This window comes from Nomascus leucogenys, chromosome 7b (genome assembly GCF_006542625.1).
Source record: "Nomascus leucogenys isolate Asia chromosome 7b, Asia_NLE_v1, whole genome shotgun sequence".
Classification (NCBI taxonomy): domain Eukaryota; kingdom Metazoa; phylum Chordata; class Mammalia; order Primates; family Hylobatidae; genus Nomascus; species Nomascus leucogenys.
This window is the reverse complement of record NC_044387.1, coordinates 10,947,550-11,006,776: the sequence shown is the minus strand read 5'-3', so window position 1 is coordinate 11,006,776 and position 59,227 is coordinate 10,947,550. Positions and strand designations below refer to the sequence as shown.

The following is a 59,227-nucleotide window of genomic DNA, read 5'->3' as shown; positions in this document are numbered from 1 at the left end:
AATAGAGACCGGGTTTCACCATGTTGGCCAGGCTGGTCTCCAACTCCTGACCTCAAGTGATCCACCTGCCCTGGCCTCCCAAAGTGCTGGGATTACAGGCATGAGCCACCATGCCCCGCGCTCCCTCCCTTCTTCCCTTCCTTTCATTCTCCCTTCCTACCTTCCTTTCTCTCTGTCGTTTTCTGTCTTTTTCTTTCTTCTTAATATTTTGGTCTTCTTGCTTCCAGTGGGGTTGGATGGCTTTCTTTCTTTCCTGTCTTTCTTCTTTCTTTCTTCTCACTGCACACCACGCAGGATTTGAGGCACTTTATACAAATACATAGCACAAAATGGAAAAGCCAATATATAAAAATTAGAATTGGCCGGGCGCGGTGGCTCACGCCTGTAATCCCAACACTTTGGGAGGCCCAGGCAGGCGGATAATGAGGTCAAGAGATGGAGACTATCCTGGCCAACATGGCAAAACCCTGTCTCTACTAAAAATATAAAGATTAGCCAGGCGTGGTGGCACATGCCTGTAGTCCCAGCTACTCAGAGGCTGACACTGGAGAATCACTTGAACCTGGGAGGCGGAGGTTGCAGTGAGCTGAGATTGCACCACTGTACTGCAGCCTGGGTGACAGAGCGATACTCCGTCTCAAAAAAAAAAAAAAAATTAAAATCATGGAACATTATAAAGATGAAAGAAAACTAAGCCTAGGAAATAAAATGAAGTGGGCAGTGCTAGAGGAACACTTTAGCGAGTATTCAAGGCACTCGGAGGAAAGGGGTGTGTCCTCTTCTCTCCCTTTGCAGATCCAGAAATGGAGTTCCAAAACAGCACAGGAAGCAGCCGAACTTTGAGGATGGTCACTAACGGAGGGCGCCTCTGGAACATCTGCCTTCCCTCCTTGGCAGGGGTGGGGGTGCCTTCCTCACCTCTGTGTCCCTGCCACACTGCCTGGGGCCCAACGGTATGCACTAAATTCTCACTGCATTGTGCTGATGTGATGTGCATGTCATAAGCCACCTTTCTTTGGGTGACCTGTCCCCCAGGCCCCTAACTTGCATTATCAGTAATAGTAGTACACACTGCCCCACTGGCTTGTCCCCAGTCATCTGCAAGAACCCCTGCACTCTGGCAGACCCAGGGCAGCCACTCTCATTAGCTAGGGTTCACTTGTCCCCATCTGCCTCCTTGAGGAGAGAGGGCTTTACGCTTGTGTGTCAATGGAGGCTTTGCCAGTGGTGTTGTCAGCACCCGTAGAAATGAGTGCACACGGTCCAGGGTCCAGGCGTGGTTCTGGGTTTCACCTCACTGATCTGATAAGAAGAAGCCTCAGGCTGGGCGCGGTGGCTCACGCCTGTAATCCCAGCTCCTACAGGAACTGCTCTGCTATGATCAAGGTGGGTTCCTCAAAGGTGGTCTTTGCGATGAGATGGCAACGGAAGTTCTAGATTCATGAGAGACAAGTTCTAGATACAAGCATGCAGTCCAACAACGTGTGCCAGATCTCCAGCCTCTGGCATCCCACGTTTCTGCTCCTGTGGCTGCCAGAGGTGCATAAGCTGGTGGTTTACTTGGACCTCTGCCACATCTTCTTTTCTTTTCTTTCTTTCTTTTTTTTTTTGAGACAGAGTCTCGCTCTGTTGCCCAGGCTGGAGTACAATGGCACGATCTCGGCTCACTGCAACCTCTGCCTCCTGGGTTCAAGCAATTCTCCTGCCTCAGCCTCCTGAGTAGCTGAGATTACAGGTGCGCCCCACCACGCCAGGCTAATTTTTGTATTTTTTAGTAGAGATGGGGTTTCTCCATGTTGGTCATGCTGGTCTTGAACTCCTGACTTCGTGATCCGCCCACCTCGGCTTCCCAAAGTGCTGGGATTACAGGCGTGAGACACTGTGCCCGGCCTCTTTTTTTCTTTTCTTTTTTTTTTTTTTTTTTTTTGAGACAGAGTTTTGCTCTTGTCGCCAAGACTCGAGTGCAATGGCTCGATCTCGGCTCACCGCAACCTCACCTCCTGGGTTCAAATGATACTCTTGCTTCAGCCTTCCATGTAGCTGGGATTATAGGCATGTGCCACCACGCCTGGCTAATTTTGTATTTTTAGTAGAGATGGGGTTTCACCATGTTGGCGAGGCTGGTCTCGAACTCCTGACCTCAGGTGATCCACCCGCCTCAGCCTTCCAAAGTGCTAGGATTACAGGTGTGAACCACCGTGCCTGGCCCACTGTCTCTTTTTTTACTTCCCACTCACTCTTCAGGCCCTGGGTTTCTGACCCCACTTTTTGCTGAACCAGCCAGTCACAGGCCAGCTCCTCCCTGGGGAAGGACAAGGTGGCACTCACTGTGGCATTGGCTCTATGACCACACCCTCCTTCCCTCCCGGCCTCTGAGACACCCCATGTTCTTTTTATTCTTTTCCTTTATATATATATATTTTTTTTTGAAAAATTATTTTGTAGAGACAGGGTCATGCTGTGTTACCCAGGCTGGTCTTGAACTCCTGACCTCAAGGGATCCTCCCACTTCTGCCTCCTCCCAAAGTGTTGGGGTTACAGGCATAAGCCACCGCGCTGAACTTCTGATGGTTCCCCCGAAGTGCTCTTCATTGTCCTCTGGATTCCTTAGATTTCGGCATCCTCAAGGTTCCCCTCCCTTTCCTCTTTTTTTTTTTTCTGAGAAGGAGTTTTGCTCTGTCACTCAGGCTGGAGTGCAGTGGCACAATCTGGGCTCACTGCAACCTCTGCCTCCCAGGTTCAAGTGATTCTCCTGCCTCAGCTTCCTGAGTAGCTGGGGTTACAGGCACGCGCCACCACGCCCAGCTAATTTTTGTATTTTTAGTAGAGACGGGGTTTTACCATGTTGGCCAGGCTGGTCTCGAACTCCTGACCTCAAGTGATCCAGCCGCCTCAGACTCTCAAGGTGCTGGGATTACAGATGTGAGCCACCGCACCTGGCCCCTCGCCCTCTTTCTCCATCCTGGTCCTGAGTGACTTCACCTGTTCCATGGACAGTTCAGAGCTCCAGGCCTCAGTACAGTTCCTAGTCTTGCCACTTAGGGCTCTTAAGGTCTGATTTCATTGGATGTAACTGAGGCAATAACAATTCTTATCTTTGCAGATCTGTGCTGAGGATTAGGGAAATCGGTGCGTGTAAGTGCCAGCACACAGGAAGAGCTTAATAAGTGTTAACTCTTCCCGTCGGCTGGTGAGAGCCTCAAGTGGATACTGCAGTGGCTTGGCACTGATCTGCGGATCTCAGCCCGCCTGTCTAGTTCCCACAAAGCAGCCAGGTTGTTTCCCAGATGCAAGTCTGATCATAGCATGCATTTTCCATTGCTAGAAGGATCAGGGCTGGATTCCTGCCAGGCCCTGTGTGGTCAACCCCCGCCTTCTTCACCAGTTTCATCTTGGGCCTCTCTTTCCTGAATCCCCTGGGTTCCGGTCCTTTGAGCTTCTGCACTTGGCCATACCATGCCTTCTGCCTGGACCTCTGCTGCCCTGCATCCTCACCTGGGGACTCCCTAAGACCTCAAAGAGACTTGAATTCTCATTGCAAACAAGTCACTTGATCTGCTTATCCCTCCCTCTATCTTGGTTAGCATAAGTCAATTTCAAGGTCTGATTCCTCGGGAACTTTAGCTAATCTTCATTTACAGGTGTGGAAATTGAGGCCCAGAGGTGTTGAGAACCTTGCTGAAGTCTCCCGTCAGGTGGTCGAGTTCAAATCCACGGCTGACTCTAGACCAGTGGTGCAGGTGGAATGGCCTTAAGCACAACTTGCTGGCTACCATTTCCTCCCTGGACAGCCTCAGGCCAGGCAGGTGTGTCTGAGGCCAAGCTGCTCTCCTGTCTGGCCTTGTGTCTCATCCTTCATCTTCCCACCCTGTGCTCCAGTCCGTTGGGTCCCAGCCCCAGCTTCTGCACCGATCACAGGCTTTGTTGGGTTCCCATGGCACCTGCCAAGGCTTCTCCCCTGGCAATGTCTGTGTTTGTCTATCTTCCCCTTTGACCCTGACCTTCATGAGGACAGGAGCTGAGCATTTTATTTTTACATTCCTGCCTCTAGTCCTGGCTTCTACTAGCTGCTCAGTAAATGCTGAGCGACTGACTGCTTGGCTAACACATTGGAAACAACAATGTTGGTTCTTATGGGACATTTGGCAAAAAAGTTTTGTTGGTTTTTGTTCCGGCATCCCACCTCAGCCCCCTGGGCCCAGACCTTTGACCACCAACGCTCTCCAGGACCAGGGGGGCCACAGCCTGTGACTCCCCTGAGGTCCTGCCCTGCGACTGGCGTCCTGGGTTTCCAAAGTCAGCTGTGTCAAACCTGGGGAACACAGTGAGACCCTGTATCTACGAAAAATGAAAAATTAGCCGGGCATGGTGGCATGCACCTGTGGTCTCAGCTACTTGGGAGGCTGAGGTGGGAGGATCGTTTGAGCTCGGGAGTTTAAGGCTACGGGGAGCTAAGATCGCACCACTGCACTCCATCCTGGGTGACACAGCAAGATCTTGTCTCAAGACAAAACAAAACAAAAACAAAAACAAAAAATAGTCTGCTGTGGGCCAATATTCCTATGTGCCCACCCATGTCTGAGAAAGAATGACATTTTATTTATTTTTTGAGATAGGGTTTTGCTCTTGTTGCCAGGCTGGAGGGCAGTGGCATGATCTTGGCTCACCACAACCTCCACCTCCCAGGTTCAAGGGATTCTCCTGCCTCCTGAGCCTCTCTGCCTCCCGAGTAGCTGGGATTACAGGCGTGTGCCACCACGCCCAGCTGATTTTTGTATTTTTAGTAGAGACAGGATTTCATCATGTTAGCCAGGCTAGTCTTGAACTCCTGACCTCAGGTGATCCTTCTGCCTTGGCCTCCCAAAGTACTGGGATTACAGGCATGTGCCACCATGCCCAGCTAATTTTTGTATTTTTAGTACAGACGGGGTTTCTCCATGTTGGTCAGGCTGGTCTCGAACTCCCGATCTCAGGTGATCCGCCCGCCTCAGCCTCCCAAAGTGCTGGGATTACAGGCGTGAGCCACCGCACCCAGCCTCCAATGACATTTTATAATTAGCCACTCCTCACCTCAGGCATCAGGCCTCACATGCCCTCTCTGATTAATCTTCAACAGCCTGACGAGCTAGTCCTTTCTCACCATCTCCAATACCCAGGTGGAGGGACTAAGGCTCACAAAGCCCAACGCACTTGCCCTGCACTCACCACCAACCCACAGGCCCCTTTCAAATGAGACAGGCTTGATCACCCTGACCCAGGTGAAACGGTCCATCTCTCCTGTCTTTCCACAAAATGTTCATTCATTCAACAATTAAATCCATTCACTACTATATATGAGTCACTGTTCTGGGTAAATGAGTGCTCCCCTCTCTGCCTCCAGCCATGATCACCATTAAGAGGCCAATGCCATCATCTGGATGTGAGATCGGGGAGGTTACGGTTAAACCTGTAATATCTGGCCGGGCACAGTGGCTCACACCTGTAATCCCAGCACTTTCAGAGGCCAAGGTGGGCGGATCGCGAGGTCAAGGGACCGAGACTACCCTGATCAACATGGTGAAAGCCCATCTCTACTAAAAATACAAAGATTAGCCGGGCATGGTGGTGCGTGCCTGTAGTCCCAGCTACTCGGGAGGCTGAGGCAGGAAAATCACTTGAACCTGGGAGGCAGAGGTTGCAGCGAGCCAAGATCGCGCCACTGCACTCCAGCCTGGTGACAGAGCGAGACTCTGTCTCAAAACAAACAAACAAACAAACAAACAAACACCCTGCAATATCAATCCAAAAGATCCTGGAATGCCTCTTGCCCTGTGAAACCTGGCAGAGCCCTGAGGTTTGGGTCAGCGCCCCCTGCCATGGGTCTCTGGCCTACAAAGGCACCATGGGTATGTACATGTAGGTGCTAGATGCCACCTCACTGCCCATGCTCCATTGCTGTGGAAGCATTGGGGGCAGGGAGAGGCCTTGTCAGTCTAAGTAAAGATAAGACCCTGAAGAGCAAGTGGATCTAGGGGGGGCTGATCTGAAGGGGAGACCCCTCCAAACGACCTCCCTCTGTCTCTCCCTCCGAAAAATAACATTCCATAGAACAAGAAAGTCAGGAGAGATATGAAGAGGTCACCTGGTATGCCAGATAGAAATGGCACCAATTATATTTATTTGGGTCACAAAATTCTTTAAAAAGCAAATTAGGGCAGTCTGAAAGAGTGGAAAGAACACACATTTCAGAGTAAGACAGACTTGGCTTCCACTGAAAGCTTCTTTCCTTCTTAGCTCAGTGTCTTAGAAACATTACTATGCCTCTCTCCATCTTGGTTTTCTTTTCTTTACTTTTTCTTTTTTTTGAGACCGAGTCTCGTTCTGTCACCCAGGCTGGAGTACAGTAGCGCGATCTTGGCTCACTGCAACCTCTGCCTCCCGGGCTCAAGTAATTCTCCTGCCTCAGCTTCCCGAGTAACTGGGATTACAGGTGCAACGCCACCACTCCCGGCTAATTTTTGTATTTTTAGTAGAGATGGGGTTTCACCATGTTGGTCAGGCTGGTCTTGAACTGACCTCAAGTAGATCCGCCCACCTTAGCCTCCCAAAGTGCTGGGATTACAGGCGTGGGCCACCGTGCCCAGCCCTGCGACAGACTCTTGATTGGTCTCCCTGCCTCAGCCCTGGTTCCATTCCGTTATTCTCAAGCCAGACAGATCCCGTTGAAAGGGAAGTCAGATTCCAGCACTTCTTGGCTCTGAACCCTGCTGTGGTTCCTTTGCACCCACCATCTCCCTCCCAGTTCTGATAAGGGCCTCACCTCTGGCCTCTTTCCCAGCTCCTACTCACCCAGCTTCGAAAGCACTGGCCTTCTCCCTGCGGCTCCTAGACCACGTTGAGCTTAAGGGCTTACCTGGGGGGAGGCCTGAAATGCTCTTCCCTGCAATGTTCTTCTCCTGGTTCTTGTCCTTTTATCAGATAGCCTGACTATTCTGTAATTGCCCACCCCTCTCCTGGTAGATATTACCTTTTAATCCTCACCACAGCCCCAAGGCTGGGTGAGGTTAGGAAACTTGGCAGAGGGCAGCTGTCCCTAAGTGGTGGAACTGGAACTAGGAGCCAGCGGTGGCCCCGGTGGCCCCAGACTCCAAAGCCCCAGGCCCTGGGCTTGGCAGAGCCAGGCACGGAGGGAGGCACTTGGGGGATGGGGCTTCCATAGAGACACGGCCTCTGTCCTCAAATCTAGTGAGAGACAGAGAAGCAAATGGATAAATTACAGTGCCTGGCAAATGGTAGGCGCCAATAAATACGTTTTGTTGTCGAACAGATTATGAGCCTTAAGATGTGCAGACATTTCCGTGGGGCCCAAAGAAGGCACGTGAGTGTGTTAGAGGAAGGCGAGAAAGGGGCTGGGAGAGATTTCCCAGTGAAGGGGGACATTTGAGGTAGACTTTGAAGAAAGGGTAGGAGTTTGCCAAAAGCCATGGGGCCTGGGGAGTAGGAAGAGCATGGAGGGATGAAAAGAAGGCGATCTGAGAAAATGGGTTTGGAGGAGCTCTGAATATTAGTGTTAGAATTCCCTCAGGTACCTCAGGGCCCCAGCCAGAAATCAGCATACAGTACAGGAGGCTGGCCAGGCACCCCGGACAGGCTAAGGGGCTGCCAGCAGGTGAGGGGCCAACCCGGTGCGGCAGCCTCGTTGGACAGCGAGGCTACCTCCTGCCCTCTGACCTTCTGCCAGCATCGGGACCACCCCGGTACCCACAGCTGGACCCGGACACCAGAGTCCTCTAGGGGCGGGACGCGAGTGGCCTCTGCAGGCCCGTCCCTTGGTGAGGTCACACACGGAGGCGGGGCTCAGGATTGGGGGGCGGAATCATGCGCAGGGGGCGGGGCCCGAGAGAGAGCTTGGAGAAGACCGGAAGTCCTTCCGCCTCCGCTCGCCCTCGTGCTCCCTTCAGCCCCTTCGCAGCTCCGTGCGCAAGGTCGTGTCCCGGAAGTGAAGGGGCCATGTTGATGGGTGACCCGGAGACAGGTACCCGGCCAGAGGCGAGTCCTGCGGAGTGGTAGCGCGCGCGGCCTGCGGGTGAGTGAGGGAAGAGATGAGGGCCGGCGGCGGCTGGGCGGCCGGGAGGTTGCAGCGCTTTCTTTCAGGCTGCTGCTTGCGCCTCGCATGCGGCCCGGACCCAGGATACCAGCCTGCAACCGGGGGTCTCTCCCCATCCCGCCCTGGACTTTCCCCTGGGAGGCCCCTCGGCGGCCCCGCCCCGCCCCAACCTTGGAGACTTCCAGTGCCCCGAAGCAGGCCTGCCTTGGCCTCTGGGCCTCCGCACCCCAGCCTGGCCCCCACGGTTGGGGAAGTGCAGACTGGCTGGGGCTCAGCCGCCCAGTTGCCCAGCGACCTTGTAGTTACAGCCCTCTCCGTGACAGCCGCCTTTTACCGCATCAAACACTTCTGTTGATTTTCTGCATCGGGAGGCCCTTAGGGCCGAGGGATCTCTTAAACAGTTGAGGAAAAATTGGCAGGGATGGTGGCTTGCTCAAGCTTGCCCAGGAAGTTAGCAAGGCCGGAGGCTAAGGGCTAGCGGACTTTGGGCCCAAAGTCCAATCTTTTTTTCCAGCCAAATACTTCCCCCACTCGGTGTCGTTTCTTTATTTCTGAAACGGAGGTGATCATTTCTTCCACATAGGGACGTTGTGAATTTCTCAAACTCCGTTTGAGCCCCTTGTATGTGTCAAGCGCTGTGCTGGGAAAGTTCGTGGAGCACCCGGAAGTGCTGTACACATGGTCCGGCTCCAGGAAAGGGTAACTCATTCCCTTGGCAGGCAGAGTTGGGGTCAGGAGTGCAGCCCTCCCCTTGACAGTTGTGGGCCCGCGGGCAAGTTACTTCCCTCTGGGAGATTGTTTCCTCCACTTAAAATGGGGTAATGTTGACCCTAGGGTAGCTGACAGAATGAGTTGTTATGTGAGACATGCTTCGAACATTGCACATTGTATATAGTGCAATATAATGCAATAAGCATTTACCGTTACTAAGAACCCTGACCACCTTCTAGATTCTTAATTTAAATGTGATAATGGGCAACAAAGCACTTTACAGATATGCCTGTGTAAGGGTTTATTGTTACTGAAGGAAGGCAGTGGCAGTTTATACTTAAATGTAATTATTTATTAAGCATTTACAAACCCGGCTAGGTGGTACTAATAATAGCTGCTGTTGATAGAGTGCTTAGTGTGTGCCAAGTGCTGTTCTCAACATGTTCACATACATTAAACTCATTTAGTGCTTATGCCAACCATATGGGCAAAATATGATTCTTTTTTTGAGACGGAGTCTCACTGTCGCCCAGGCTGGAGTGCAAAATATGATTTTTATCCTCACTTCACAGATGAGGAACTGAGACAGGCACAGAGAGGTTAGGAGACTTGCCCACGGTAATGCAGCTGGTAAGTGCTGGTGCCAGGATTCAAGTATGGCTGAGTGCTTGTCTTCAGCCCTCCTAGATCACCCCCTGTGGTGAAGTTCTATTACCGTTCTTTACATGCACAGTTCTCAGAATAATCCTATGTGGTAGGTACTATTGCCATAATATCCTAATCTCCATTTTATAAGTGAGGAAGTTGGTGCTCAGCGGGGGTTCAGTCCTTCGCCCAAAGTCATATGGCAAGTAAGTGGCAGGGCCAGGATTTGAGCCCTGGTGAACCACAACCTGTATGTTTCCAGAATGGGCATCCAGAGGATGGGGTCTCTAGTCCTAGTCTTGCCATTAAGTCATAGGGTGACCTAGGAGGTCTCTGGAACTTGGATTAAAAACCCCTCACATAGTCTCTACAGGTCCTTTTGTTATTCTGATACTAGGCTTGTATGTCTTTCCTTCTGTTTACAGTGTGACACCCAGCCCCTGCCAGTCCCCCATGGCCCCGTGGAGCCGAGAGGCGGTGCTGAGTCTCTATCGGGCTCTGTTGCGCCAGGGCCGACAGCTTCGCTACACTGATCGAGACTTCTACTTTGCCTCCATCCGCCGTGAATTCCGAAAAAATCAGAAGCTAGAGGACCCTGAGGCCCGGGAGAGGCAGCTGGAGAAGGGCCTGGTCTTTCTCAACGGCAAACTGGGGAGGATCATTTAGGATCCTCCAAGGGAAAGAGGACAAAGGTGCCTTCTGTAGACACTCCTGCTCTCTCCCATCCCCACCTTACAGATGCATTAAGAAGCCTCAGGTACGTAGGCCCTCGTTCCTTTGGGTTTCATTATTTTTTGTTGCAAGGGACTGAGAAAAGGATCAAAGTCGTCCTTTTAGTCATTAGAAATCAGTGGAGAGCCAGGTGTGCTGGTGTGCACCTATAGTCCCAGCTCTGCAGGAGGCTGAGGCAGGAGGATGGCTTGAGCCCAGGAGGTTGAGGCTGCAGTGAGCTATGATTGCACCACTGCACTCCAGGCTGGGTGACAGAATGAGACCCTGTCTCTGGGGGGGAAAAAAAAAAAAGGACATTTGAGGTCTGCCTCAAATGAGAAATAGAGGCTTACCAGCAGTGGGGCAGGAATAAGCAAATGCCTGGAAGTGGGAACTGCAATTTTTTTTTTTTTTTTTTTTTTTTAAGAGACAGGGTTGGCCGGGTGCGGTGGCTCACGCCTGTAATCCCAGCACTTTAGGAGGCCGAGGCAGGAGGATCACGAGGTCAGGAGTTCGAGACCAGCCTGGCCAGCGTGGTGAAACCCTGTCTCTACCAAAAATACAAAAAATTAGCTGGGCATGGTGGTGCGTGCCTGAAGTCCCAGCTACTCAGGAGGCTGAGGCAGGAGAATTGCTTGAACCCGGCAGGCGGAGGTTGCAGTGAGCTTGAGATCGCGCCACTGCACTCCAGCCTGGGTGAAAGAGTGACACTCCATCTTCAAAAAAAAAAAAAAAAAGAGATGGGGTCTTGCTGTCGCCCAAGCTGGAGTACAGTGGCATGATCATAGCTCTCTGGAACCTTGAATGCCTGGCCTCAAGCAGTCCTCCCTTCTCAGCCTCCTGAGTAGCGGGGATGCCAGGCATATACCAATGTGCCCAGCTAATTATTTATTTATTTATTTTTTTGTAGAGATGGTCTTGCTATGTTGCCCAGGCTGCTCTCAAACTCTTAGCCTCAAGCGATCCTCCCACCCTTGCCTCCAAAGCATTGGGATTATAGGTGCAAACAGCTCTGCCTGTCCAGAAACTGCACTTTGTAGTCTGGAAACTTAAGTCTGATGTGGCCAGCATGGTACCCCTGTAAGGCAAATAGCCAGAGTTGAGGCTGGGCCCGGTCTGGAAGGATGTTGACTCCAAGTTGAGATTGTAATGTATATCTTATTATGCGGGGACCATCACAGCTCTGTAAACAGAGGAATGACGCAGCCACGTTTGTATCGTAGAGGGAGCATGCCAGTGGCAGTGTGAAGAATAAATTGAGAGATACTAGAGGCAGTGGTTGTAGCCAGATGAGATTGAGGGACCGAGGGGTGGGGGTGGCCACATATAAACACAGTGTGTACAGCAGTGGGACTTGGTGATCAGTTGGCTGAGGCTGGAGGAGGAGAGAGAAAGATGAAGAGTAACTGGGTGTAAGGCCTGCCAGCTGGGTGGAGGGTGCTGCTTTTAACTGGGGGAGGGAAAGTAGGAGGAGGAGCCTTACGTAATGGCTTTTGGTTCTTCTCAGCCACTTAGGATTGGCACACCTGCCTTTGGCAGTACAGGGCTGGGGTGGGGTGATGCCCATGGGAGCCTGTCTGCACAGGGAGGATTGGCTAGAGGATCTGGGAGGGAATTAGGGCGTTCCTTGAAATCTTTGTGTTCCTAATATATTTTGGCTGTGAGTTGGGCTACACGCTGCTATCGCTACCCCCTCAAAAAAACCAAGAAACAAAACACCGTAGGGTTAATACTTGATTCCCACAACAGATACTCACTATGCATCAAAACACTGCACACCCTGGGGATGCAGCAGTGAATGAGCCCAAATGTCCCCCAGAAGCATATGGTCTGGGGGTTAATGGAGTGGAGATGGGAACAAGGTGTGGAGCAAGTACCTAGGACCCCTGTAGATTAGTTCTCCCCACCAGCGTGAACTCGGGGTTCAAATCTTGGCCACATAATTTACTGACACAGTGACCTTGGGTCAGTTACAGAAACTACTCAGTTTCTTCATCCTGTAAATTTGGGATATTACTGATCTGATGGGATTGTTGTTGTGAGGATTGAGGGAATTAATAATAAGTGTAAAATTCCCAGCACATAATACACACTCAATATATGCTACCTAGTCTCGTATGTACTCAAACAAGATAGGTTTATAAAAAGGCTTATGGCTTTTTCAATTAAAATAAGTTGGAACTTTCACTATTCTGTGCTGTCATCCTAGGAAGCCGCAAGGCCTCCATTATTCATCATCCTTCCTATATTAGGGTAATGAGCATTTCTGTTCCCATTTTTGTATCTAGGGAGACAGGTTAAATAACTTGCCTGAAATGTTGGCAGAGCTGAATTTCTCCATCCCTAGTTCTGCCCACCAGGTCTGTGTTCCTTCTTTGTTTTTTATTTTAACTATCTTAACCATTTTAAAGTGTACGGTTCAGTAGTAGTAAGTATATTCACATTGTTGTGTAACAGAGCCCCAGAACTTGTTTCATCTGGCACATCTGAAACTCTGTACCCATTCAACAATGGGGGTTCCTTCATGACAGTCCGGATTGGAGGTGGAGTTCTTACCTGCTAGTAGGCTGTAAGCTTATGTAGCAGAACTTGAGTGGAGAATGTGTCGTGGAGAAGCAGTTTAAACTGAAACAAGTTGAATTGACTTTTCAAGTAAGGTCCGTGTCTGTCTGTTGAGCTTGTGGATGCCGTCTTCTGTTCCAGGTCACCAGGTCTGTGATGTCAGTCGGTCCTTGGACGGTGGGCGGGGGGTGCCTATTGCACTATGGTAGGAAAAGCCTTTTTTTTTTTGAGATGGAGTCTTGCTCTGTCGCCCAGGCTGGAGTGCAGTGGGTGCAATCTTGGCTCACTGCAACCTCTGCCTCCCGGGTTCAAGTGATTCTCCTGCCTCAGCCTCCCGAGTAGCTGGGACTACAGGCGCATGCCACCACACCCAGCTAATTTTTTGTGTTTTTAGTAGAGACGGGGTTTCACTGTGTTAGCCAGGATGGTCTCGATCTCCTGACCTCGTGATCCGCCCACCTTGGCCTCCCAAAGTGTTGGGATTACAGGCGTGAGCCACCGCGCCCAGCTGAAAAGGCTTTAACAAGATTTTGATCTCAGCTGGTGGCTCACGCCTGTAAACCCAGCACTTTGAGAGGCCGAGGTGGGCGGATCACCTGAGGTCAGGAGTTCAAGACCAGCCTGGCCAACATGGTGAAACCCCGTCTCTACTAAAAATACAAAAAATTAGCAGGGCGTGGTGGCACATGCCTGTAATCCCAGCTGCTAGGGAGGCTGAAGCAGGAGAATTACTTGAACCCGGGAGGTGGAGGTTGCAGTGAGCTGGGATTGCCCCACTATACTCCAGCCTGGGTGACAAAGTGATACTCAGTCTCAAAAAAAAAAAAAAAGTTTTGATCTCAAGCCCAAGATGGCATCACTGCGAATTTTCAAGGCCATTTTAGAGCAGTCTCAAAAGGTACATTGTCACTCAGAGGACAGTCTGGGTTGCTGACTGACTTCTGGAAGCTGACCTTTGTCCTGTGGATGGAAATCTTAAAAGACTAGATGATAACTCATTTGTGGAGCACTTTTACAGTTTATAGACCATCCACTGCAATACAGTTTATACTGTTCACATACAGGATTGCAGTGAATGGTTTTTCCTCACTACAACCCTGTGATTTGGTCCCATCAGGGACCATTATCCCCTTTTCATAGCTGAGGTGTTAAGTAACTCATTTGAGGTCACCCAGCTAATAAGTCAGGGCTCAAGGCAAGTTCTGTATCTCAGGATTTCCGACTCTAAAACCCACGCTCTGTTCTGTCATCTGTAGCACCACCTTGCTCTCACCAGTCATCAGAAGGGCACCAAGGACTAAAATGGTCCAGGGAGGCTGCTTCTGCCCGGAGTGAGGAGGTGCCCTTCTGGCCCTGCTGCATCACACTCAAGGATGGGCACATGTGTCCAGTGGCTCTCCCTACTGTAAATATTTCAGTAAAGAGTTAAAACAAGAGACATTGTTATGTGTGGGGAGATGTATAATGTTCTGCCTTTTTCCTGATTGGGTTATTCTGCCTCCACTAAATTTGGTATGTCCCATCTCTGTCTCAGTGGCCACTGGAGGGAGGGTGTCTGGTGCTCTTCCCTGATCCACCTGTAAATACAAACGTTCACTCTTCTCCCTGGCTTTGCTCTGTGCATTTGAGGTAGGAATGCACTTGGTTTGGCCAAATAGTCTCTCATGCCCCTAAACCTGAAGCCCCTATTGACTGTAAATGGTAGAGAAAAGGAAAGTACCCCCAAGGTGTGAACTCTAGTTGGGAAAAAATATTTTTGGGCTTGACAGTGACTCTTAGTTAACTCAATTACTGGAATAATAGAGTCAGAAATATTTCTTTGTTTTTCAGGGAGGTAGAGGCAGGAGCATAAGATGCGGAAGCTAGCAATACCCACTTGTAACACGGTATTAGAAGGAATGTTATTTTACATGGAAGATAATCCTCAGTGATCCTTTATTTTTTCTTTCTTGAGATGGAGTCTTGCTCTGTCGCCCAGGCTGGAGTGCAATGGTGGTTCTCCTGCCTTGGTCTCCCGAGTAGCTGGGATTACAGGTGCACGCCACCATGCCTGGCTAATTTTTTGTATTTTTAGTAGAGATGGGATTTCATTATGTTGGCCAGGCTGGTCTTGAACTTCCGACCTCGTGATCCACCTGCCTTGGCCTTCCAAAGTGCTGGGATTACAGGTGTGAGCCACCGCGCCCGGCCGATCCTGTCTCTTGATGTCCTCCCATTCTGGGACATTAAATGGTATCTGACTTTGTTTTCCCTTATGTCATTCCTGGTGTGAAGGACATGGGATATTATAGAGGAGAGTGGCAGCATGCTGAGTGGTATTCCGATCTGAACCACACTGTCATCCTTTACCCTGCTCAGGCCCAGGGTTCTAACTCCACGGGAATGGGCTTATCTGGGGACCGCTGCTGCTGCAGTCAGGAAGACTCCACTGTAGCCTGAGCACTGCACTGGAGGCCAGCATCTTTGCTGTGGTGCCCAAGTACTTCTTTCAGGTGAACACATTTTTAGTTCCTCTTCCAAGTGGAATCGAGCAGATGGGTGTTTTGTCTTCCAGTTATCTGTCGAGTCTGCAGTATCCTTTGTGTTTTTTATCTCCCGGTATACCAGTCTTACCTAAGCTTTTATAGTCCCCGCTGCGCACTTCTCTCAAGAAACAAAGCGTTTGTCGAATAGGAGGGTCCATGGAGGGACCTTTCTCATATATGGACGTATAGTTCTAGTTCCGTGTGCAGGGTGTTTGGTACATGTTGTTTTGTGTTTTGCTTGCAGAAAGTAGATAGAATAAGGGCCAATTTGATTTGGGTAAGGGTGAGCATGGTACAGTAGAAAAAGCGTCATATAAGGAGTGGGGAGTCCTGAGTTCTGGACATGACTGTGTCATTTTGTTTTCGTTTTTGAGACGGAGTTTCGCTCTTGTTGCCCAGGCTAGAGTGCAATTGTGTGATCTCGGCTCACTGCAACCTCCGCCTTCCGGGTTCAAGGGATTCTCCTGCCTCAGCCTCCTGAGAAGCTGGGATTACAGGCATGCGCCATCACATCCAGCTAATTTTGTATTTTTAGTAGTGACGGGGTTTCTCCATGTTGGCCAGGCTTGTCCTGAACTCCCGATCTCAGGCGATCCACCCGCCTCGGCCTCCCAAAGTGCTGGGATTACAGGCGTGAGCCACCGTGCCTGGCCCATTTTGTTTATTATTTTTATTTGTAAGAGATGGGGTCTCACTCTGTCACCGAGGCTAGAGTGCAGTGGCGCGATCATAGCTCACTGTAGCTCAAACTCCTGGGCTCAAGCAATCCTCCTGCCTCAGCCTCCTAAGTAGATAGGACTACAGCCATGTGCCACCACGTTCAATTAATTTATTTTTATCTTTTACTTTTGGAGATGGGGGTCTTGCCATGTTGCTCAGGTTGGTCTTGAACTTCTGGCCGCAAGCGATCTTCCCACCTCAGCCTCCCGGGTAGCTAGGATTATAGGCATGAGCCACTGTGCCTGGCGATTGTACCATTTCTTTTCTCTGAGACCTGACGCATCACCTCCCTATGTTGAGGACCTCCCTATGTTGAGGACCTCCATGTCAGGTGATGTGATGGCATTAGATGAGCTCCAAGGTCCCATTCAGATCTAACCTTCCACAAAGTAGTGGCCAAAGGATGAAGAAATGACCTGCATTATAACCCTTGTGACGGGGTAGAGACCTGCTTTATAACCCCTGTGAAGGGGTAGAGACCTGCATTGTAACCCCTGTGAAGGGGTAGAGACCTGCTTTATAACCCCTGTGAAGGGGTAGAGAGACCTGCATTTTAACATTGTAAAGGGGTAGAGAGAGGGTTGTTTTGCATGGTGGGGTACTTCATTGTAATACAAAAAAGGATTGACACTGAGCTTAATGCTTTCTTAATCGCACTAGCTTGGGGAAAGTTTTCCTATAATACCCAAGATCAGCCCCTCTTCCTTGCATCCTGATCTATCATGGGACATTGTAGCTCCCTCTGGACCCTAAAGCATGCAGTGCTGGAGGCAAGAGGATTTGGGTTGCTGGAACTCACAGAGTACCCTGTACTTGTTGGGGTTTGGCTTGTTGGGGGAGGGAGGTTCTTGGGGTCCCAGTACTTATGGCCGTGTTCTGTCTTCATTCTCAGATGAGCAATGGCAGGCGCTGGTGAGCGCAAAGGCAAGAAGGATGACAATGGCATTGGCACGGCCATTGACTTTGTGCTCTCCAATGCCCGGCTGGTGCTGGGGGTGGGTGGAGCGGCCATGCTGGGCATCGCCACGCTGGCAGTTAAGCGGGTAAGTGCATGCAGCCAGGGCCAGGGGTGGGATGTAGTGGTATGGTCATAAAATGTAATGTTTTATAGAAAGAAAATGTCGAAGTGTTCTAGTAATAGGAGAAAATGATCGCAATGATGTGAAGTGAAAAAAACAGCTTCAAAAGTATGTATGGAGTGATCCTCATTACATGCATCTAGAAAGAAACATACCAGATATTACAAACAGTTTTCTCTGGGTCATGACATGGATTATCTATGTCTTATATCATTTAGTCTTCCCTGAGATTTTCTGCATGGAGCAAAGTATTCTATAATCTAAAATAAGAACAAAATTACTAAAAGAACTTACCAGGACAGAGCTTCTGGGGAGGAAGTAAATTGGAAGGAAATAGGGAAAGAGGGCAGGTTTATGTCTTGTGTCCTCTCTGCTATTTCAGATGTACGATCGGGCAATCAGTGCCCCTACCAGCCCCACCCGCCTGAGCCATTCAGGGAAAAGGAGCTGGGAAGAACCAAACTGGATGGGCTCCCCCCGACTGCTGAACAGGGACATGAAGACGGGGCTGAGCCGGTCCTTGCAGACCCTTCCCACAGACTCCTCTGCCTTCGACACAGGTGAGAAGGGCTGCTGCCCCTCCTGGGACCTCTCTGGACTTTCAGTACCACTCCTGCACTCAGCAGATGTTTCCTGAGCACATCTGTGCCAGGCACTGTGCCAGCACTTGCCCTCCATGCCAGGCCCTTCTTTCTGGGGCTGAGGCAGCTGTGGACTGAGCAGGCATGGGCAGAGCTCACGTGCCTCTCTCTCTTGCCTTGGCAGATACATTCTGCCCGCCCCGGCCCAAGCCAGTGGCCAGGAAGGGCCAGGTAGACTTGAAGAAGTCACGACTCCGCATGTCCCTGCAGGAGAAACTTCTTACTTACTACCGGAACCGGGCAGCCATCCCTGCTGGAGAGCAGGCTCGGGCCAAGCAAGCTGCCGTGGACATATGTGCCGAGCTCCGGAGCTTCCTGCGGGCCAAGTTGCCTGACATGCCGCTTCGGGACATGTACTTGAGTGGCAGCCTCTATGATGACCTGCAGGTAACAAGGTGGTTCTCATGGTGGGTGGGGTTTGGGTGCTGAGCACAGTAGTGTTGTTGGCACAGATCAGTGTCCCAGGCTTGCCAGAAAGACTGAGGTCTTACAGCTTCCAAATCCTGTGTACCTCAGCAGCATTTGGAGATCCATACTTGTTATTTTATTTTATTTTTTTTTTTGAGACAGAGTCTCGCTCTGTTGCCCAGGCTAGAGTGCGGTGGTGCGATCTTGACTCACTGCGAGCTCTGCCTCCCGGGTTCAAGCGATTCTCCTGCCTCAGCCTTCCGAGTAGCTGGGATTACAGGTGTGTGCCACCACTCTCGGCTACTTTTTTTGTATTTTTAGTAGAGACGGGGTTTTGCCATGCTGGTCAGGCTGGTCTCGAACTCCTGACCTCAGGTGATCCACCTGCCTCGGCCTCCCAAAATGCTGGGATTACAGGCGTGAGCCTGGCCTGTTACTCTTTATTCTTGTGTCTTTAATTCTTTCTCATGTTGTAGTCCTATTTACAACTTTTAGGAAGCTATAAGAGGCCGCCTCCTTCCTATATTCTTGTGCCCATCTCTCCTTTCTAGTTTTCTCACTCTGTGTAGATTGATACGGTGACATGAAAGAATTTTTTTTTTTTTTTTGAGATGGAGTCTTGTTCTGTTGCCCAGGCTGGAGTGCAGTGGCGCGATCTTGGCTCACTGCAAGCTCCGCCTCCTTGGCAGAGGTTGCTTGGGTTCAAGCAATTCTCCTGTCTCAGCCTCCCGAGTAGCTGGGATTACAGGCACACGCCACAATGCCTGGCTAATTTTTTTGTATTTTTAGTAGGGATGGGGTTTCACCGTGTTGGCCAGGCTGGCCTTGAACTCCTGACCTCAAGTGAGCCAGCTGCCTCGGCTTCCCACAGTGCTGGGATTACAGGCGTGGGCCACCGCGCCCGGCCTAGAGTTCCCATTCTTGCTGGGAGGGAGTGTAAGATGGTGGGAACCGTCTTAGAAGAAGCATGTCTTCTGAACAGAGTAAACCCTCAAAACCCTTTAAATTCTGCCCTGACAGGTGGTGACAGCTGACCACATCCAACTCATTGTGCCCCTTGTGCTGGAGCAGAACCTGTGGTCATGTATTCCTGGTGAAGACACCATCATGAATGTCCCTGGCTTCTTCCTGGTGCGTCGTGAGAATCCAGAGTACTTTCCTCGTGGGAGCAGTTACTGGGACCGCTGTGTAGTAGGGGGCTACCTCTCTCCAAAGACAGTCGCAGATACATTTGAGAAGGTAGTGGCTGGCTCCATCAATTGGCCAGCCATAGGGTCCCTCTTGGACTATGTGATCCGCCCGGCCCCACCCCCAGAAGCCCTCACACTGGAGGTGCAGTATGAGCGTGGCAAACATCTCTTCATTGACTTCCTGCCATCAGTGACCCTCGGTGACACAGTCTTGGTGGCCAAACCACACCGGCTAGCCCAGTATGATAACCTGTGGCGGCTGAGCCTGCGTCCCGCGGAGACGGCACGCCTGCGGGCTCTGGACCAGGCTGACTCGGGCTGCCGATCTCTGTGCCTCAAGATCCTCAAGGCCATATGCAAGTCCACCCCGGCTCTGGGCCACCTCACTGCCAGCCAGCTAACCAATGTCATCCTCCACTTGGCCCAGGAGGAGGCTGACTGGTCTCCGGATATGCTGGCCGACCGTTTCCTGCAGGCCCTGAGGGGACTTATCAGCTACTTAGAGGCTGGAGTCCTGCCCAGTGCCCTAAGCCCCAAGGTGAACTTATTTGCAGAGCTCACCCCTGAAGAAATAGACGAATTAGGATACACTCTCTATTGCTCATTGTCTGAGCCAGAGGTGCTGCTGCAGACGTAGGGCAGGTGAAGGCCAAAGCAGGTGTTGGTGGTCAGGCCCTGGATTCTCCGTTAGATACACTTGGCTACGTAGTTGGTGCCTCACAGGGTTCCTGGTGCCTCCTGTCTTGCTGATCATCACCCTGGTCACTTCATGCTGATTCGAATGACATCTCTTCCATCTCCTATTTTGTTACCCAACTCTTCCTATTTTTGTTACCAATCACTGTGCTCCCTGCTCCCCCCTGGCTCCAGGCTAATTTTTCTGGAATGAATTGAGAAGGTGGTGTGCTGGCCTGAGCTGATGGATCACTTGGTGTTTTGCGTTTCGGCCCATGTTTGCTGCCTCTATCTGGTCTGCCTTGCCCGTTTGCCTGTTCCTATTCAGTGTCTTTTCTATCTTTTCCTCTCTTGTTCATGCCTTCTGTTTTGCTCTTGTCCCTGGAGCGTATCTGCCTAATTAAGATGTTGCCTTTTAGTTGAATGCCACTGAAGAGCTGTGATAGCATGTTTCAAAGCTGAACTCTACAGAGCCCAGTGCTGAGACAGTATTTAGGGTTTCTGGGAGTGAGGCTGGTAGAAGAGCTGTCCTTTGACCGCGGTTCCTGGAGTAGAAGTCCATCCTCCCCCCCACCTCCTGACCCATTCATAAATGCTGAGAATGTCTCTCATGGGAACACTGTTAATGACCCACACAGGATAAGCTGAATGCAAAGTTATTTGCAGATTGAATTTCTTGGTGGCTATTAGCAGAAGTGCAGAGTAGGGAACCAGAGCTGGTTAAGGGCCTAGTGAAGGGTTTGTGTGCCCAGTGTCTGCTTGTCATCTGTGGCTGCAGGGGTCAGACAGACAAGGATGGGGGCTGCCGGGGCACCACCTCATCACGAATGCTGGTTTTCACACCTTTTCCTTATTTTATTGCCAATCAGGACAAGGCCTTGAAGGGACACAGCCTTAGCCATCAGTTGAGGATGAGGGAGGTAGACAGTTGACTGAATGTCAGCTGGAAAATCCAGTCACTAGTTGGGGTTTGGTGGCCATGTTTTCTCCCCAGACAGGCCCTGCTTTTCTCGGATGTGGCCTTAGAGCAAGAACAGACCCAACAGCCAGCCCTTCATCCTCCAGTGTCTGCCATAGGAACATGAGAGGGGTATTTGCTGAGTGCTCCGGGCACGGCCAGAGGGCAAGTGAGCATGCACAGACCTCTTCCCCCTGTCCTGTTTCTCACCCAGCACCTGGGGAGATCGGTGCTACCAAGGAAGAGAGCACACAGATAAGACAGAGGGGAGGAGGTGGGCATTTCCTATGTTCCTCCTTGTTTCCCGCTACTGAGATTGCAGTATTTATTGCAATGTGAATGTATCCTGAAGGTGGGGAGGAATGTTTAAGCTACCATGTCTGTGTGTCGTCTTGGTTTGTGTTTTTCCCTGTTTGTAGCAAGACTCTGATGATAATTCTGTTTCTCATTGGCCCATTCAGTATTTTGTTTTCCTCCCGTCAAGTTGTCTTATTTTTTCGATGACTACCTCTCCATCAGTGAGGTTCTGGTGAAGCTCTCTGCAGCTGTCTCATTCCTTCCCAACCATAGTAACGGGAAATGACTCTTTAGCATTGATACCTCAGCATCAATTTAGGGTAGAGATTCCTGCCCCTCTTATGTCACAGATTAGGAAATTGAGAACTAGGGTTAACCTTGACTATATTTAGAGGTCTTTTTGCCTCTTTTCCCCTTAACAAGGATTTCTTATGGTAGTTTCAGTTTCATTTGCATAAAGGTACTGAGAGGGAACAAAAAACATAAAGCTGAGAATCTTGAGAGAGCTTATCTACCCTGTCTGTTGGTCAGACTCAAATGAGAGTTTAAAAAAAAAAATCTGTATGCCTGAGTACCATCCTGGATGAATCTAGAAGGTATGGGGTAGAGCCTTACAGGGTTCAAGTGTACCCATTGGGTATCTATTCGAGGGAAGGGAGAGGAGAGGATTGATAGAGTGTTGCAAAAGTATAGATTATTCATTGAGATAAAGGATTTGGTTTCCCTGCCATGAGTATTAAAAAAATTTAAGTTTTCCCAGGCTTGCGTCTCTGACCAAATTTCACATAAAACATTGGAAGGAGGCCGGGTGCGGTGGCTCATGCTTGTAATCCCAGCACTGGGAGGCTAAGGCGGGTGGATCACTTGAGGTCAGGAGTTCGAGACCAGCCTGGCCAACATGGCGAAACCCCGTCTCTACCAAAAAGACAAAAATAAGCGGGGCATGGTGGCAGGCGCCTATAATCCCAGCTACTCGGGAGGCTGAGGCAGGAGAATCAAACCCGGGAAGTGGAGGTTACAGTGAGCTGAGATCATGCCATTGCACTCCAGCCTGGGTGACAGAGTGAGACCCTGTTTCAAAAAAATAAAAATTGGAAGGAGAGCTTAAAAAGGATAAGATTTTAAAGAGTCCCAAGTTATTTGAGTGTAATTGTCATTTAAGGAAGGCAAATGAGTTTATCATCCTTCTTAAAGAGCATCTCTTTTAACTGTTTGACAAAACCATAACTTTGTCATTTTACAAGCAAGAACCTCTTAAGAAGTCCTCGGAACTAGAAGCAGTGTGAACTCTCAGCCCTGGTCCTGGTGGGATTGCTGGCCATGACTGGGCAAGCCATTCTTTTTGCTGCCATCTTCCTCATCATAAAGTATGGAACATAGGCAGTTGCTATTGAGATTCTTGGATAGAAGAGGACAACATTCTGCACCTGCCCCCTTTTTTAAATCTTTGGGGAAAGATGAGTAACTTTCCCGGCTACTCTGCCTTCCTGTTCAGTAACTCTTAACTTTTGCCTGAAGTAATAGCATCTTCTACTTCTCCATCTAGAGATTTTTGTGTGTGTGCCATCAAGGTTAGCAAACTTTATACTTAGCCTGACACTTAAAAAATGCACTCATTATCTTAAACCTAATAAATTCGAGAGTTTATTTTGGTTCTCCTCTGTTGCCCTTCCTAAAAAATGAGTTCAAGATGACAGTATTTTTCTTTACATGCTTGGTTGTGACTTTTAAAGTTTTATTTAAATAAATGTTGAAGCTCAAGTTTAAAGAAGCGTTGCAGAGGCCCACGGTCTCCTGGGTCTCAGCCAGCTGTCCATATTCCACATTCGCTGACTCTGCTCCCTGCACTCCACTCAAGTTGAGAGTTCAAATAGTCTTGAAGGGGAATCAGCTTCAGGATGGAAGGACCCAGGAGAGGCCCCGAGGGGGCGTTCTGTAAATACAGACGACTGCGAGTGTGCGGAGCTCTCTGCCATGATACTTCCTTGGGACTGACTTGGCTGAGAACGTGTTCTGTCAGAGGATTTGTTAGAACTCGGCCCTTTTGTCTGCAACTCAAGGCCAAGGAGAATGATAGGAGACTTAGGATAGAACTGACCCCTGCACCAGGCTGGGAGGCTGCAGCCCTTTTAGATGCCACATTCCGTAAGTGGCCAGAATACCAGAGAGGTGGGTTCCATGGTCAACTGCACACTAGGTGTTTACCTTACATATGGATCACCTTGTAGTCTTTAAATTCTTGGTCCCTGAGGCCAAGTCCACAACTTGCCTTCTAGTCACTTGCCTGCCCGTCAGTGGTGGTGGATGTGTTAGCTGGTAGATTTGGAATCAGTCACCAGTCTTTCTGTACTGTCTTGGTTAGGTCTATGTAAGTAGGGGCAGATTAGCCCTGAGACCCAGAGACCTGCTATCCTTTTTCTCCTTGAGGGAGGAAATAAAACTGCGGAACACAGTGTCCTTCCATAGCATGGGAAGAAGAAAATAAACATCTCCTTTCCAACAGCTGTGACTTGTGTGTGTCATATGGAACATTTTCCTGTGGGAGTGGTACTGGGTCTCCATTTTCAGCTAGGGGGAACCTTTGAAGTGTTTGAGCTAGGTCTCTATAAAAGAATGGATGGGACAGGCTGCCAAGGGAGTCATTCTTTTACGACCTTTTCAGTGTCAAAACTGGGGCAGTGTTGCCTTAATACTCAACCATTTGCACAGTCATCTGTCAGGAGGTACTGTCTATAGCAAAAGGAGAACACGTCCTGTGGGTCCCTAGTTCTGCCTTTGGAAGACATGGCTAATGGCTCAGGGATTCTTACTGACTTTGCATGGAAAGGCTAGAAAACTCCTGTATTTTTTTTTTTTTAAGACAGGGTCTTGCTCTGTTGCCCAGGCTGAGTTGCAGTGTTGTGATCACAGCTCACTGCAGCTTGGAATTCCTGGGCTCAAGCAATCCTCCCACCTCGGCTTGAGTAGGTGGGACTACAGGCTGGAGCCACTGCTCCTGGCGCCAACTTCTGTATATCTCAACACTCATGATTCCCCAAGGAGAAAGAAAAAACATACTTTTATTCCAGCATCCAGTATGCCTTGTGTATACCAGTTTTAAAGTTGGTTTCATCTCATTAAATAATAGTGAAGAGTCCTCTGAGGCAGCAGGAGGATGTGATGGAGAGTGGCAGAAGTCAGGGTCAGGAGACCTGAGTTCTACGAACGGTAGCAGCAACAGCAACCATTATTGGGCGCTTACATGGACCAGGCACTGTGCTAAGTGCTTTACATGTATGATCTCACTTCATGAGACAAGGATATTCATCAGTAGTTTCATTTTACAAATGAGGAAACCGAGGCTCAGAGAGGATAAGTCACTTAGCCAAAATGTCCCAGCCAGGATTCTTTTGGATGCGCTCCCCAAAATCTGTCTTCTAACTCCTACCCCATACTCCCTCCACTGGGAGCCCTGTGACTGAGCAAGAAGCTTCATCCCATTGGGCCTCGGTTTGCCATTGGAAAGGATTTGTGGGCGAGGTTGAATGAGCGCAGCAGATGGCCGTGGTTATTTAGAGCAGTGCTTCCCTGGTTGTTTGATATCACAGCGCTCATACTTGTGTGGCCCAGTGAAAAGGAGGCGGAAACTCAAAGTTTCCACCTTCACAGGGCCTGACTGGAGGGGGCTGGAGGATGATGCGGTTTCTTGTATTCTTAAAACAGACTACCCCTTCCCGACGCATAACCCCCAGCAAGTGGCCGTGGGTTCCCAAGCGCCTCTCCTCCCAGGGCCGTGGGCGTGACTGCTGAAAAGCGGGTTAGGCCGGGGAGTTCAGAATCAGGAGTGAATCGGAACTACCCCAGGGAGACGGCAGCGAAGAAAATCCTGTTCTTAGGGGAACGCAATCTTCGGACACCAGAAGTTCCTCTATGATGCTATTCTGTGGCAGCCTTGCACTTGAGCCGGATGAAAACTGTAAAAACCCAGGTTGGGCGACAGGACGGCGCGTCTTCCCGGCTCCTTTCCAGAGTTTAGGAGGAGCCATGCGGACTCAGCCGCCTTTGGGGGTAGGTGGACAGGCCCGGCGCGCCCTCTCGAGACCCCTTCAACCTCCCGGGGGCAGCAGCGCCGTGTCGGCTATGAATGGGGCCTCTGGAAAACTCAGGCTTGGAACAGGTAATCCCCCGGTTTCCGCAGGCCACAAATCACCACCCGCAACCGAAGGACGCGCAGGCTGGGAGCGGCGGCGGGGCCACCAGTGCGGACCTCCACTGAGGGCGGCGGGATCCGACCGCAGGGGCTGGTCCCTGAGGCCACTAAAGGGTGCGCTGGCCTAAGGCCGCCTGGGGGCAGGAGCCAGCGTGGTCGTGGCGGGCCGGCAGGCGGGGCTGGCTGAGGCCTAGCAGAGACCTAGCAGAGACCTAGCAAAGACCCGAGACCCCAACCCTTCCCACGCCGACCCCGGGATCCCTCTCCCAGCAGCCGCCCACCTAGGGCCCTGAGCCAATTAGAGCTCGAGGTATATATGATTCACCGTGCCTGGGCCAATCAGCTTGACGCGCGCTCTTCGCCAGCACCTCGCGCGATAACCTGGCGTTCTCCGCCTTCACAATAAAAACTCTTCGCCGGAAAACGACCTTTCCCCGCCCACTGCGCCGACACCGGAAGCGGGGCGTGTCTGGGAGATCACTCCGCGCTCCGTCGGCGAAGGAAAGAACGGACTCTGATCATAGAAGCCTAGTAAAGTAGTACACCTCTCTCCTTTCGTGAGGCCATAAGAACAAACTCCTTTTCTCGTCACAGCTACCCCCTGGGCATAAACGATTGGGGCGTCAAAGGGAGGGAAGGGAGCGGGCGGGAGGAGACGGTCACGTGGCCGCGGCGGAAGGATGCGTCTGTGCTGCGTCCCCATAGAGACGAAGTCTATAAAGGGCCGGCGGGCGGCCGCTGCGGCCATTTCTACTTCGCTCGCCCACGGATGTAGTTTTTTCCTCACGTGCGCGCCTTCCCTCCTCCCCGCCCTCAGGGTCCACGGCCACCATGGCGTATTAGGGGCAGCAGTGCCTGCGGCAGCATTGGCCTTTGCAGCGGCGGCAGCAGCACCAGGCTCTGCAGCGGCACCCCCCAGCGGCTTAAGCCATGGCGTGAGTACCGGGGCGGGTCGTCCAGCTGTGCTCCTTGGGCCGGCTCGGGTTTTGGATTCGTGGGGTGCGGCCTGCGGCCGGGGCGGTGCCGCCAAGGGGGAAGCGATTTTACGAGCGCCCGGGACGCGTGGTCTTTGCTTGGGTGTCCCCGAGACGCTCGCGTGACCGGATCGGGAAAGCGCAGTCGGGTGCCAGGACTGCTTCCCCAGGGGTCCTGCAGCCCTCGGACCCCGAGCCCCGCAAGGGTCCCGGGGGTCTCGGCTGTTGGCCCGCGAAACGTGGCAGGAACCAAGATGGCGGCAGGGCGGTGGCGCGGGCGTGAGTCAAGGGCGGGCGGTGGGCGGGGCGCGGCCGCCCTGGCCGTATTTGGACGTGGGGACGGAGCGCCTTCCTCTTGGCGGGTGGAAGAATCGCCTGGTCTCTGAGCGTCCATTTTGTGGAACCTGAGCCGCAAGCAGGGAGGGGCGGATACAACTGCCCTGTTCCCGATTCTCTAGATGGCCGATCTAGAGAAGTCCCGCCTCATAAGTGGAAGGATGAAATTCTCAGACCAGCTAACCTCTAATGGGAGTTGGCTTCTGATTCTCATTCAGGCTTTTCACGGCATTCAGCAGCAGCGTTGCTGTAACCGACAAAGACACCTTCGAATTAAACACATTCCTCGATTCCAGCAAAGCACCGCAACATGACCGAAATGAGCTTCCTGAGCAGCAAGGTGTTGGTGGGGGACTTGATGTCCCCCTTCGACCAGTCGGGTTTGGGGGCTGAGGAAAGCCTAGGTCTCTTAGATGACTACCTGGAGGTGGCCAAGCACTTCAGACCTCATGGGTTCTCCAGCGACAAGGCTAAGGCGGGCTCCTCCGAATGGCTGGCTGTGGATGGGTTGGTCAGTCCTTCCAACAACAGCAAGGGTGAGTGGGCCACCACCACATCGTCCGGGTGGGATCTAGGGTTAGGGGCCTGCTACCTTTGTATCTGACTCACTTGGCCCCATCACTCAAATCTTTTGCAGAGGATGCCTTCTCCGGGACAGATTGGATGTTGGAGAAAATGGATTTGAAGGAGTTCGACTTTGATGCCCTGTTGGGTATAGATGACCTGGAAACCATGCCAGATGACCTTTTGACCACTTTGGATGACACTTGTGATCTCTTTGACCCTCTAGTCCAGGAGACTAATAAGGAGCCCCCCCAGACGGTGAACCCAATTGGCCATCTCCCAGAAAGTTTAATAAAACCCGACCAGGTTGCCCCCTTCACCTTCTTGCAACCTCTTCCCCTTTCCCCAGGAGTCCTGTCCTCCACTCCAGATCATTCCTTTAGTTTAGAGCTGGGCAGTGAAGTGGATATCACTGAAGGAGATAGGAAGCCAGACTCCACTGCTTACGTTGTCATGATCCCTCAGTGCATAAAGGAGGAAGACACCCCTTCAGATAATGATAGTGGAATATGTATGAGCCCAGAGTCGTATCTGGGGTCTCCTCAGCATAGCCCTTCTACCAGGGGCTCTCCAAATAGGAGTCTCCCATCTCCAGGTGTTCTCTGTGGGTCTGCCCGCCCCAAACCTTACGATCCTCCTGGAGAGAAGATGGTAGCAGCAAAAGTAAAGGGTGAGAAATTGGATAAGAAGCTGAAAAAAATGGAGCAAAACAAGACAGCAGCCACTAGGTACCGCCAGAAGAAGAGGGCGGAGCAGGAGGCTCTCACTGGCGAGTGCAAAGAGCTAGAAAAGAAGAACGAGGCTCTAAAAGAGAGGGCGGATTCCCTGGCCAAGGAGATCCAGTACTTGAAAGATTTGATAGAAGATGTCCGCAAGGCACGGGGGAAGAAAAGGGTCCCCTAGTTGAGGGTAGTCAGGAGCGTCAATGTGCTTGTATATAGAGTGTCTGCTGTAGCTGTGTGTTCCAATAAATTATTTTGTAGGGAAAAGTACTTGTGCGTGTGAATTCTTTTTCTGGCAAAGTAACCTAGTGAAGCGCCACCCACCCACCCCAAGCTGGTCTTACCATTTCCTGTGAGATCTGGGGGAGGAGGGCAGTCCAAGGCTGAAGATTGGCTCCCAGAGTGGGATTTGCTTAGCCCTGCTAGGTGCAGGCCACGATGGCTGATTTCATGGGGCCCTGGAGCCGTATAGTTGGCCAGTTAGAGCAAGCTGGGTCCTTTGCCCAGAGCTGAGTGCTGGTTGTGTAGGGAGGAGGCTGGAGATCTCCAGGAGGTTCAGAGGGAGGGACAGCCTGGGCCTCCACTTGTTTATTCAAAAGGGCTTCATGCCAACAGCTATCGCGTAAAACCCTGGATAAGGTTGCACAGTCTTTGAGATAGCACACAAGATTAGGTTTCACTTGTTACCTGAACAGTTCTGCAGAAGCCTCATCCTGAAGAAAGGGCTCCTTTTGGGAATTGATGCTGAAGCAGGACAGGAGCTGAGGGTTGGCCTCCGTTTCTCCTTAAGGGGTTGGAAGGATGACAGCCTGCGCAGGTTCTGGCTAGAGCTGGGCACAAAGGCAGGCGACAGTTCCCGTGAAGGTTGTTGTGCCTGCTGCTGTCTAAACTAGGAGGCCTGACGGCCTCGGGACATGTTAGGATGGATCAGTGCTTAGAAGCCACGCCTCCTCACTGCAGCTTCGGACTTCTGGCGGGGCGACTTCGGCTTTCCAGGCAGGCAATGTCTTTTGTTTGAGGATGAATGCTTGAATGTAAGGATCAGCCCAGCCTGGGTAGGTCTGCCCTTCCTCTTGTGTCCTTTGGATTAGCCGTTTTCTGTCCGTGGAAGGTGGTGTAGACCGGGTGTGCCCGGGGAATGGCTGGGAGGAGAGTGAGGGTGAGTGCAGTGCAGGCACTGCTGTAACTGAGCACACCACATGTGTTCTTTCACCCAGTCCCCGCAGCACACCCATGAGGGAGATGCCACACCCAGGAGGATTTTTTTTTTTTTTTTTTTTGAGATGGAGTCTTGCTCTGTCGCCCAGGCTGGAGTGCAGTGGCGCGATCGCGGCTCACTGCAAGCTCCGTTTCCCGGGTTCACGCCATTCTCCTGCCTCAGCCTCCCGAGTAGCTGGGACTACAGGCGCCCGTCACCACGCCTGGCTAATTTTTTTTTGTATTTTTAGTAGAGAGGAGGTTTCACCATGTTAGCCAGGATGGTCTCGATCTCCTGACCTCGTGATCCACCCGCCTTGGCCTCCCAAAGTGCTGGGATTACAGGCGTGAGCCACCGCGCCCAGCCTTTTTTTTTTTTTTTTTTTTTTTTTTTTTTGAGGCAGGGTCTCTCCGTTGCCCAGGCTAGAGTGCAATGGTGCATTCTCGGCTCACTACAACCTCCACCTCCCGGATTCAAACGATTCTTCTGCCTCCGCCTCCTGAGTAGCTGGGATTACAGACACCCGCCACCATGCCCAGCTCACCCAGGAGGATTTTGAGCAAAGAGGTAGAGCTGGGATTTGAACCCAGGACTCGGGCTCCAGTTTGGGTTCTTCATTTTGCCTCTTGAGCTGGAAACAAATGGCCCGTAACGACCTGCATGGTGGGGCCCACATGACCTTTCCGGTGCCCAGCATAGACTGTCACCTGAGAGCCAGCTGTTGATGGAATGCATGCAACAGGTTGTGGAGAAGTTGCCCGAGGCACCACTGGGAGTGGGCATCACACATGGGTCTTGGACCTGGTGCTCTTTGAGGTCTTTCCTGTTGAGATTCTAGAATTCTCCAAAGGCCATGGGCCTCCATCCACATCCAGGTACTAAATAGGTGTTAGGGTGTGACCAGGAGCATCAGAGTCATCCAGTGCCAGTGGGGGTCGGCCCTCATTTGGCAGATGAGAAACTGAGGCACCAAGAAGGGCAGTGCAGGCCAGTGGTGTGGAGCCAGGATGCTGGGGCTGTGCCCTTCCGAGGCCCCTGCAGCTAAGGCCTCCCACACCCAGAAGGCACCAGCTCAGGTCACAGTGGATTTGCCCTTCTCCCTGACCTCACCTCTTCCCCTCACTGTGCTCCCGGCCTTTCTCCATCTGTCTGCCAAGCTTGGTCCTGCCTCAGAGCCTTGCACTTGCTGTTTTTTTGTAACTTTTTTCTCCATTGAGTTTATCTGTATACAGATTCACTTTCCGTTCTCTATTCCCTAACTACACTATAAGTTCACTCTGTGGCAGCAGGTATTTTGCTGTCTTGTTCATTCCCGTATTTCCAGGACTACAGCAGTGCCTGGGAAATGGCAAAAATGATTGCAGCGAAAATGTCCAAAGAGCTCTGAGGCTCTAGGCGCCTTCCAGTGATGAGTTCAGTGTCCTCCTGTAAGGCTGTGAGGAGGGTCTCATGACTGTAACCCTCTCACTGATGCAGGTGAGACCCAGACTTAGGCACCCCCTTGGGAAGTCTGGCCTGAGGGTAGACACTGGCCCACGGGCAGGTGGTATATAGGCAGTGATAGTGGCCTAGACAGACCGGCTGGATTTGGCTAGGCAGGTATCTGTTCCGGAGAGCCCAGCACAATAAGGGGTACGGGAAGAGGGGGCAGAAATGAAGTTGATGTCTGGCCACCACCCTGCATGTGGCAACTTGTGGCCCCTGCCAGGCCTTGGCCAGCCCAGCCTAGGCTGACCAGCTCAGAGGTGGAGCTGGGCTTTACCCAGTGACCAGGGGCCCGGGGCTGGGGGATAGGAAGGGACCTCACAGGCAGGAGCAGACAGCACTCAGCATTTTCTCCTGCTTTGTGTCTGGGACAAGGCTGTAGGTTGTGGAGAGCAGAGAACGACCTTCATCTTTTCTACAACTAGTCCTGAGTGGGTGCCTGCTCTGCACTACACTGTCTGGGTGCTGGCTACAGCAGTGAGCCAAGTAGATAAACATTCCTGCCCTCATGGAGCTTTGCTTCTGGTAAAGGAGACAGATGGACCCTAAAAAGAAGAAAGATGTGACGTGTGTCACATTCAGATGTGACACAGCAGTTGGGTCGGGCTTGGACATGCTGGGCATGCTCCTTAAGACGGTGCTCAGGGAGTTGCAGGGGTCAGCCTGGCAGGGGGGACTGCACTGGGATTGGCAAAGAGAGGCAGCCAGGATGTGGGTGTGAAGAGAGGGAACCCCCCCCCCCCAACCCGCTGCCAAACAAGAGAAAGGATGGAGGGCCTATTTCCTGAGATAGGGAAAACCAGGGGAAGAACATGATTTTATTTCAAAGAGGCCAGGTAGAAATAAAAAGTCCCTGGCTTTGGGAGGCCGAGGTGGGTGGATCACAAGGTCAGGAGTTCAAGACCAGCCTGGCCAATATGGTGAAATCCCATCTCTACTAAAAAATTAGCTGGGTGTGGTGGCACGTGCCTGTAATCCCAGCTACTCAGGAGGCTGAGGCAGGAAAATCGCTTGAACCTGGGAGGCAGAGGTTGCAGTGAGCCAAGATCACCCCACTGCACTCCAGCCTGGGTGACAGAATAAGACTCTATCTCAAAAAAAAAAAAAAAAAAAGGAAATAAAGCCCCTGCAGTGACACCCAAGTGGTGCCGACCACCCTTGCCCAGGTGCCCCATGAAGTGGGGTGGGGGCTCTCAGCCTAGTTCGGGGATGGAAGGTGGACGCTTAGACCAAGTAGAAAGTGGCAGCTTCAGAAGACAGAGCAGGGCCTCCCAGCTGGGCTTTGAAGGGTGGGGAGAGTTGTGGACAGAGAATGAGAAGAACACCCCATGAAAGTCAGCCGGGCAGGCCGGGCGCGGTGGCTCAGGCCTGTAATCCCAGCACTTTGGGAGGCCAAGGTGGGTGGATCACAAGGTCAGGAGATCGAGACCATCCTGGCTAACACGGTGAAACCCCGTCTCTACTAAAAATACAAAAAAAATTAGCCGGGCGTGGTGGTGGGCGCCTGTGGTCCCAGCTACTCAGGAGGCTGAGGCAGGAGAACGGTGTGAACCCGGGAGGCGGAGCTTGCAGTGAGCCAAGATCGCACCACTGCACTCCAGCCTGCGGGACAGAGCGAAACTCCATCTCAAAAAAAAAAAAAAGCTGGGCAGGAAAGAACGGGGCACACACCAAGTGCCACAGTCCCACTGCCTGTGGCGGAGGCCTTTACCCAGGCTAAGTTCTGAGGCTGCAGCTGGGCCCCAGCAGAGTCCCATGTTGCAGTCCTGGCCCACTCCTGCCTGGCCCCCTTGGCCAATTCCTCTAGTAGCAAAGAGGGCCAGAGAGTGTGGGGGCTTGAGCAGCCCACCCCACTGTGGAAGACACGAAGCCATGGCTGGGCCCCTCCTCTGGGTCACGGGGTGGGTTCCTCAAACCCTGCTTCCCCAAACCACCTGTGATGCAAATGCTTCCCGTGCTTTCACACCCATCCACGATGTCTAGACCGGGGGAGGCCTCCTGCTTTGTCTTGTCAGCCCTGGGTTGAAGTGACAACCCAGTGTCCTCTTTTTTTGAGACAGGGTCTTGCTGTCACCCAGGCTGAGGTGCAGTAACACCATCTTGGCTCACTGCAGCCTCTGCCTCTCGGTTTCCAGCGATCCTCCCACCCCAGCCCTCTTCCCCGCAAGCAGCTGGGACCATGAGTGCACACCACTATGCCTGGCTAATTATTGTATTTTTTTAAATAGAGATGGGGCTTTGCCATGTTGGCCAGGCTGGTCTTGAACTCCTGACCTCAGGTGATCCACCTGCCTCAGCCTCCCACAGTGCTGGGATTACAATATGCCTGAGCCACCATGTCCGGCCTCAGTGTCCTCTTATTTGGGCCCTGTTGGTCACCATGTCCTGGCCATCATAGCACCTCCTCGGCTCCCCATGGGGACAAACCCTCTCCTCCAGTGCTACCCCAGTCGCCCCAGCTACCTGCTGCCTTCCAGACACCTGCACCAGAACTGCTCAGGGTGACAGTTAAAAGGCAGACTCCTCAGTCCTGTCCTTGACCCACTGGACCAGAGTGCCAGTGGTAAACACAAGTGACTGTCACCCAGAGGGGGCATGGACAGGCACCCAACAGTGCTACTTGGCGTAAGATTCCCAGTAAGATTTATTGGGAAGCTCACAAGTGGGGAAGCAGCAGGACCCCAACTCCCATCCTCCTCAGGGCACAGTGCCTGTCACTCTGCACTCAACCCAGGGAGGGAGCAGGAAGAACACCTGGGCGATTATGTAACAGTGGGCGTGTCCTTGTTAGAAAGGGGCCCTGGGCCTATGGTCAGCCTGTTCTTCCAGGCGCTAGAGGCTGAGTTGGCTTCTTGTTAAGCTGCTTAAAAGATTAAGGGCACGAGTCTCCATGGATATCGAAGTTTCTCTGCCCAGTGGGGTCATTACAGCCCAGCAGGCAGGAAGAGGCCCTGGTCTCTTAAGGTCTGGGGTCACAGCACACTCCCTCCCCCTCCCCCTGCTGATGGAGGTCACCTGGAGACAGGACCTGACTCCAGCTCCGCCCCCGGGAAGATGTGTGGCCCCCTCATGTCCTCATTTAGGATGGAACACTGGTTACAGACCAGGAACCGACCACCCAGGGCAGTAGGGGAGCAAATGCTCTTACAAATAACAGGCCCGAGGGCAGTGTCATCAGGGAACCCAGGGAGCCAGATGTCACTCCCATCAGACCCAGCCTCAGGGGACTGCCATGCTCTCTACCAGCAGCAATGGGAGTCACCACACCAAAGGAGCCCTTAGGCTATGGTGGAGAGGGAAGAGTTTAGGAGACAAAAGGAGCTGCCTGAAGGCTTCCCATGTCCCTTCCCCTGAAGGCCCCTGATGAGACTCCTGGGCTCTCACTTCTTATCTCTCCTCCACTGGCCCTGCCTCCAGTCTTCACTCACACAGTCATTCAGTGCCTGCCTGTCCCTCACCTGATCCCACCCTATGCCTGCTGGAAGGGTCCCGCCTGCCTCCCCTCGCCTCCATCCTTCAGCTCAGGCACACACCTGAGTGTGAAACCATCTCTTCAGGTTACCTCCTGAGTCCTCTCTACTGTCCCCTCCCCACTACGACAGGCATTTGACCCCACCTGCTGGCTGCTCACCAGAGCACGAGCGGGAAAGGGAACACACCGGGTGAAACGCTCCGCTCATGGCAGACTCCACGCTCCCCGGGCGCGGGCTGAAGCAGCACCACTCCCACTGCCGGACCCAGCCACCTGTACTGGAACTGCTCCCAGCAGCTATTTTTGCCTCAAGAGTCACCTTTTCAGCTATGGTGGCCATCCCCAGAGGAGTGGCAGCAGAGGTGGGTGTTCTGATGGCTGCCTGCCGGGGGCTGGACTGGAGGACTTGTGACCCGCAGATGAGAAGCACGCTGGGAGATGGGGAAGGCAGGGTGGCGCTTTGGTGCCACAGGAGATGGGAGACACCCTGTGGGGCAGATCAGCAGCACACACAGCTCTTGGGTTCACATTTATTATAACTTGGAAGCCCACCCTTCTTCCTACTCCTGGAGGTGTGGTCCCTGAGGGCTCAGGAATTAGCCTTGCTCCACAGCAAACAGCCCAGAGGCCCCACTGGGCAAAAGCAAACAAAACAGATACGTTCCTTTCCGGCAGGTGCAGATGCTCGGCCCAAGCCTGTGGAAGCCAGCTCCGGTCTCTGTGTAAATCCTCCCCAGGACTTCCGGCCCACCAGCTCCATTCCAGCCTCCACTTGGCTCCAGCTCCGCGGCTTCCTCTAACCAGACTGGTCCTGCATCGCCATCTGCTGGCCGCGTGGCATGGCCGGTTCCTGGAGCCAGCAGAGGAGTCGGAGGCTGCAGGGCTTGAAGGCCTCTTCGCCGTGCCCTCCAGGGAGCCTAGCTGCCGAAGTATTCCTGCTGGAACTTCTGGAAGTCTTCCTCGGTGAACACGGTGCTCTCGGCCTTCTTCTTCTTGGTCTTAGCCACAGGCCGGTCACAGGCCTTGCGGCCCCGGTTCTGGCGCAAAATCTGGGGAGGGTGCGGGACCGAGGGCCCATCATTCCAAGAGCAGAGGAGGCCCGCAAAGGTCACGGGGCAGTTCGGTGCAGGGCAGGGCTGGCCCAGCCTCCCACCCTATGCTCAGGGCTGAGACCACCATGGGTCCTAGGGAACAGCCTCGGCTCTCACCTCCCAGGTCCCTTCCCATAGTCCCCTCGACCAACCTGCTGGCTCACAGACTCAGCCACGGTGCCTCTCGTCCTGGTCAGAAACTTCAGGTTTACTCTGAGGTGGTCTCGACACTCTCGCTTCCGGTACTCGTCTGTGGGTGGCAGGCAGGGAGCACCATTTCAGATTCACTCCCCGTGGAAGCATTCTCAGTCCCTGGCCCATGGCCCTGCCAAAGACCTCATCGTTCCCTTCCCAGGTTATTACAGCGGCTGGGCTCTTCTCCATCAAATGCATTCTCCACACAGGCCCTGATGAAAGCCCCAGGCTCTCGGCCCCCCACATTTTCCAACAATTATGTCCTGAATACTACTCACCAAGGGAGCTACTCTGGAGCTTTCGCTTCAGTGAGAGATGAAGGACAAAGGACCCAATATTTTAGAAGCGCAAACGTTTCATGGAGAAAAACAAAGGAGGAAACAAAAAAGGGGAATTCCAGGGGTGGAGGGTACCATTTTAAATAGGAGGGAATGAGAAGGTCTCACTGAAATGACTCGGAGACAGCTGTGGATATCCGGGGGAAGAGCATTTGTCTAGGTAGAGGGAACACCCAGTGCAAAGGCCCTGAAGCAGAAATGTGTCAAATGTGTTTGAAAAACACAAAACAGCTGGAGTGGCTGGGTGCGGTGGCTCACACCTGTAATCTCAGCACTTTGGGAGGCCGAGGCAGGCAGGTCACCTGAAGTCAGGAGTTCGAGATCAGTGTGGCCAACATGGTGAAATCCCGTCTGTATTAAAAATAACAAAAATTAGCTGGGTGTGGTGGTGGGCATCTGTAATCCCAGCTATTTGGGAGGCTGAGGCAGGAGCATTGTTTGAACTCAGGAGGCTAGAGGTTGGAGTGAGATGAGACCGCACCACTGTACTCCAGCCTGGGTGACAAAGCAAGACTCCATCTCAAAAAAACAAAAACAAACACAAACACAAAAACAAAAACAGCTGGAGTGGGGGGAATGGGTAGCAGGAAGAGACCAAGTTTGGCTGGGGGTGGGGGTAGGTCATATAGCCCTCGTCAGGCACCCTAAGACCACTACCTTTTACTGACTACAATGGGAACCACCCAGAGGAGAAATAAGGAATGATTTCTGATTTTACAGGATCACTTTGGTTGCTGTTGAGAACAAGGTTACTGGGGGAGGGGGCGTGTGGAAGGCAGGAGACCGGCTAAGCTTCTGCAATAATTCAGGCAAGAGAATGCAGCTTGGAGCAAGGTGGCAGCCGCAGAGGTGTTCTTCCCATTGGCTGCGAGGCTTGCCATTCCTCTCACTCAGCATCTATGTGCCAAAACCTGTGCTGGACACCAAGGCGGCGGACAAGCCCAAGGAGGTGTGTGCCTTTAGGAGCTTCCATCCAACAGGGGAGGTGAGTGAGCACCCAGGACATGACAGTGAGACAAGGGCTGGGACAGATGGGAATGACCGCTGGCACTCCACACTCCTGCTTCATGGCAAGTATCGCTGGGGCTCAAACCTGTCTCACTTTCCTGCCTCCAAACTTTTGCTCAAGTTGTATTTCCTTCTTGGAATTCATAATTCTTTTAACAAATACCTTAACATCTTTTATGCATCAGACTCTAGGGATTCAGACACAGTAGGAGCTTGCCACGTCCTGACACATATCAAAATATCACCATCTTGCCTACACCAGCCCCTCCGAAAGTCTTTATGTCTATTAAGTGACACCACATCCCCCAAGAAACTAGGCTCCACCTTCACAGCCAATTCACCACTAAAACCCCTCTAAAGGCTGAAATTCTCTGCTGCCCCCTCTTTTAACATATTTTCCACCTGCACAATTCTCTTATCTCTGCTGCTATGGCCACTGCCCAGGCCACAGCATGTCCCATTTGAATGGAGTAGGTAATAGCAGCACTCTGGAGACACAATGCCTGGGCAGCCACAATGCCTGTACCACCTGGGCAGGTGCCTTTTTCTGAATCTGTAAAACGGGGGTGATGGCAGTATCGACCTCAAAGGGCTGCTGTAAGGATCAAATGAGCTTACATTTGTACAGCACTTAGAATCAGCACCTGGCACAGAGTGTGAGTGAATGTGTTTAAATGCTCCATCTTTGATCCTCATTCACTAGGTCACCTTTACCAGCCTTTATTTTTTCAAATGCTCAAAGGCACAAACCGCCTTTCTGACTCAGGACCTTTGCACATACTATTCTTCCTAGAATATTCTCCTACTTTTCACCTAGCTCACTCTTATACTTCCTTCAGCTCTCGGCTGAAATGTCGCTTCCTCAGAGAAGGCTGACTTGGCCTAAGTCCCCATCAGAGTACCGTAGTCTTTTAATTCACAGGCTTCAATGCACCTAGCAATGATACACCGGGTTTGATATTCTTTGATGCTTCTCTCCCCACTAGGGCCGTAGTCCACGAGGGCCAGGACGGTGGCGTGTTCTGTCACCTTCGTGTGTCCAGGACCCCGCTCCGCGCCTGGCACACAGTAGGTCTAGCAATACCGGGCGAACGCTTCAACCCCTGCCTCAAGCGCCACCTCCTCTGGGACGCAGGTCCCAGCACCGGAGGCAGCACTTTCATCCCCTTCCCGAACTTACCCAGTGCCGACTTGGGCACCTTTCCCTTGGCCGAGTTCCGCAGTTTCTGGGCCTGAATTGCCTTCGTCTTCCGGGGCCGTTTCACCGGAGCCCCTCTCGGCTTGGCCTGACCTGGAGGATCCCGGGGGGCTGTAGGGGAAGACAGAGGAAGAGAGCCAGGTCAGAGGGCGCGCAGCGTTCCCATGCCATTGGGGCTAAGCCCGGCCTGGATTGTTTTCCATCCGGGGCTCCCGCCCGCAGCCACTGCCATCCTCCTACCCGCGCCGGACGTCCCCTGGCAATCCCTCCTCACCCTCGGACGCAGCCAGCAGCTCCAGGCCCCTCCGCAGCAGGGCGGCGGACATGGCTGCGCTTGGCTCCGCCCACGAGCCTCACACTACTTCCGACCTGGCTGTCCTTGTAGTCTCGGCGGAAACCCGAGCCAGAACAGAGGGTTCCGGAGGGGACGGGCGGAAGTGCCCATCTTTCTTAGGACGCATGCGTTAGGGGTTTACACTTGAGCGGAAGAAGGGGCGGAAACTGGAGGCGGGTCCAAGGCGCAGAAAGACACATTTGTTATTCAATCCCAATCCACCTGGCTCCTGGCGCTCAGGCCCCTCCTTCCCCGGAAGCCGTCCGCAACCTGCTCCGCCGGGTTGGCCAATCCTCTCGGGTCTCGTGGCTCCGTGGCGGGCTGGGATGGGGACCGGGCGGAGTGTTTTTCATATACTTCAACCAGCGCTAGGTACCCGGCAGGTTGAGTGCGGCATGAGAATCCAGTTGTCTTCCCTTAAGCCAGACATTAAAGACATATTTTTGTTTTGAAAAATACAATTATTTCTCATAAAATATGTTGTTTTATGTTACCAAGCAATGGGTTATTGTTATTTTAAGTGAATTAATGAATATGTAAAATTTTTGTTTTAGTTTCTAGTATGGCAAATATCAATTGCCTACCTACAAAAGTTCTTTGGGATCCTGAATTTTTTAAAATTTATTTTATTTAATTAAATTAATTTTTTCTGAGACGGAATCTCGCTCTGTCGCCCAGGCTGGAGTGCAGCGATCTCGGCTCACTGCAACTTCCCCCTCCCGGGTTCAAGCGATTATTTTGCCTTAGCCTCCCGAGTAACTGAGATTACAGACGCCCGCCACCACGGCCGGCTAATTTTCTTTTTAAAAAATTTTTAGTAGAGACGGGGTTTTACCGTGTTGGCCAGGCTAGTCTTGAACTCCGGACCACAAGTGATCCGCCCACCTCGGCCTCCCAAAGTGCTGGGATTACAGGCGTGAGGGGATTCTGAAGTTTTAAATGTAAGAAGCTTCTTAGACCAAAACATTTGAGTCCCTCTGGCCTAGAAGTGACACTGCTTACCTGGGGGAGGAGTCCTGGGCTTGTTCGCTGCCCCATCTGCAGCTGGCAGCCCACCACCCGGCATGCAGAAGACACGGAATAAGTGAATGGTGAATCAGAAGGGACCACTGGGTTCACTCAGCCGGGTTCTGAGGGCCTTCTGTGTACTTGACACCACAGAGTGTGGGTCCTGGAGTTGGTCCTCCGGGATAGACCACACCGTTTAAGCTCCATCGGCTAGATAGTAATAATAACAACCAACACAAACTCAAGGATTTGTGCTGTTCTACGTGCTTTACATTTGTTAACTCGTTTATCCCTCCTACCCTTCCAGGTAGGAATTGTCTTTTGCATTTTACAGACGAGGAAACGAGCACAGAGATGCGAAGGTCACACGGGTGGAGTCAGAGGTAGGAATTAAGACTGGCAGCCTGGCCACAGGATTTGTGGGGGCGCTCCTGCCCCAGCCACCAGGGAGAGCAGTGCTGTGGTGCTGGGTGGGGCCTGTCAAGCCATGGGGTCAGGTAGGCCCCTGGAGGGTGAGGAGGAGCTAACCATGTATGGGCAGCGGGGATTGTTCCAGGCGGAGACCGCTGTAGCGAGGGCCTATCACCTGTGACACACGAGTGGCCCCTCAGGATGCCATGCTGGGCTGGAGGGTCGCAAAGGCCTCAGACTCCATGATTTTGTCCTAAGGGGAGTGTGGGGCCTGGAGCCCAGTGACTGTTCAGACATATGCCTCCTTCCTGCTTCTAACATAGCCGGCTTATGTGTATTGCATATTGTCTATTTCCCCACCCATACCCCACTGTAAGCTCCTCAAGGCAGGGATCTTTGTTTTGTTCATTGTTATATCCCTGGCGCCTGGAACAGTGCTTGACATACGGTAAGAGTTCCAGAAACGCACGAAATGAGTGGATGAGAGCTGAGTTTGGGACGCCAGTGAGCCGCTGGGTTGAGAGGCCCAGGAGGTCGTGGGATGTGCAGCGAGTCAGCCTCTCAGGAGGGCAAAGGACCAAGCTCTGTCCTCCTCCCGATCTGGGCTGATCAGCCCACGGGTGGAGGAGTTCTCTTGTGCCAACATGCCGGGTGGACCCCTGCAGCGTCCGCATCCCAGCCGGGCACGGGTGGGACGGCAGGCTAGGTGCTGCCCCAGCCTCCCGCGGAGGTATCGGCACATCCGCGGGGCCGGGCGCATTTCTGCCACTAGGTGGCGCCGCAGGACAGCGTTCTCACGCGGCGAGACTCCAAGGCCTCAGCTGCGGCTAGCCAGGCTAGGTGGAGGTGTAGGTGGGGGTGGGGGTCCGGATGTCCTTCTGCCTCGGCTGGCTCCTTGCAGCCAGCACCGTGGGGCCCCGGCTTCCTGCTGTCCCGCACCCCCTCCCACTCGCAGCCCGGCCTGGAGGAGTGGCTGGGGAAGCTAAGGCAGAGCCACCAGGCTGGGCTTCCCAGGGCGGGAGGCGAGGTCCCTTCCCGAAAAGTGTGCAAATGACAGCTGGGAGCTGTGTGACCCCAGCAATCCCTTAACAAAGAGTGCCTCAGTTTCCTCATTGGTTGGATGGGGCTCGGCAGGGATCAATACCGTGCCGCGTGGGCCGGGCCTGGGTGGGTCTGCGCCCAGGGACTGCGTGTAGAGTGTGCTACAGCGCTGCCATGCTACCTGCTCCCTCTGGGCAAGACGGGATCGGCAGGGACAGCCACTGTTGGGCCCAAGCAGGTCACGCCACAGCCCGCATTTGGGCACCTGCGACCTGCCAGTCTTGACGCTGGCCCTGATGGGTCAAGCTGGGGTTGGGGGAGGGGGGTTGGGCAGCTGCTTCCTGTCTCCCTGTGGGAGGGCGGGTCATGAGGTCTCCCAGGCTAGTTCCCCACCTGGCATGACCCTGGGTGAGCGGCTTCACTGCTCTGAGCCTGTTTCCACACTGAGTCCCTGCCTGCCCCGATACCCCCACTGGGGCCTTTGGCCACACAGAGGAACCATCACCACAAGGGGCCCTTCGGCCCCCATGCCCTAGGTCTTCTCCCAGCCTCCCTGGAACAGCTTAACTTCCCTGGGCCTGGAAGGCTGAGAGGCAGTTGGCTTTCTGCAGGGCTGTGCAGCCCTTCAAAAGCAGAGTCAGGACTCAAGCCCAGGTCTCCAGGTCCTAAGCAAGAGTATGTGTGTGGCCCCCAGGGACCAGTGGCCCCCTGGAGAGGGGACCGGGACCGTAGGGTCTCTGGGAGGTGAGCGGTTCTGGAGAGGGTGTCCTGGTGGTCTGGGGCTGGCACAGATGCCACCGTTTCCACAAGGCCTCGGCTCACACAGCCGTGTGTCCACAGGCAAGCTGCCCTCCCTCCTTTGGAGCGTATTGTCCAGTCCTCCATACAGGGCCGAGGCGGGAGGCGCCCGGAGCTCCTGGCTCCTGTGGTATGAAGGGAGCGCTTGCTTCAGAGCCAGGCTGTACATCCTGGCTTTTCCACTCACTAGCTGTGTGACTTTGGGCAAGTCCTACAACCTCTCTGTGCCTCGGTTTCTTCGTTTATGAGTTGACCAGGATAATAATCCCTACCTCATAGGGCTGCTGTGAGGATTGAGTGTCGAGCGTTTGGAATTCCGTTGGACGCAGAATAAGCACTCTAGTTTGTAAATCAGTGATTGCTCTGTGGACAGCAGTGTGCCCGTGGGACCTGGGCCCCAGTCTGTGGGTGTGACCTGCACTTGTATGTGGCCGCTGGATTTCCACGCTCTTGTGCTCACACACGGGTAGGTTGGAGGCCACAGGGAGTAACACCTGACAGCCTGGAGTCGCTGATCCCCGTTCAGACACCGCCTTTGCTGCTTAGCAGTTGTGTGACCTGGGAGCCTACCTCACCTTTCTGAGCTTCGAGGGGGCGCTTGGGGTCTGTTGGAGGTGCAGTGAGGTGGCATGAAATGTGCTCAGCACCAGGCCTGGCATTTATTCATCTGTGCAGTCAATAAATACCTGCTGATACCACTGACGGAGCAGCCAATAGGAGAAAAACCAGCCAGCATTTGCTGAGCATGAACCAGGAGCCGCTCCACGTGCAGGAGGCGGGCATTTGGGATGAATGAAGGGCTCAGTTGGGCCTGGCGATGCCCACATGCTCGTGTTACACTCTCAGCAAGTGTGAGTCTCTGTCGTCCAGGGTCTGCAGGGTTCAGGGTTGCACCCACCAGTCCCAGGGACAGCAGCCCCCTCAGGGCGTCCAGGCAGAGGCAAAGTGGCTTCTTTCCAATTATGTGAATGGTGAAATAGTGGCATGCCTGATTTTAATGGTGTAATAAAGACACAGAAGAAGCTACTGGAAATTCTCCACGGAGATCTGGGGTCAGACAGTAACCCCCGGGTGGGGGGTCAAATGTGGGGTCTTTTTAATGTCTCCACCCTGACCAGCCAAAGGTGCAGCTCTGCCATTAAGCTACTGTGTGATCTTTTTTTGTTTGGAGAGCAAGTCTCGCTCTGTCCCCCAGGCTGCAGTGCAGTGGTGCGATCTTGGCTCACTACAACCTCCATCTCCTGGGTTCAAGCGATTCTTCTGCCTCAGCCCCTTGAGTAGCTAGGATTACAGGTGCCCACCAGCGTACCTGGCTAATTTTTGTATTTTCAGTAGAGACAGGGTTTCACCATGTTGGCCAGGCTGGTCTCAAACTCCTGACCTCAGGTGATCTGCCTCCTTGGCCTCCAAAAGTGTTGGGATTACAGGCGTGAGCCACTGCGCCCAGCCTGCTGTGTGATCTTGGGTACATTCCTCCCAGTCCCTGGAGAAAGACGGGGCGGAGTCCCCAGTCCTGCCAGGTCCCCAGGGCCACTGAGATGTTAAGAGGTTATAGGGAGAGGAAGGGGTGAGCTTGGAAGACTCAGGGGAGAACTTGGGGGCCCCTTAGCAAGCAAGCACCCCTCCCTCAAGCCAACTTGTACCCAAAGACCTTACCAGTAGGTTGGGGTCAGATGGGAGGTCCTTAGGCAGAGCGGATGGCACCTGGCTCTGGGAACTTGACCTCGTTGTAAGATCTAGAATAAGTCCCTCCTCTATTCTGGGCCCTGCTATCCCCATCTGGGCAGTAGGGACAGACATAGCACTTTGTGGCAGAGAAAATATTCCTATAGGACTTTGGGAAGGGAGAGCGTGGGGAGTGGGTGGTTCTGGGGCCTCAAGATCTCTGTGGTGGGGGTTCTGGCTCCCAAGGGGATAGAATGGGGTTGGGGACAGTTCTGTCCCTTCTAATCTCTGTCCTTTAATTCTAATTACGTCTCCATTAAAATGCAAATTTCCAACCAATACCCTCGGAAGGGAGGCCCTGCTGTCATGGCAACTGGCATCTGTGGGGTGGTGGGGAGAGGAGCAAGTCTCCATCTTCTGATCCTTCCAGACCAAGCTGGGGTCTGCCCAGAAGCCCCTTTCCTCCCCAGCTCAGAACTCTGAGCATCTCATCCACAGCTTGAGGGGCTCCTACGCTGAGGTCGTGTCTTCAGAGGAAGGGAGCTGGGTAACTGCACAAATCATTTCCCCTTCTTGGCCTCAGTATCCCTATCTCTGAATTGGAGGTAATAAGGCCTCTCTTGCAGGGCCGTCCTGGGGATTCAGTGAATTAATGTATGAGCCATCAGGGAAGGGAGTCTGCCTTCCAATGAGGTTCCAGGGAACTCCTGAAGCCAAGGCCTGGACTGCTCCCTGTGTGGGGTCAAGGCTGTCTCCTGCCTTCAAGTCCTACCCTCTGCTCCATCTGTGGACGAGGAGCCAAAAAGATGGTGTAGGAGGTACCTTTAAGGCCTATGTAGGCTCATTTCTTCAGGCTGAAGCTTCTATCCTGCTAATCATGTAACCATTTAACTTGATGCCGTTCTTTCCTTGCAAGATGGATATGGATACCTAGAAAATGGGGAGAGGAGTCTTTCTTCTCTTCGCTGCAACCTCTGCCTCCCGGGTTCAAGTGATTCTTTTGCCTCAGCCTCCAGAGTAGCTGGGACTACAGGTGTGCGCCACCACGCCTGGCTAATTTTTGTATTTTTAGTAGAGATGGTGTTTCACCATATTGGCCGGGCTGGTCTTGAACTCCTGACCTCATGATCTGCCTGCCTCGGCCTCCCATAGTGCTGGGATTACAAACATGAGCCACCGTGTCTGACCCACACATGGCTCATTTTTGTATTTTTTGTAGAGATAAGGTTTCAGTGTGTCATCCAGGCTGGTCTTGAACTCTTGGCCTCAAGTGATCCACTGCCTTGGCCTCCCAAAGTGCTGGGATTACAGCTGTGAGCCGCTGCACCCAGCCCAATTTTGCATTCTTAACACTGAGCTAGTGAGAATGCATCCCATCAAGAACAAGGGTGAGCCCCTGCCTCTAAAAATATTTTTAAAAACCCCAACTATTGTTGTATTAAAGCTCTGAGATTTTAGAATTTTGATAGCATAGCCTAACATGTACTGACTAATACATCTTCCAGTTCCCCTTGTGACAGTCCCTCTGGGAAGCCAGGCTGAGGCTCTGGCATGGTCTGTGTCACCGGAGGGGTGCAGAGGTACAATGAGGGGCAACAGGCTTTGCCATAGTTTCAAAGTCGCATGCTCGCTCAGTCTTCCAAACCATTCCCCCTGTGGGCTCAGCCTTCGAGAACGCAAAGGACTAAGAAGCCTGCGCCTCAGCCACTCCACTTCCCTGGCCAGGAGCTGAGCCTTCTTCCAGGCCCTGGGGTTTCCTCAGCCACAGAGGAGAACACCTGGGGATCATGAGGTCACTGGGAGGTGGACTTAGAGAAGAATGAGTGTTGGGGCTTGGGCTCCCTACCATGTGCTAGGTGCCAGCCTAGGACAGTCAGCCCCTTTGGGCCCCCTTGGCCAGCAGAGAGAAGGTGCAAAAGTGTGCTCCTGTTCACCCTGCATGGTAGAGCTGAGCGTGCAGGGAACAGGGCCTGAGGAGGTCAGGGGGACTTCCCTGGACCCCAGAGCTCTTGGGTGGGTGTGTCCTGAGGGCTGCATCTGTGTGAGGTGCCCTGGACCAGGAGGCAGGATGTGGCCAGAAGGGAACTGTAGGAGCTCAGAGGAGAAAAGAGAAAAGAGTTGAACACTGGACCAACAAACTCCACGAAGACCCCCAACAGGGGGCTAGTTCAGTCCATTCCAGCCCGTGGGATCCAACCCAGGAGACGCCCCCTGAGTCTCCACTTTCTGTCCCTCAGGGCTGGGCTTTGGAGACACAGAGAAGAGTGGTGCTGTCCCTGCAGAGACCCCCTGCCTTGACGTGATGAGGGCTGGTGGTGCCAGAGTTGGAGAGGAGGGGAGGCAGGGAAGGAAACCAGCTGGGGGCCTGAACACCAGGCAAAGCATTGTTACCCTGAGGGCAGGACTGGCTATGTAATATGTGGAGCCCACAGCAAAATAAAAAGGCAGGGCTTGGCCGGGAGAGTGGCTCATGCCTGTAATCCCAGCCCTTTGGGAGGCTGAGGCAGGCAGATCACTTGAGGTGAGGAGTTTGAGACCAGCCTGGCCAACAGGGTGAAACCCTGTCTCTACTAAAATATACAAAAGTTAGCCAGGTGTGGTGGCAGACACCTGTGATTCCAGCTACTCGGGAGGCTGAGGCAGGAGAATTGCTTGAACCTGGGAGGTAGAGCGTGCAGTGAACTGAGATCACGCCATTGCACTCCAGCCTGGGTGACAGAGTGAGACTCCATCTAGAAAAAAAAAAAAAAAAAGAAAAAGAAAGGCGGGGCCCCTTGTTCGAAAATTGTTAAACATTTCAAGGTGGCCACAGCAGAGCATTAGCCAAGCATAAGGCCCTTCTGAGGGTGGGGCCTTGTGTGACAGTGTGTGTGGCTCTCTCTGCGAAGGAACCCTGCTCACAGGCACACAGAGCTTTGGAAGAGTTTTGGCTTCGGCATTTTCTTTTTCTTTTTTTTTTTTTTTTTTTTGAGACAGAGTCTCACTAGTAGCTGGGACTACAGGTGCACACCACCACGCCGGGCTAATCTTCTGATTTTTTTTTCTTTGAGACGGAGTCTTGCTCTTTTGTCCAGACTGGAGTGAAATGGCGCGATCTCAGCTCACTGCAACCTCTGTGCCCCGGGCTCAAGCGATTCTCCTGCCTCAGCCTTCCGAGTAGCTGGAATTACAGGTGCCTGTCTCCACGCCTGGCTAATTTTTGTATATTTTTTTTTAGTAGAGACAGGTTTCGCCATGTTGGCCAGGCTGGTCTGCAACTCCTGACCTCGGGTGGTCCACCCGCCTAGGCCTCCCAGAGTGCTGGGATTATAGGCGTGAGACACTGTGCCTGGCCTTGATTTTTTGTAGAGACAGATCTCACTGTGTTGCTCAGGCTGGTCTCGAACTCCTGCCTTCAAGCGATCCTCCTGCCTTGGCCTCCCAAAATGTTGGGATTATTCAAGTGAGCTGCTGCGCTCGGCAGCTTCGGCATTGTCTAAGACACCCCACCCCCCACCTCCAGTTAGCATGGTGGCTTCTAGCATGGCCTCTGGAGGCAGATGGCCTGGTTCAGATTCTGTCTGTGACCAGAGGCCAGAGACTTACCCTGCCTCTGCCTCAGTTTCCTCATCTATGAAAGGAAAAGAATAATAACACCCACCTCAAAATGTGGCCAGGAGGGTGGGGTGAGAAACCTCCAGCCAGGCAGGGCAGTAATTACTCCACAGGTGGCAGCCATTGACATAGCCCTTGACACCTCCCAGCCCCCACCCAAACTCACAGCTTACTTCTTCATCTTGCTTCTGGTCTGTCTGCCCCCACAGAATGTAAGCACCTGGGGCTTCGGTCAGTCTTGTTCCTCTGCTGTGGCCGGAGCCCCCAGTCGTGCCTGGTAGATGCATGACACCTACTATGTGCCAGGCACCATTGTTGAATGAATGAATAAGTGTCAAACCATTTGTTTAGGTTAAAAAAAAATCTGTTGAGTGCTACTATGTGCCAGGGGCTGTTTGGAGTGTGGAGGAGGTGGGGTGTCATTCTGTTGCCCAGACTGGAATGCAGTGGTGCAAACACAACTCACTGCATCCTCGATTTCCTGGGCTCAAATGATCCTCTCACCTCAGCATCCCTAGTAGCTGGGGCCGCCGATGCACGCCGCCATGCCCGGCTAATTAAAACTTTTTTTTTTTTTTGTAGAGACAGGGTCTCATCATGTTCTCTAGGCTGGTCTCAAACTCCTGGCTTCAAGCAATCCTCCCACCTTGGCCTCCTAAACTGCTGAGACTGCAGGCGTGAGCCACCCAATACCTCACTTTGAGAGGCCGAGGTGGGAGGGTTGCTTGAACCTAGGAGTTCGAGGTTGCAGTGAGCCATGATCACACCACTGCACTCCAGCCTGGGCAACACAGCAAGACTCTATCTTAAAAAAAAAAAACAAACCCTGCCAGGCTCACATAGGCGGTGGCTGACACCTGTAATCTCAGCACTTTGGGAAGCTGAGGCAGGCAGATCACGAGGTCAGGAGTTCAAGACCAGCCTGGCCAACATGGTGAAACCCAGTCTCTATTAAAAACAAAAATTAGCCAGGCATGGTGGCATGCATCTGTAATCCCAGCTACTCAGGGGGCTGAGGCACGAGAATCGCTTGAACCCAGGAGGCAGAGGCTGCAGTGAGCTGAGATTGCGCCATTGCACTCCAGCCTGGGTGATAGGGTGAGACTCCATCTAAAAACAAAAAAACAAAAAACATAAAAAAAAAACAACCCCAAAACAAAAGTTAAGTCAGATAAAGTGCCTGCCAAGAGAAGACCTCAAGAAATGCTCATCACGATTATGACCACATGGCCACCTGCAACCAATTCCCCGGCTGCGTGCGTGAGCACGGTGTGCTTGCCAGTACCACGTGGGGGTGTTCTCCTCTGTCCCTTACTTTCTCTACCCCCTGCCTCGCCAACCCGAAGCTCAAGTCTGAGTGGGGATTTCTTGCAGGGAAGCAGTGGTATACACAGTGCTGCAGGAAAATGAGAGCTTCTAGTCTCTCCTTCTCCCTTCTGTGAAACAGGAGAGGAAATCCTCCCTCTTTCTTGGGAACTACTGAGTGTTTCCTCAGACTCCAGCTGAGTCTCCAGTCCCTAGTTCCTCGGAGACCCAGATGAATTAAAGTTGCAATTAAATTAGGAATCGTTCATTATTTGATGGCTGGGATCCTCTGGCAGGTGGAGTGGTGGAGGAGGGGAGGTGGGGCCATCTTCCTGCTGGGCTCAAAGATTCTCTCCTGAGAGGTGTGTTTGGCCCAGGCCAGCCCAGGGGCCTAAGAGAGACAGCCAGCCCCCACTCCTCCTCCTGCTTAGAAAGATCCTTCCCACAGTCTCAGATGCCACTGTCTTCCTGGACAATCTTGTAAGAGGCCTTTTCTCTCTCAGCCTTAGTTTTCTCATCTGCAAAATGGTACCAAGGGTGGGGGGGATGATTCTATTCAATTGTCTTTAAGGTTGATTTAGGCAGTAAGTTTCTTTTTCTTTTCTTTCCTTTTTTTTTTTTTTTTTGAGATGGAGTTTCGCTCTTGTTGCCCAGGCTAGAGTGCAATGGCGCAATCTCGGCTCATTGCAACCTCCGCCTCCCAGGTTTAAGCGATTCTCCTGCCTCAGCCTCCTGAGTAGCTGGCATTACAGGAATGAGCCACCACCCCAGCTAATTTTGTATGTTGAGTAGAGATGGGGTTGGTCAGACTGGTCTTGAACTCCCGATCTCAGGTGATCCACCTGCCTCGGCCTCCCAAAGTGCTGGGATTACAGGCATGAGCCACCGCACTCAGCCTTCTTTCTTTTCTTTTCTTTTCATTTCATTTCATTTCTTTTCTTTTCTTTCTTTTCTTTTCTTTTCAAGACAGAGTCTCGCTCTGTTGTCCAGGCTGGGGTGCAATGATGTGATCTCGGCTCACTGCAACGTCTGCTTCCTGGGTTCAAGCGATTCTCCTGCCTCAGCCACCCAAGTAGCTGGGACTACAGGTGCACACCACCATGCTCAGCTATTTTTTTTTTTTTTGAGATGGAGTCTCACTCACCCAGGCTGGAGTGCCGTGGTGCTATCTCAGCTCACTGCAACCTCCGCATCCCAGATTCAAGCAATTCTCCTGCCTCAGCCTCCTGAGTAGCTGGGATTACAGGTGTGCACCACCACGCCTGGCTAATTTTTGTATTGTTAGTAGAGACGGGGTTTCACCATGTTGGTCAGGCTGATCTCAAACTCCTGACCTCGTGATCCACCCGCCTCTGCCTCCCAAAGTTTTGGGATTACAGGCGTGAGCCACCGCGTCCAGCCTGCCCAGCTAATTTTTATATTTTTAGTAGAGATGAGGTTTTGCCATGTTGGCCAGGCTGGTCTTGAACTCCTGACCTCAGATGCTCTCCCTGCCATAGCCTCTCAAAGTGTTGAGATTACAGGCGTGAGCTATCGTGCCCACGTCCTCCCAGGCTCAAGTGATCCTCCCACCTCAGCCTCCTGAGTAACTGGGACCACAGGCGTGTGCCACTATGCTCAGCTATAGGCAATAAGTTTCTATCTACAAACTTGGACATCTCTTCTTCTGTAATACCTGTGATACTGTTTTTGCTCGAGGAACCAATTTGTACCCCCACCCTAACCCTAGGATATTCAGCCAAGTATTTTTCTCATATAGAAGGACAGGTAACTAAGTGAATCGGTATGGCAAGCTCTCTGCTAGCTGCTGGGGGCGCTGCAATGAGTTATGGTATTTCCTGCCTTCCAGAAGCTCCCTGTCCAGTGGGGGAGACTGGGGAGCTGGGCCTTGGACGAGAAAGAGGGAGAAAGCAGAGGACTCCAGGTTGGGGGGAGCAGCATGTGCAGAGGCCTGGAGGCATGAGTCAGTGAAGGATAGGGAAAGTGTAACTGACCTCTGAGGAGCAGGTGTGTGCTGGTGAACCAGGCCCCTTGGTCTGACCAGGGGAAGGGAAGGTTAGCGCTCCTCTCCCTCCCCAGAGGAAAACAAAATTTTAGAGACTGTCAGAAACGTGATGGAGCTGTCAGGAGAACATGAAACAGCCACGTACACTGGGAAACGGAAGTCACAGCTCTGTTTGTTCTGTGACAGTGTGAAAACTCACAACCTTTTCATCGAGATGGGTAACAAAAACATGAGAAAACTAGAAGTGCTTTGGTTCAGCTCAGCTGAGGATATTACTCCAAGCCTGCCCAGGCTCTCCCCTCTGGCCCGGATCCGTTTCTGTGTCAACACTCTGGGCGAGTGTTGTGTGCCTTGCACAGCCGGGCACACGGGCCTGTCCCTCTGCAGTGGTTCCCCGACTTGCCGGCCATCTTCGCTGGCGGTGTTTTCCTTGCTCACTGTGGTTATTTGAAAGCGATATCAAAGCAAACACCGCTCTCTCTCCCTGAAAATCCCTGGCAGGAGCTGCCTTTCTCACTGTCCCTGTCCTTCGTCTCCTCCTGTCCCTTCCTTCCTGCCGCAGCCTCTTCCCTCAATCCTACTGAACTCCTTCCTGGGACAGGTTAGGGCCGGAATCACCACCTTCCAGGGCACGGAGAGGCTAAGCGGAATTCAGCACCACGGACAGCAGCGCAGTGCCTAGTTGGCGCGGGGTTGGCTCAGGAAGTTTATTCTGTAGGTTTTGTAGGTTTATGACCCGCTGTTGGGTAGCAAAAGGCCCTGAACGCCGACTCAGGAGGTCGGGGTGCAGGGAGCTGGATCGGGGGTGCTGATGATGTCGGAGGAGCTCCTTGTGGGTCTGGAGATAATTTTCCTATAAAATTCCCTCTCTCCTTTGTTTCCAAGACCCTTGACCACACTTGCACCTTCCCCTACCACCTCCCCCTCCACAGTTAACAATAACATACATGTGTCTGTGTGTACTCGACAGGGAATGCGAACGTATTTGCGTGAATCTGTACCTTGGTGTAAGAGTATATTTAATACAAGTAGTATCTGGGTGTACGTGTGAGGGTGTTTGTGGGATTTGTGGGTCTGTGTGAACGTGTCAGTCTCTGTGTCTGTGTGTGTGTGCACATGTGGGGCTGTGAGTGTCTCCGTGGATTTCTTCTCCTTTAGGGGAGGGCAGCTCTGTGCCTGGGAAGTGAATGCTCTGGGTTAAGCATCGAAGACCACCCTCCCCACCAGTTTTCTCTGGAGGGTCAAGATGCAGGGGGATCCCTAGACTCAGGGATCCAGAGATTATTTGCCAATGGTATTCACTCCCTCCTTTGTTTCCAAGACCCTTGATCACCCCTCCACCTGCCCCAACAGGTTCGAGTGCATGCATGTGCACACATACATACACACACACACACTTCCACTTCTTCCGTGGTCTGCAAGCCTTGGCTCTTGTTTTTTTCTCCCTTCACACCCCACTCTCCCCTCTCCAGCCCCTTGTCATGGGTCCTCAGCCCCACTACCCCAGGCCTTCATTCCCTTCTCCTGGGGGAGTGTCTGGCCTGGCAGCCACAGGAGACTGGCGTGGTTCATCTTATATCTACCTGCTGTGTGACCTTGGGCGAGCATCGCCCCCTTCCACTTGATTTCCTGGCTTCAGAAAGGGGCTCTTTGGACCATGTTATTTGTAAGCTCAGAGCCCAACCCCATGGTCAGCTCCTGGCACTGACTCCCTGGTGGGGAGAACTGTGGGCTAGGTTAGGATGTGTGCCAATGGCTGCAGGAGAGCACAGGCAGCACCCTGTGGGCATGGAGAGGGAGAGGAGGCAGGGGCTCTGAGTGTGTGTGGAGGGGAGGGGAGGTGAGGGTGGGAGGAAGAACACAGGAGCTGCTGGACCAGAACAGAAGAACCCCTTGCCTGTATATTTAGCTCATCGAGGAATATAAACAGAAACCTGGAGCTGGCTCAATGCTCCCCCCCGAAGTGTGAGTCATCACTGCTGCTGCAGCTAAAGTTAGGCTCCAATCACAGGCTCCCTTCTCCTCTCACTCCTCTTCATCCTTCTCGGTCCCCTTATTGCCTCCTTATCTCTTTATCTCTTTCTCCTCATCTCTCCCCTCTCCTCTCCCATATTTCTCCCCCAATTTTTCACCTCTTTGATGCTCTAAACTCATCCCCTCCCCATCAGTCAATTCCCTCCTCTTCCCTCTCCTTTGATTTTTTCCTATCTTCCTCGTCTCTTTCTTTTCCCTCTGTCTCTAGTACCGACAATGTCTTTCCCCCTTCTTGAGTGCATTTGGGAAAGGATCTATTTGTGCTTGTGTTTGTGTGAGTGTGAACTTAATAATAATAACATGATGTGTCTGTGTGTACTTGAGAGGGAGTGTGAACGTATTTGTGTGATTTTGTATCTTGGTGTGAGAGTGTATTTAACAAAAGTGGTATCTGTTTGGGTGTACACGTGAGGGTATTTGTGGGTCTGTGTGAATGTGTCAGTGTGTGTATCTGTGTGTGCACACGTGGGAGTGTGAGATTGTGTGTCAGTGTCTCCATGGGTTTATTCTCCCTTGGGGGGAGGGCAGCTGCATGCCTGGGAAGTGAATGCTCTGAGTTAAACATCACAGACCACCCCCCAAGTTTGCTCTGGGGGGTCCAGGTGCAAGGGGACCCCCAGACCTCTGCAGGCTGAGATTGAGGTGGTCGCAGGCTCTGGGCTTATCTGGACCTAGCTGGGCAAGGGGAGTGGGCTGGGCATGGGCTTGGCTTTCAGGCCCTGCCCTGTAACTTTCTGCTGTGTGACCTTGGGCCAGTTTCTTGGTTTCTCTGGTTCCTGCTCTGCATGTGCCAGAGGTGTGTGATGAACCTGCTCCCCTCTGCAGGCTGGGGCCTGGTGGAGGCAGTCAGGGAATTCACAGGCATTGGGGAGTAGTGAGGACACGCTAGTCACCGGATATCCTGAGGACTCTTGTTCAAGTCTATGCCTCATAGGGGTTGGCTCATCTGCTTCCCAGATGTCTATTTATAATTTATGCCGACTTTCAAATAGAATTGGAGGCTGGGCCCCCCACTGGAAGGGCCCCCCCATCTGAATCCGTGGATGGCCACGCCCATGTTCAGGGCACATCTTCAAAGGCACTCCTTGCAGGGAGCTCCCCCTCGGAGAGTGTGCATCTGCCTCCTCTATCCCTCCCTAACATCCCCCACCGTGGCCTGCGTCTGCCCTCCACGAAGGGATTCCTGGAAAGGTTTTATGAAAGGGAGAGAGTGTGTGAGAGATGAGAGATGGACGGGAGGAGCTGAGAGAGGCGCCTGGTGGCTGGCAGGACAGCTGGAGCCCAGGCTCTGCTCAGCCAGCCTGGAGAAATATCTGGGTCCTCAGCTGGGTAGGTGGGTGCAGGTGTCAGGGCCCTTTGTTTCAGGAACCAAGGAACCTGCACAGCCTTTTTGCTCCAGAATGACAGCTTTCTCCCAGTCTATTCTATATAGCAATGAGGGCAAGCTTTTTAGTTTTTTTTTTCTTTTTTTAGAGATGGGGTCTCACTCTGTTGATAGCCTTTTCTACCCCCATAAGACCACAGCCGAACTGAGGGCAGCGCTGCTGAATATTCTCCAAAACCCACATCTGGCGAAGGCATAGAACTGCCTCAGCTGGCGAACTGGACTGAATAATCCTTTCCAGGAGGTTCTGGTTTTAACAATGATCAAAACCTTGCAAGAAAGCACTGTAGCACTGACGGTGGAATTCAAGTGCCCTGGGAGGCTAAGGCTGCCTCTTCTGCCTCTGGGCAAAGTTTGCCTGCTCCCTCAAATGCCCATCCTAAGCCATCAAGGCTTGAAAGACCACAGGGCAGGGCCCAGGCTTACAGTAATGACCTGGTCAACTACAGCCCCTCCAGCCTGAGACCCACTCCCACCGCACAGGCCTCATTGTCTGTCCTTGATGGCGACATTGAGGGTGTTTGCCTGGAAGCCTGACTGCCCGGGTGCTGGGACTTTGTCCAGCTGAGGATAAAAAGGATAGTTGCCTGCTCTATTATTCTATCTCCAAGCAGTAGGAGCGGCAGAAAGGAAGAGTGTGAGGGCACACATGCGTGAGGGATGTACATACACACACAGCGGGGAGACGGGAGAGCAAGAGACAGACAGGAAGTTAGGGAGATAGAGAGACAGAGGGGCATGGAGAGAGCCAGAGAAAGGGTAAGACAGAGAAACAGCCAAGGAGGAAGGGAGCTAGGCAAGGGAAACAGGAAGCAGGAGAGAGATGCCCAAAGAGACAGAGACAGAGGCGGACAGAAGCCAGCAGGGGCAGAGGGTCCCCACCCCCTGCACCCCAAGGCGATTTCTCCTCTTTTCGTTGTCTACTCTCCTCTCTGGCTCCGTCGCTCCTAAGCTGGGCTTTCTGGTCCCTCCTCCACCTCTTCCCCCAGTGTCATTTTCTTTTCTTTCTCTTCTTTTTTTTTTTTTTTTTTGAGATAGAGTCTTGCTCTGTCACCCAGGCTAGAGTGCAACGGCACGATCTCAGCTCACTGCAACCTAGGTTGCCGCCTCCCGGGTTCAAGAGATTCTCCTGCCTCAGCCTCCTGAGTAGCTGGGATTATAGGCACCTGCCACCCTGCCTGGCTAATTTTTGTATTTTTAGTAGAGACAGGGTTTCACCAAGCTGGCCAGGCTGGTCTTGAACTCCTGACCTCAGGTGATCCACCTGCCTCAGCCTCCCAAAGTGCTGGGATTACGGGGGTGAGCCACTGCGCCCAGACCCCCGTGTCTTTTTTAACCTGATGCTCTCCAGGCCTTTGCTCCTGCTGTCCCTTGGCCTGAGATGCCCTTCCTCCAATACTCGGCCAGGAAAACTCAGATCTGCCCACTGCCTGTTGTCCCTTCCAGGCCTTCACTGTCTCTCCCTTTGTGAACCCTTCTTTGGCCCTCCTGGTCTGACCCCAGAAAATATCGTTTCCTCCTGGGGGCTCCCAGCTCCTTTCCTTCAAGCTTAAATCCAGGTTGTCTAGATGTGGCTTCTCCCCACAGGGCTGGGGTTCATCTGTTTCTGTATACCTGACACATGGCACTTAGTAGGTGGTCAATAAACATCACTGAGTGATGGCCTGGCGTGTAACTGTTGTCACACCAGCTCTCTTGAACTCAATTTCTTTTCTTTTTTCCTTTTTTGACATGGAGTCTCGCTCTATTGCCCAGGCTGGAGTACAGTGATGCGATCTTGGCTCACTGCAAACTCCGCCTCCCGGGTTCAAGCAATTCTCCTGCCTCAGCCTCCCCAGTAGCTAGGATTACAGGTGCACGCTGCCACGCCTGGCTAATTTCTGTATTGTTAGTAGAGACTGGATTCTCTGAGCCCCATCCAGGAAGCTCCTCAGGCATCAGCTACCTGTTTTGGTTGAGAGTCAGGGACCTCCCACCTGGCAGGAACTTGAGGTTCCTGGGGTCTTTCCCCAGCTATGCTCTGCCACCACTCCAGGCTTTTGTCCTGGGCAGATAGACCATTCTCTCTCTCTCTCTCTCTCTCTCTCACACACACACACACACACACACACATGCGCACACACACGCACTCTGGCATAGAATCCTGTTTATGCTGCTCATTGGCTATGTGACTCTGGGCAATTTACTTAATTTCTCCGGATTCTGGTTCTCCCGAGTGTAAGTGAGCTGCATGATCCCTGTCACCTAGGACTGCTGGGGGTTAGTGGATGAAGTGGACACCTGCAGCCGGGCCCAGGAGCTCCCTGCTCCTTTGCTAGATAAGCCAGCTCCACCCCCACACTTCCTGCCCAGATTCCCAGGGATGCAGCAATCTTGGGGGGCTGCCAGTGTTCTCCTGGACCCCTCTGGCTTTGACCTTTTGCTTCTGCTGGCTTAGTGCAGTTGGGGATGGACTGGGTGACATGCTCAGGGCTGTTCTTGTTCATGTCAGCACTGAGGGGGAGCTCGGCTCCTTTCTTGATATCCACACACTGAGTACCCCTGTGGGTCCAGCAGATGTTCCCGGGGACTTGGCAGGGGAGGGACACTGACACTGCAGCCATGCAAACCACTTCAAATCGATGTCCCCCCACTACTGGGGGATCCCCCCAGGTGTGTCCCCGTCTGCGTGTCCCTGGTCTCCTCCATCTTGCAATCTCTTCTCTCCTTTCCCTTCCCTCTCCACTCTTTTCTCTCTGGACCTTCTGGTTCTTCTCTCTTTATGTTGCAGAACAATCCAGCCACTACCCTCCAGACTGGGCTCTGGGTCCATCTTGGCCTCTTCAAACCTATCAAAGTGCCCACAGGTGCTGGGGTTCAGCCTGCCCCATCACATATGGGAAGCCCAGCGTCTGGCCCATCCTCCCAAGGGTCTCATTCCAAATCTCCTCCCTGTTTCACCCACAGTCAGCACTTCCAGAATTTTCCATCTCGTAATGTCCTCCAGCCATGGCACAGGCCTGGTATGCAGAGGTGATTAACAGATGCTTTTGGACTGTTGAAGCTTGCATTCTGCCATTGCTTTTCTCCTATCACGGTGGACTGCTCCCAGGCCAGGGACATTTGGGGCCCAGTGCTCCTGTCTCGGCCTGGTTCTTAGGTGTTCAGGCCTCATCATTGCTTGCAGCGTGATTGGTATTCTGGGGCCTGAGCAGGGCTGGTGAGAGAGGCCCCTCTCCATGTCCCAGAGGAATGTGCTCCACCATGGGGTGGCCCATGGAGGGAGGGTAACTCAGGCCAGTTCCCTTCCTCCTTTAGTAGGTGGAGCCACTCTGTCAGTTTGGAATCCTGGAAACCTGGAATCTTAGAGCTTTTGAGTCTTAGAATGTAGGATCCTAGTTAAGAGCACAGACCCCCTGAATTGGAATCCCAGCTTTGCCATTTATTAGCTGTGTGACCTTGAGCAAGTTACCTAACCTCTCTGTGCCAATGTTTTCTTACCTGTAAAATGGTAGCAATGATTTTACAAGACTTTTTTCTTTTCTTTTCTCTTTCTTTCTTTCTTTTTTTTTTTTTATGGAGTCTCACTCTGTCATCCAGAGTGCTGGAGTGCAGTGGCATGATCTCGGCTCACTGCAACCTCTGCCTCCTGGGTTCAAGTGATTCTCCTGCCTCAGCCTCCTGAGTAGCTGGGACTACAGGTGCATGCCACAATGCCTGGCTAGTTTTTGTATTTTTTGGTAGAGATGGGATTTCGCCATGTTGGCCAGGCTGGTCTTGAACTCCTGACCGCAAGTGATCCACCCACCTGGGCCTTCCAAAGTGCTGGGGTTACAGGTGTGAGCCACCACACCTGGCCTGATTTTACAAGATTATGGTAAGAATTAAGGGGGTTAATTTTTGTCAAGTGCTTAGACCAGGGCCTGGCACAGATAAAGGATCTGCGAGCATTTGAGAAACAAATCAGTGTGAATTCTGAGCATACTGGAATCTTTGTCCCTGTGCTATTAAGATCTTTAGGCCTGGAAGGGACCTCATTTCATGTCATAGGGCAGGAATTCTGCCCCAGTTTCCTTCAGCCCCACTTGTTTATTTGTCCCCATGGACAGATGATCCCTTTCTGTCCAGCCACTACAATTGCAAGAAAGTTCTAGGGGGTGGAGGTGAGCCTGGGCCCAGCAGCTGCTGCAGCAGCGAGGAAGAGCCTGGCTGGGCTTTGTCCCTGGAAGAGCGCAGGGGATTCCGGGTCTAGGGAGCTGGTAGGGAGCCTGGTTCATTTGTCAGGTGGGTGCATTAGGGGGCTCCAGGCTGGGGTCTACCTCGTCCACCCTCTGGTAGTGGCCTGGCAGCCCTACTCCCAGGGCATGGTAGGACCAACAAATATGTGTGGCTGATGCAGCCTTCTGCAATTACCAGGCACAACATAAATAGCAGTAATGAATGGATGAAGCTCCTGCAGTCAGCAAGGGCCCTCAGGAGGGACCTCCCCAGTCTTGCTTCTTGCTGAGACATGGAGTGGTACTCTCAGCCCCAGTAGGCTTCAGGGTCATCCCTCATATCCACATAACCCACTCCCTATCCTGGGTGGATAATGGGGTGGGCAGAATAGTGACAGAGTGGACAACTAAGTTTTTTTTTTTTTTTTTTTTTGAGATGGAGCCTCGCTCTGTCACCCAGGCTGGAGTGCAGTGGCATGATCTCAGCTCACTGCAACCTCCGCCTCCTGGGTTCAAGCAATTTTCCTGTCTCAGCCTCCCGAGTAGCTGGCACTACAGGCGTTTGCCACCACGCCCGTCTAATTTTTGTATTTTTAGTAGAGACAGGGCTTCACCATGTTGGCCAGACTGGTCTTGAACTCCTGACCTCAGATGATCCACCCACCTCAGCCTCCCAAAGTGCTGGGATTACAAGTGTGAGCCACCATGCCTGGTCTAGGGTTTTAGTTGAAACATAAAGCATGGGCCAGGCATGGTGGCTCACGTCTGTAATCCTAACACTTTGGGAGGCTGAGGTGGGCAGATTGCTCGAGCCCAGGAGTTCGAGACTAGCCTGAGCAACATGATGAAACCCCGTCTCTACAAAAAGTACAAAAAATTAGCTAGGTGTGGTGATGTGTGCCTGTGTTCCCAGCTACTCGGGAGGTTGAGGTGGGAGGATCACTGGAGCCTGGGAAGTCAAGGCTGCAATGAGCCGAGATTGAGCCACTACACTCCAGCCTGGGCAACAGAGTGAGATCTTGTCTCAAAAAAGAAAGAAAGAAAGAAAAAAGAAACATAAGGTTAGATATAAAACAGGACTTTCTGCTAGTATAGATGCTTGAAGGAGGCTGAGGTGGGAGTGTTAGTCGTGTCAAGACAAGGAAGGGACCCGGATCACGACGGGTAGCAGTTTTCTGCTCAAATCTATAAAAGAGCTTTGAATAATCAGAAATACCCAGAGAGCAGAGGAGCTGCCCCAGGAGGTGGTGAGATCCGTGTCACCTCAGGTGTACAAGCAGGGACAGGTTGGCCACTTCGGAAGACCCAGACCTGAGAATTCACTGTCTGGTGGCTTCTCAGGGCCCTGTCCAGTCTTCTGAACTTTACTTTATGAAAATTTCCCTGGAGGAGAATGGGAAGGAGTCAGCAATGGTTGGTATTTTTTCCCCAACATGCCACCTGATTTCTTTCACCCTGCAGGCCTGCGGCTTTC

The 59,227-nt window shown here is 52.5% G+C and overlaps 3 protein-coding genes across 4 annotated transcripts; 2 read left to right on the top strand and 1 right to left on the bottom strand.

Annotated features, from left to right (window-relative positions):
- The first annotated feature begins 864 nt into the window (after nt 1-864).
- On the top strand, nt 865-23,712 carry MIEF1 (mitochondrial elongation factor 1). Of its 2 annotated transcripts, none has more exons than XM_030815514.1 (6): nt 865-953; nt 9,868-10,199; nt 16,853-17,003; nt 17,422-17,599; nt 17,805-18,067; nt 19,109-23,712. In XM_030815514.1, the coding sequence occupies exons 3-6, from the start codon at nt 16,860-16,862 to the stop codon at nt 19,913-19,915; spliced, it is 1,392 nt and encodes a 463-aa protein (XP_030671374.1). In that variant the 5' UTR covers nt 865-953; nt 9,868-10,199; nt 16,853-16,859; the 3' UTR covers nt 19,916-23,712. The 2 variants fall into 2 exon arrangements, with proteins under 2 accessions (XP_030671374.1, XP_030671373.1); XM_030815513.1 differs by lacking the exon at nt 865-953 and adding an exon at nt 7,858-8,065.
- A 2,118-nt stretch (nt 23,713-25,830) lies between these two features.
- Nucleotides 25,831-28,260, top strand: ATF4 (activating transcription factor 4). Its single transcript, XM_003264776.4, has 3 exons — nt 25,831-26,332; nt 26,926-27,243; nt 27,345-28,260. Exons 2-3 carry the CDS (start codon nt 27,018-27,020, stop codon nt 28,172-28,174), a joined length of 1,056 nt encoding a protein of 351 aa, XP_003264824.2. The 5' UTR covers nt 25,831-26,332; nt 26,926-27,017; the 3' UTR covers nt 28,175-28,260.
- A 6,404-nt stretch (nt 28,261-34,664) lies between these two features.
- RPS19BP1 (ribosomal protein S19 binding protein 1) lies at nt 34,665-38,415 on the bottom strand. The gene is made up of 4 exons (XM_003264780.3): nt 38,253-38,415; nt 37,961-38,089; nt 35,392-35,489; nt 34,665-35,197 (listed from the first exon to the last, which is right to left on the bottom strand). Exons 1-4 carry the CDS (start codon nt 38,302-38,304, stop codon nt 35,066-35,068), a joined length of 411 nt encoding a protein of 136 aa, XP_003264828.1. The 5' UTR covers nt 38,305-38,415; the 3' UTR covers nt 34,665-35,065.
- Between the last annotated feature and the right edge of the window lie 20,812 nt (nt 38,416-59,227).

What these genes read in the sequence shown, in the direction of transcription:
- MIEF1 (XM_030815514.1), top strand. Translation starts at nt 16,860, where the DNA reads ATGGCAGGCGCTGGTGAGCGCAAAGGCAAGAAGGATGACAATGGCATT. An exon ending in CTCCTCTGCCTTCGACACAG is followed by an intron (nt 17,600 to 17,804) that starts GTGAGAAGGGCT and finishes TTGCCTTGGCAG; the next exon opens with ATACATTCTGCCCGCCCCGG. An exon ending in GCCTCTATGATGACCTGCAG is followed by an intron (nt 18,068 to 19,108) that starts GTAACAAGGTGG and finishes CTGCCCTGACAG; the next exon opens with GTGGTGACAGCTGACCACAT.
- ATF4 (XM_003264776.4), top strand. Translation starts at nt 27,018, where the DNA reads ATGACCGAAATGAGCTTCCTGAGCAGCAAGGTGTTGGTGGGGGACTTG. An exon ending in TCCTTCCAACAACAGCAAGG is followed by an intron (nt 27,244 to 27,344) that starts GTGAGTGGGCCA and finishes AATCTTTTGCAG; the next exon opens with AGGATGCCTTCTCCGGGACA.
- RPS19BP1 (XM_003264780.3), bottom strand. Translation starts at nt 38,304, where the DNA reads ATGTCCGCCGCCCTGCTGCGGAGGGGCCTGGAGCTGCTGGCTGCGTCC. An exon ending in GGTGCCCAAGTCGGCACTGG is followed by an intron (nt 35,490 to 37,960) that starts GTAAGTTCGGGA and finishes TGCCACCCACAG; the next exon opens with ACGAGTACCGGAAGCGAGAG. An exon ending in CTGAGTCTGTGAGCCAGCAG is followed by an intron (nt 35,198 to 35,391) that starts GTTGGTCGAGGG and finishes CACCCTCCCCAG; the next exon opens with ATTTTGCGCCAGAACCGGGG.